Source organism: Cricetulus griseus, chromosome 3, assembly GCF_003668045.3.
Source record: "Cricetulus griseus strain 17A/GY chromosome 3, alternate assembly CriGri-PICRH-1.0, whole genome shotgun sequence".
Lineage (NCBI taxonomy): Eukaryota > Metazoa > Chordata > Mammalia > Rodentia > Cricetidae > Cricetulus > Cricetulus griseus.
Window position 1 is genome coordinate 61,703,711 of NC_048596.1, and position 61,641 is coordinate 61,765,351.

A 61,641-nucleotide genomic window follows, 5' to 3' on the forward strand; every position below is an offset into this window, starting at 1 on the left:
TCCTGTTCTCAAATGTCCAGGCCAGCAATTATCCCCTTCACTGGATCCCCGTCAGCATTTCAACAGCTCCTGCTTAGAGAGGGCCAGGTCGCCAGCTTCCCTGCCTGTGCAGGGCTTAACTCCAATATAAAGCACATTTGTCCACCAGGGGACCCCAATTCATATAGCAGGAGGTTCTAGCTGCAAACACCAGCTCGGATCACTGATGAGCACTTGACCTGCCTGGCAGGAGCCTCCTCTCCATGTTTATAAAGTCCTTACAAAACCAAAACACCAGCCAGACAAGCACCACTGAGCACTTTGCTGCTATAGAGACCCAGTGCTCCACACTCCCAGAAAGCAAAGGGCTGCTGGGTGCATGTTGGTCCAGGCACAGCCCAGGACCTGGGGCCAGGCAAACCAGTTGGGTGAGATTTTTTTCCCTCTGCTTCCGGATAAGCAGGGCCAGCCCAGAACCTACAAGGCTGCATTCTCCAAAGGGCAGCTAAGGCCTGGCTGGGCTTCCAGAGCCCAGGGGTCTTTGGGTAGGTGTCTGCAGTCACCATCTGGGTCTACACAGCTGCTATGGTGGGAACTGAAAGTCAGGAGAGACTCCATCCATCTCTCACCAGGAGTTGGGTTTATGCCACATAACTGGAGCACATGAGGGGGGCTCTCAGCCTTCATCAATACTGCCTCCAGCCAAACCAGTGCCATGACCAGCTGCTGAATAGAGAGCCAAGGAAGGGAAGAGTGGGGAGGGCCCAGCAAGGCACAGCCAGATGGAGAATTCACCAGGACTGGGAGTGGCTGCAGCTAAGGTTCTACTATAGCCAGGATACAGGATGGGGACTCAGGACAAGTCAGCTGACCTTTCTCTGATTAGCCTGCTGGATGCCTTGCCTTAAGATATACAAAGATGCCAGGCGTGGTGGTGTATACCTTTAATCCCAGCAAAGGCTCGTATATCTCTGTGAGCTCAAGGCCAGCCTGGTCTACAAGGTGAGTTCCAGGACAGTCATGGCTGTTACATTGAGAAAGCCTATTTGGAAAAACCAGAGGGGTGGAGGAGGAGGAGGAGGAGGAGGAGGAGGAGGAGGAGAGAGAGAGAGAGAGAGAGAGAGAGAGAGAGAGAGAGAGAGAGAGAGAGAGAGAGAGATATGCAGAGGCCTCATCCCACACAAGGTCCCAAAACTGAAGAGAAATTAGCTTGGCTGTGTAGAGAAAGAGATGCTTATATATAACCAGGAACCAGTAGAGAGGGTAGATGCCAGAGCAGCCTGAGAGTTGGCCCCAAAGCCTGTCCCCAGTATTGCTTCCTCTCCTGGCACCTCCAATACAACTGGTAGAGCAGTGAACAGGCTTGAGAGGTATCCCAGACTCTCCTCCTGAACCAGATATCAGCTGGCCCTGCTAAGGCTTGGAAGACTGATGAAAGGCTATCATCCGAGAAACCACACCAGATTGGTGGAGTGAGCAAGTGGCTTGGACAGACAAGTCACTGAAAGAACTAAGACCAAGTCAGGGGGCTAGCTTGAGATAGACACACTGCTCTTGTCTTCTGAGTATAATCACCTGACCCAACCTCCAAGTCTATGTGATCACATTAAGCCAAGGATTAAGAAAAAACAAAGCAGCCTAGAGCCAAGAAGAGAGCCCTGGGCCAGACCTCTGTAGAGTCAGCACCAGGGCAGTCACAGCTGCAAGTGGCTATCGGATGTGAGTATGCCCAGTGAGAAGTGCAAGATGGTTGTACCCCTCATGTTTCCAGACGCCCCAGATGGTGACTACAGAGATGGTCCCTACTCCATGTGACCACACCCGATGATGCTTCACTAATGCTTGAATAATGACACTCCCTGCCACACATGGTGCAATGTCCCAGACCCAATAGAGTCCATCTGAGGATTGACTACTAAACTACAGAGTTCTCTTATGAGAGATCAAGACACTATATGGAGCCCTCATCACTCAGAACTGGGTGCACCTGGCCACACTGCATTCAGAACCGTTCAGGAACCATCACACTTGCAAGTGGAGGGAGGGGGTGTTGCCCAGGGGAACAGCCCGCTTGAGGAGTTGAGGCCAGCTCCACTGGAGGTAGGATGCTCTCCTTGCCGTACCCCCCTTCTCTCTGCCAGTCAGATGCCTGGCCACCACCACACACACCCCAATAAGCAGGAGTTTTAAGGCCATTAGTGAAGACGACGAAGGCTACTAGGAAAGAGAGTAAAAAGTTCCCTCAGAGTGACAGAAGATGACGGCCTGCCCTTTGTCCTTCTGCTCTCCCTTTACCCCAGAGTCAGGCAATCTGCATCCCTTTCTCTAAAATTCTAACAGACTCATAGGGAGGGTTTCCTTTTATTAACTGCTGCAAAACTCAAACAATCATCCGATAATCAGAGTCTCTAAAGCACCTCCTCTGGGATGTATGGGCTCCAGGGACAACATCAGTGAGGGCATTAGTGTTTAGGACAGCCCCTGCTGAGCAACAAGACCAAAGTCTGGCTCCCTGGTGGCTGGATGCTGACACAAGCTCAGGATTACTGCTTCGGAACAGCAGGCACCCAGTGAACACAACACTCACCTGCTCCCGGAACCAAAGTTACATTTCAAACTGGGTCAAGAGCTCCCTTATTTCTGGGGCCACATGTTGTGTGGCATTGGCAGCCTCGGTTATTGCTTTCCGATACATCCCCTTCTTCTTACGGTTAAATCTCAGTTTGAAAAATTCAGAGAAAGGGGACAGTTTTGAAATAGACAAGAATGATGTAGTTGGAGACCCAAACCATGAGACTTTTGCTTCTTGCCAAGAGGGCTCTCCATCCTCCTTCTGGCCAAGGCTGATGTCAAGGACACGTGCTGGCCACCAAGGAAAACCATGAATCTTACCCCACACAACGTCCCCTACAGCCACCGTCCTTCCATCTTCAGTCACACATTGTGAGACACTCTGCGTGTGCAGCCTGACCGTGAGGGGAGGAACTGTCTGGCGAGTGTCAGCAGAAGATGAAGGAACGGAGGCACTGTCACCAGATGACAGGTCTCCTGTGTCTGGAGATGTCACTTCTGAACCAGATGATTTCAATTCATCCAGGCTGTCGGTGCTGCACACAGACTCACTGGTACAATCTGCTCTCCTCCCAGGGCAGTCGACAAGAAAAGCCAAGCTATCACGTCCATGTTTGCCTTGAGGAAACCTCTTGAGGTCATCGTCCTCACCGGAACTTCCAGAAGACAAGTCCTCCAGCCCATGGGTAGAGCCATCAGCAAAGAGAGCAGGCGAGCTGGCCAGGGGGCCTCGTGGGCATCCATTCATCTCCTGTACCAGCTCAGCCCTGTACAAAGGCTCATGCTCTCCATCCCTCAGCCGGTGGGGCTTCAAGCGGATTTTGGGAGGCGGTAAGTCTGAGATGGGAGGCACTGGACGAGTCAGCTTCAGCTTGGGAATGGAATGCCCGCTGGGTGGTCGGTCACCACCACCCTTGGGCTCCACATCCCTCGCTACCTCTAAGTCCTGGCTGCCATTCTGTAGAGACTTCTGGGGGCAGAAGGGCTCCACGGAGCCATGCACTCTGGATGGGATCTTGACCACCTCACCCTTGCCCTGTGGTGTGCTGTAGGAGATCTTGATGACTGGGCTCCGTGGAACACGCTCTCCAGGAACCCTATCTTCTTCCCGCTTCTCCCTCTTGCTCCTCCTTGGGGTGGCTGCAGCTATGGAGTCACTGTCCTCTGGTTCCTCCGGCTTCCGGTGTTCACTGTCAGGGCCACTGCCTAGCCTTCGGCGGGGTCTGGCGGTGGTCAGGGGGCCAGGGCTGGCCTCCTGAGGACTCACAGTACTCTTGCATTTCTCACACAGTACCTGGCGTGGTCGCAGACGGATGGTGCTAAGAATGAGTCTACCAGGATCCCGGTTGCGGGACAGTCGCCGCCGGGTCCGCTTGATGGTCCTGGGTGGAGGCTGTGGCACCCACTGCTGGTAGGTGTTCCTCAGCCATAGTGGGTGGGGGAAAGGGGCACCCTCAAAGTAGGGTGGGAAGGGAGGCAGGTTCCCAGAAGGTAGAGGTGGTATGAGTGGTGGGGGAGGCTCGGGCCCAGCTGTCTTGGGAGGCTGATCCTTCTCAGGGGACTGGTCTTTGTTGTGAGGAGGCAGAGGTCCCATTCCCAGCTGCATCACTTCTCCAGTTCCCGCCTCAGGCACCTGGCCATGACAGTTGATGACAGAGGGGTTGTCAGCCAGAGGCAGCAGAGTAGATGGAGACAGGCCAAAGAGACCAGACCTGGTAGAGAGGAAAATCAGAGTGAGAATGGTGAGGATTCTAACTATGCCCACACCTGTCACCTAACAAGCTCTCGGCCTGGGAGGCTATCTGAATCTAGATCCAGAGAGGTAGATTAACATTAAACAGGTATAGGTTGACATTAAATGGGTACCCAGGCCCCCCCCCCCCCCCGCATGTCCTGTGACATGTGGCTGGAAGGCTGCTGTGCTTCTGGAAGACTGAGAAGAACATCTGTATCCTGAGACAGGGAGTGCCCTGAGAGGGAGCCCACCTGCTCCATGGCTAGGAGCCACAAAACCCAGGCCCCTGTTCATGTACCTCAGTTGTCCTTTCATTTAAGAGAATAGGGACTCGACTTTCTGGGGACCCCCAGGCTGGCCTCCTAACCCAAAGAATGTCTTATGGAACATCCTGGTCCCAGACGTGTACTACACATATGTGCAGGGTGGGAGCCATGTGTGCCCAGATGCAGAGTCACAGCCACAGCGTCTGCTGCCTAGAGGCCAGAGGTGCCAAAGCAGAACCTTTGGGCTCTATAACCTCCTAATGTCTCACAATTGGCCTCTACTTCCATGGCCCCTAGAAAACATTCATTGGCCAACCTGTCAACCCCAGACCCTGCCCTCAGAAAACAACATGGAGGCTCTAATGAGGATGTTGGAAGAAAGGGGAAGCTAGAATACCCGCCCCAGGGAGCACCAGCATTCCTGTGAGAGGAACACAATTCCAGGTCCTGGGAAAGGGATCGGAGGGCAAGAAGATCATCCCAGAAACTGGGAAACTCTGCCAAGACACAACTAATAACTAATAGCAGGAAGGAATGGTAAGTGGCTGGTTTGGAAGGCAGGATAGACAAAGGACCAGGGATGGAGAGTTACTGTCTAAAGCCCACCTCCCTGCCTGCTTCCAGTCACCTAGGGCATGAAGTGGGCATTCCCTCTGGCCCTTCCTCTTCTCTGTCCATCCCTCTAGGCTCCTTGTGCTGACCACCTGACAGGTGCTGTAGCAGAGGGGGATCAGGGAGTCTGCTTGCTACAGATCCAGAAGCCTAGGCAGACCCTTCATGCTGAAGATAGACACCAGTGCTTGGCTGCATACCCAGGTCCCTGACATGGGTCAGGGCCCTCAGTCACCACCACAGGCTGGAGCTGGTCCTTTCCCAGAGTTCAGGGACCAGAGTCTACTCAGAAATGACAGGACCCTGGCAGCAGACAGCTGCTCTTCCTTCCTAGAGCTGCTGCCCTGCCCCTGCTCCGGCCACACCCAAGGCCTGCCTGGTGGGTAAACATCAGAACAGCTTACTTTAGGTCAAGGCAGGCTGTCTGATGACCTTCCCCTAGGAGCCATGAAAGTAGTTGAGGCTAAACTTTGGGAGGCCATGGAATTCCAGGGCTCTGCTTTAGCGCTTCCAGCCTCTAGGCAGTCAACAGAGGCTGTGGCCCTCACTAGTTCCATGGAATGATCAGCAATGACAGTCCCTCTTCACAGATAAGACAATGAGGTGAAGGGACTGCAGACATGTCCCAGCTGCCCAGTCCTGTAATGTTGGATCCATTACCTCCAAGCATGGAGAGGGCCATGGCACACGGAAAAACAACTGGACAAACCGTGACCTGGCCTGGGGCCCATGGAGGGGGCGTGTGCTACAGCCTGTGGCTCCCAAGGCTTGGCAACCCCGGCAAGGCCAGGCTGTGGCCCAAGCTGGCTAGTCTCAAGGACAGAAGCCCACAGGAAGTTTACAGGCTTTGGCAATGAGAGGAACCTGTTAGGGTTCACAATGGAAGAAGAGGGCCTGTTGAATGGGTGCAGCTTTTGGGGGTGGCTAACTTTGGATAGAGGGTGGATATGTAGGAGAGGTGCCTGGAGACTGGGGAATGATTCACCAGGATAGGAGCCAGTTATCTCCTAGAAGCATAGCATCTCTGGGGAACTCAGAGGCAGAGCAAAGAACCTCTGATTTCAGGACAAGATGGGGAAACTGAGCAGGGTTGAGAAGCCCAGGAAGTTCTAGGAGGGGCCACAACCCAAAGCAAAAACAGCACTAACAAAGGCAACAGGGAATAGAGCTCCCAGGAATACTGAGGCTCTCCTGTTCTGCATGGTGTTCTGATGAGGACACACAGTCCTGGGGGCATAGGACCTGGCCCAAAGTCCTCAGCAAGTTACCAGTGACCAAATCATGTCCTTGGGGACTCACCTATGGGTATGTCACAGTCACTCACCCAGAGTAGCCTGGCTAAGGCCAGCCCATAAACAGTAAGAATACAGTTCTGGCTAACTGCCAGAGCTCTGGGCTGCCCCTGCTTGCAGCTGCCTCCATCCGGCTTCCCAGATCCGCAGGCAGATCCAGGACTCATGGGGCTGCTGGCGCCCAAGTGGCAACCCCCCGCCCATGGCTGTCTGGGACCTTCCTCCCTGAGTGTGTGGTGGCTGCCACTGCCTGAGGGTTGAGTCAACAGGCTCCTGGATCAGAGGCATGCGGATGTGCAAAGCTGGGCGGGAGCCTGCGGAAACTTCTCTACACAGCTATGTTGCCAGGAGCCTACAGCCCCAGGAAGGCCCAAGTCCAAACACCCAAGGCCCCACCTTGGGCTGTTCACCAGGGCTTGCTTAGTTTAGAAAGTCCCCGAAGCCTTTCTGAGGCCCAGCAAACAGCCAGGGAGCAGTAGGGCTAGAGCTGGATAGGACCACAGCAGGAAGGTCTTGCAGGAAATAGTGGCCTGTGCAGAGGCCTCCAGGGGTCCTCTGTTCTTGGAGACAAGGTGAGTAGGTTTCACAGCCTGGACACCAGAGGAAACCCTTCTCCAGAGCACACAATTGGGTCTGCACCACATCCTTGGGCACTGACCCCAGATTTCCAAGGGAGAATGGCTGAGGACCCTGCATCCTGCATAATCAGAGACTTATTGGCACAAATACGGTTCCTAAGCCCTAAGGCTCCCCTAGAAGTTCAGACCAGGCCCACCCACCCCCAGTCTTCCTTGCCCACTCAGTCGGCTTACATCTCAGTGGTAAAGCCCCCAAGACCAGCATGCCAGCCAGGCCCCCAGAACACCAGCTGCAATGCACAAGGCACCTGGAACCTGCCAGTTCCTTGAGAGCAGAGAGGGTATCTGAGTGCTATTGTGACCTCTGTGCCTACCACATAATCTCACGAATACCCATCAGCAGCTGAGCCTTCATTTTAGAAGGTATATTCCAGGACAGAACTTGATGCTCTTTAGCCCGGTGACAGGCAGTGGCTGTGGTCTTGGTCACAGAGGATGCCACGATGATCATCCCAGCAGATGAGTTCAGGGGTTGTGTGGTGACGTTTAAGAATCAACAGCTCAGATGAGAAGTCCTGAGTCAGTGAGCCTTCGCTGTCTGCAGGCTACCCTCCAGCCTACCTCAGCTGAGGTGCTCAATAAGAGACAAACCTCTCTAGGTCAACCCCACCCCTTTATGAATGACTTGGGTCAGCACACTTTGGAAGGGATCCTCAAACTTGTAAGCGGGGATCACAGAGGCAGCTTGGCAGAGCCTCCGCCCACTCCCTGGCACAGTGTAGCTGCTCAGTGAATGTACAGGAATGCACAGGTACCCAGAGCAGCAGGCTGCTCTACTGCCAGGCAGCAGATTCAGGCTATAAGTGGGAAGTGGTACTTGGCACTGTACCAGGTGGCTTGCAGGCAAGACCCCCTCAGAGCTCCCCAGCCATCTGCAGACGGGGAAGGGAATCCAAAAAGAAAACATCTTTCAGCCTAACTTCATGATGAGCACCAATGGTGACTGGATCCTGTCTCAGCCCCTTCCACCCAGGAGTCTATGTGAATGGGGCCATCCAGGTGACACTTCCAATCTAGCAGGAGGGACACGCAGTGATCAGGAACCATAAAGGACAACCAGGCCACCAGGTCTGTATCCAAACTATGGGAGCTCTGATGCCTATAAAGCCCATCAGTACCCCAGGAATGCTGATCCGATTGGTGCTTTGAGCCCCAAAGGCTCCCCTGAGGTGGGAGAAAAAGGACTTGGGAGCTCTTCCCTGGATCATATCCAAGAACTGGGTCTCCATAGCTGCACAAACAGGTACTGGATGCCAAGGAGAAACTGGTACCTGGGAGGGCAGGTAAGCGTGTGGAGCCTGGCGACTGAAAGCAGACCCTGCTGCCCATAACACACAGACAGCTCCTAAGCTGTATTCGGTCCTGCCTGACAAGCAGGGCTGTAAATATTAGCTTTGAAACTTAAAATACTATAGCTAGAACACTGGAAACAGAGACGAGGGGTGGCCTGCAGGAAAGATTATGGGTGGGGGTGATGGAGGAGGGATAGTTTCAAGGCTAAGCCTTGAAAGGCTGGAGGGACAGGGAATGGCAGCTTTAATCTTCAGATTCTCTGCTCTGCAAGGGCACAGCCGCAACTGAAACCACTGCAGAGAAGAGCTGTGACCACTGAGGCTGAGCTCCTGGCTCCAAGGGGCTCTGGCTATGGTAGTGTGTGGGGCACAGACACCCACACACCCTATGCTGACAGTTCCCATGCTCAGGATCCCAGCAGCAGCAGCTTTTCAAGAAGGGTGCATGGATCTGTAAACCAGGTTAGCCATGGGCCTCAGGGCAGGGATCCCATTATTTCTATACAGTCTCAGTCACAAGCTAGGACTCCCTTGGCCTATCTTATTCTGAGCACTGGAGCCTGAAGAGCTGGGGAAATGCCGGTCCTCGGCTGCAGACACTCTCTAGGGAGAGGCCAGAGCAGCAGCACAGGTAGAGCAGGGGTGCAGCCCTGCAGGCTCAGGACTGAGCCAGACCTGCCTAGGGAGGACAGGGCAGCCATCAGCAGGGTTGGGGAGGGCCTTCACTAGATGCTTTCAGGTGGCTATTCTGCAGCCCCTGAATGTCACCCCATCACATAGGCACACCCTGTGCTAACCAACAAGAGAGGGGGCACCAGTCACACGGGAGGCCATATGTTAAGTCACATGACTAGTGCATAAATGGCTTCTGGCACATCTAATGAAGACATGTCAGCAGGGTAACTGTCAAAGGAGGAAGGGCTCTACTCTGTGCTGGGAACCCAGGAAAATCCGGGCTTTAGGAAGGGAAAAAGTTGGATCCTTGAAAGCAGAGCCTTTCTCTGTTCCCAATTCCAGAATAAAGCCCGGCTGGAGCAGAAGAGTCACAGCCTGATTAATGCCTAATCATTTATCCGGCAGTGACAGCGCACTGCCATGTGACTCCGGGTTCAGGTGCCTGCTCTGCGCCGCAGAAACCCCTGCAAGGGGTGCACAGGTGGTCTCAGGAGCTGAACCCAATGCACCCCTCCAGTAGAAGCACTGGCCCTGTAACTTGTATCTTCCACTCCCCCGCGAGGTACCTCGCCCACAACAGTGTTTCCACACCCCACAGTCGTCGCAGTTGGTCCCCACCAGCCACTCCTACAATCCTCGGGACCCACGACAGAGACAAGGCTTCTCCCTTTTGTGACAGGTGAGGCCACCGCGTAACTGACCCCCTTAAACGAATCACAATTCTGCAAACAGTCGAATCAACAGTGCTTCTGAACAAAGAAAAGTGCGTTAATTATGGCAGATGTGCGGAGTTTCAGGCAATGCTTCCCGTGAGTCCCGGCCGGCTCCCGCAACCCCTCTGCGGGGCCGCATGCTCTCCTGCCCCGAAAGTCACCGCGACTTTGGGAGTGAGCCACTTTCGCACCCAGACCGGCGACCAGCTGGCGCGCCTCGAAACCCCGGCCCGGGAAAGACTGAAAGCGGGTGCCGGGCTTTGCTGCTCTGCCCAGAGCCCGCATCGGAACCTTGAATCGGCGGGGGAGTGTCCCGGGGGATTCCGAGGAGTCCCGGGCCCGCGACCCTGCCCCGCTCACTTTTTCGTGCAATCCAGCAGGATCCCAGCGAAGCTGCGCTCGCCGCAGCTCACGGTGACCACCAGCGCGCCGTTGACGACCTGTTCCACCCGCACCGGTAACCGGCAGCCGGCCCGCGGCTCCATGCTCTCGCCGCCTCCGGAGGCCGCCCCCGCCCGCCACCGCCGCCGCCGCCGCCGCCGCCGGGTCAGCCCCGCGTGACGCCGCCTGACGTCACAAAGCTCTCTCTGCCGGCCGCCACCGCGGAGCTGGGCTGGGGCGCGCGGCCGCGGGCTGCGATCCCGGGAGCCGGAGGGCGTGGGGCGGTCCGCCCGCAGCGTGCGTCCCGCAGCCGGCTCTCAGAGCTGGGCAGGCAACGCATTGCGGGGCCCCGCCGGGCGGAGAGGAGGGTTCGTTAATCTTGCCGCCACGCTGGCTAGGAATGCCCCCTAGGAGGCCCTGCCAGGAACCGAGGGGTGGCAGGGACACTCCTCGGGCCCAGGCCCTTCCCCCACTCTGCTGCTCTGGGTCCCACCCCGGGCCCCACCTCCTTCCTGATCCTGTCCCGGGGCCACTCCCTGAGCCCGGCGCAGCCTGGGGCCCTTCCCCCATGCACCCTGGGGTCCCCTGCCTACTAGTCTGTGCTAGTGTACCCTGGCAGCGTCTCCTACGCACGACTCCTATGTCCACTCGGTACTTGGGAAAGTCTGTGGGCGCGTGTTTGGAGCGAGTCAGGCCTGGCCGAGGAGACTCGGGGTGCCGAGGGACACCAGTGGAACTCTTGCAAGAGGCCTAGTGATTCCCTGAGCACTGGGCTACCCAGGTTGCGCTCGACGCCTCCTGGGCGACTATAGGGCTCGCTCCGGTTTGAGGTCCTCTCAGAGCGCGGGGATGGCCAGAACTAGCGTTAGGGAGAATTATTCCAACCAGAGCTCTAGAATCAGTCTCTTGGGTCTCCCGGATTAGGCGCCGCAGCGTGCCTCGCCTAGTGTACATTACAAAAAGCCGCCTCCCGAGAGCAAGAGCCAGGCTCCCAGGCGCTCGCAGCCGAGGCTGCCTGCGGGGGTAGGCTGGCCATGAGTGGGAGGTGGCGCCCGGCGGACGCCTGACCGCCACCCCAGACCTCCTCTGGCTTCCGCAAGCACTTGCACTTTGGATCCGGATTCGGAACCCGTAACTGACTGTCCCTAAGGGTCGGCTGTGTTACAATGACCAACGGCGTCTGCGACCCGTGCTCCTAAGTCTGGTTTACATTGCCTTGGCTGGTGGCACCAGGAGGGCAGCGAGGCCCTGACTACTGGTCTCTTGAGCCCTTGCCCGTCTCAGCTTGGGAATGGAGTTCTGTCCCGCTGGGACCTACTTCGGGGCTGCTACCATTGACGCCACAGAGGACGCCAGTCTACCTAGCTTTAAGGCCGTGGCCCTAGTTCCAGAGCAGATGAGAAAGCCTGGGCGGAGTCCGGTTGAGGGACACCCCCCCACACCCCCGCCTCCTTCGAGCGCGTCTGTTATCCTCACGCCTTCTCTTTAGAGCCGTGCAGCAGAATTTGGAGCAAAAATGGTGGCTGCAGGAACCATTCCCAGCCCAGTCCCAGGTGGATGGCTGGTGGGAGGCTGCCCACTCGCTCAGCCCAGATACCAACTGAGCATCTGTGCCTGAGTACTGGAGGTGCCTGCTAAGGACAGAATGTAGCAGGACCCCTTCCCCCAGTTCAGTAGCTCACAAGCTGGGGAAACCCACAGGCTGTGAGCAACTGGGTCTGTGAGGGAAGGGGCAGTGGAAAAAGACACTTGAGTAAGCAGGTATCCTTGTGGAGGGACCCTTGGTTGATAGAGGCAAGGGGTAAACCGAAAGTTTGCTAGCTGTCAAACTCTGATGTGGGGTAAGGACAGAGGGACACCTTGCAAATGTATTGTGTGGGTAAGGGGCTTCTATTAGTTCCCAGATGTCATAGTAAGGGACAGAATTAACTTGGAGGGAAACAGAGACCCGAGGGACATAGGGAACCTAGGGTTCAGCCTGTGGCAGAAAGCTCCTGGACTACTGGTGGTCAGAGCTGGAGAGCAGAGAGTAGAGACCACAGCCCACTTGTGCCTCTGTGTCTGCCTGCCAGGTCTGTGAATTTGGATGTGTATTTGGAAGCCATTTTTAAAAACCTCTTCTCTGTTTGGTAGAATGTATAAGCAGCTAACAAGGAGATGGATTTGCAATTTAAACACAGGCCACTCAGGGCTTCATCCCAGCCCCCAAACACCTGGACTGGGATAGGAGGCCTGCAGCAAGCTGCTTCCGCTTTGGACCCTAGACTTGGCTTCAAGATTCACGTTCCACAGCTGTCTGGCCCCTACTTGCCACTAGCCCCGTGCCTGCTTTGATGACTTCTTTGCAGGTCCTGGCAGAGCACTGTCCTTCTCAGTCTCACTGACTCACTCCATACAGTGTTCCCAAACCATGAAAATGGAGGGTGCTGCCACAGCCACAGGCCTGGCCAGATAACTCATGATGCACAACACACACACACACACACTCACACCAGCATACCTGGGCCTGCCTCTGCTTCCTTTTTCTGAATTTACCAGGCCCTGCCTGCTGGGCAGTCCCTTCAACAAGGCCTGACTTTGTCAGAGCTGAGGCTTCTGAGATAGAATCAAGGACTTGGTCTGGGTGGAGACACAGAATAAGGGCAGTGATATGCAGGCCCTAAAGCCTGGTTCACTAGGTATAGAGTACACCAAGGCTCCCTTGGGGGTGTGGGGAGAGGCACTGTGGGCAGGCCACACTTCCCTGGATGGCCTCCATGGCAAGGCCTCACGGAGTCTTTGTAGCTGAAAATCCTGGGCCTCCCACAGGTCACAGAGCTTTGCAAGCTGGACTGGCTCCCTTCAGGCTACCCTGCAAGGGCTACTTTGAAGAGATCCTGCCCCCTAAACATCAGGATAATTGTGGCATTTTCCCATTAGGAAATATCACAAGATTAGGAAGACAACTCGCCAGAAAATTACTGGCTAAGGGTATGGACTTTGGGTTAAGATTGCAGTATCCTGTGTGACCTTGGAGGGGGTGGGGATGAGGGTGGGGGTGGGGGCTGCCTGCCAGTACCAGTAGACCAGTGGCTGGAAACATGGCCCCGCCCCTGCCACTCCAAGCAGCCTGAGATCAGAGATCTTCATTCAGGGGAAGCTGGGATTCATTTTACTATGAAGCTCTTGAGTTGGGGAGATTTTAACATTTAAACAGTGGGTGAGGTGTGGGAAGGGAAAGACACCAGGGAAAGGGTAAGAACCAAGCATGGGTGTGGCCCTCTAAAGAGAGTCACACTTAAGTGTTTTTACAGCAATCATACATATGAATTTGGTAGCTTCTGCAGTTGTGTCTCAGGGCTTACTAAGGAACTTTTTTTTTTCCCCAGTAAATAAGAACGAGAAGGTTCCTGGTGTGCACTGGCTAGAATAACAGCAGATAAGGTTAAACCCTATGTCACAAAACCAAATGGACATTGAGTACTTACTGCAAAAATTTTATGGTCTTTGTGAGATTCCCAGAAAGTTTTAGGTTTCTATCTGGCAAAGGAACAAGGCCATGTGTGAAGCTCATATACACATGAGCCTTAATCATGGTTCATTAACATTTTAACACTCATATTTGATTTATTGTGCCTTATGAAAAGAAGGTGGAGGCGACAGGGCTTGGGAAAGCTTGAGAAAGCATGACTATTTTGATTTAAACAGTTAGCCAAGCAGTGATGGCACACTCCTTTAATCCCAGCATGCAGGAAGCAGAGGCAGGTGGATCTCTGTGAGTTCAAGGCCAGCCTGATCTAGAGTGATTCTAGGTCAGCCAGGGTTATACAGAGAAACTCGGTCTCTAAAGACATATTACACATGTGCTCTCTCTCTCTCTCTCTCTCTCTCTCTCTCTCTCTCTCTCTCTCTCACACACACACACACACACACACACACACACACACACACACGTATGTATCTAAAGTGCAGATACACATAGGGAAGCCAGAAGACAATTGGGGGGTGGGGTCAGTTTTTACTTTGTCTTGTTGAGTCATCAGGGTCTCTTGTTTCTGTTGATACACAGCAATACCTCAGAGTAGCTGGCCTGTGAGTTTCTGTGCAATTCTCCTGTCTCCACCTTCTACTTCATCTGTAGAAGTGCTGGGATTACAGATGTACACCACCTCATATGGCTTAAAAGATGTTAAAAATAATTGGGTTTCAGGGATTGAACTTGGGTTGTTAAGGTTTAGTGGCTAGGACCTCCCACCAACCCCTCTTTTTATTTTAATTATTATTGTTATTATTAATTTTATTTGGTTTTTTGAGACAGGGTTTCTCTGTGTGGCTTTGGAGCCTCTCCTGGCACTTGCTCTATAGACCAGGCTGGCTTCAAACTCACAGAAATCCACCTGCCTCTGCCTCCCGAGTGCTGGGATTAAAGGCGTGCACCACCACTGCCCAGCTCTTTTATTTTTTAATGTTTCCTGTTAAATGATTTTTGGTTAAAAGAATAGGATCTGAGTTGTACCTCTGGCTCCAGGTGAAGACATGGCATTTTATGCTGCCCAAAAGATCATGAGATTACAGAGTTAACCCAACTTGGCCTGTCAATCACATGGAGGGATAATCTCTGTAGTAAGAATGCACACTGTACCAGCCTGAAGACCCTCCCTCATTGCAGTTGCTTATAGATGTTTGCTGCTAAGCTTGTTTTGTTTTTCTGAGTTCTAACTCTAAAAGTGTAACTTATCTATCTCTTTTCCTTTTCTCCTCCTCCTCCTCCTTTCTTTTTCTGAGACAGGGTTTCACTTGCTCTTTAGACCAAGGCAGACTAAAACTCTCAGAGATCCACTGCCTCTGTCTCCTGAGTGCTATGATTAAAGTCGTGCACCACCACTCACACCCAGCCTCCTCTTTTAATTAAAATTTTAAGTGTGTTGTGTATGTGGGTTCCAACGTGTGCCATGGTTCTTTCCTACTGTGTGGGCTCTGGGGACTGAAGTCAGGCCATCGGGCTTGTCAGCAAGCATGTTTACAGCTGAGCCATCTCTCTGGTCTCCTCCCTCGTCTTTTTTGAAAACCAGCCAAACTCCAAGCCTGCTTGCCCAACCCACAGGGCATTCTCACTCTTCTCTGAAGGCCTGCCCTCATCCCCAGGCAGCTGCTCACAGCTGATTACCACTAGTTTAAGGACAATGTCTCTTGGGCTAGCAAGATGGCTTTGCCAGTAAAGCCTGATGACCTGAACTCCATTCCCTAGGAACCCACATGATGGAGGAAGAGACCGGACTTCCTCAAACTCAAATTGTTCTTTGACATCCATGTATTTGCTGTACTCAAACATACATGTGCGTGCACACACACACACACACACACACACACACACACACACACACACACACACACACAAATGTAATAACATTTTATGGAATGGCTTTCTTATCCCTTTCCTTGTACCAGAAACTCCTGGGGTTTCCAGCTTTGTTTTTTTCTTTCAAACTCTAATAAAATGATCTTTGAGCTTCCTTCCAAGTCTTTTTTTTTTTTAAATTATTTTGTGTGTTTTGCCTACATGTGTGTTTGTGCACCATGCATGTGCCTGTGTCCGTGGAGGCCATAAGACGGTGTCAGATTCTCTGGAACTGGAGTTACAGATGATTGTGAGCTGCCGTGTGGGTGCTCTGGAAGAGCAGCCAATACTTACTGAGTCACCATCTTCCTAACCCTTCAAACATGTTTTCACATTCTTTTGTTTACAAGACTAGGAAATTCAAAAGGGGACCCTGTTAACCAGAACTGACACAAGAGGAAACAGAAAGTCTGAATAGTTCTATGTCTGCTCCCAACATCCTGAGGAAAAAGCCCTGAGATGGAACCTGCCATGCAGCCCCTCAATGAGTGGCAGAAGGATTACAGGGGTGGGTAGGAGGAGGTCTTTAACTTTGGTGGTGGTGGGTTGCCCAGGGCTCCTACAGGGTGAAGGCATGCCTGGGGCTAGGTGTCACTGTCCCTGCACAGACAAAGGGTCGAGGCCAAAGGACACTTGGGTTTGAACAGGATACCATTCTCCACTGAGCCCCATCTGAATGAGGATGGAGCTGCAGAAGTTAGGCCGGCAGCTTCCCCTTCCCGTGGGTCAACAGAATCTAGGAGACCTTTCCGGCTTTGGCTGAAGGCCCCTGTCCACTGGATGGTGGAAACAGTGACAGAAGAGAGCAATTAGGCTTGCTTACAGTATTCTTCCTTTTAATGCAGTTGAACCTATAGCCTCAGAAGAGAGGTCTATCCAAAGCTGCAGCCGGAGGAGCAGCTGAAGACCCGCTAGTTGCCCTACTGCCAATTCCGTGCTACACCACACGGGGTAGCAGCTCCTCACTGTGGGAGGTACTTGTCATCCCTGCTGACAGCATCACTTTCCTAGTATTTTGTGTTAAAAAATATATTTTGAGGCTGTGATGCTGGTGGGTGAAGGGAAAGGTTTCCAGGGAAAGTTGCAAATGAGTGTTCTCTGTTCAAGGTCATCTCCAGTTTCAGTTTCCTTAATTCCTCCTGAAGTTTCTTGGCCTTTGGGGAGAATACAAGGAGGTGTAAGTGAGACAAGCAGGACAGGCAACATTTTAAAAAGACTCAGTCGAATTTATGATGCTTGGCCTCAGCCTCCATGATCTACCTAGCAATGGGATTATCTAGTCCTTGGTCAGGACATCAAGCTACTACTATGTAGACTACTGGTACTCTTTCTCTAGTAGTTCTTTTTTTCTCTTTTGCGACAGGGTCTTGTGTAGCCCCACTCTGGCTTGAGCCTCACTATGTAGCCAAGTATGACCTTGGGATTCCTAATCCTCCTCCCTCTACTCCTAAATGTGGGATTGTAAGCATGTGCCACCATGTCCCATGTGCTGCAGATCAAACTCAGGGTTTCATGGATGCTAGGAAAGCTAATCTTTTTCCTTTCTTAATGTTCCTTTCACTTGCTCTAGCTTCTTCTGAAATAGGCTAGCCCATTTTGAACCTCTCAGACCGTTCTTCTAGCTGTTGCTGTCTTAAAATCTTGTTTCAATTCTGTTGTCCATCTCCTTTTTCTTTTCATTCTGCTTCCTGGGGGATTTATTTAATTTCACCTCCAGGCACTTGTCCTGGTTCGTGGCAGCAGCTGTTTCCACCAGTGCCCGGGGATTAATGCTATCAAGTGCTGCTGCTGCTTCAAAAGTTTCAGATGTGTTTGTTTTAAGTGTATGAGTGTTTTGCCTGCATGTATGTATGTGCACCACATATGTGGTGCCATGGAGGTCAGAGCTTACACTAGGTCCCCTGGAATTAGAGTTAAAGATGGTTGTAAGTCTCAGTGTGGGTGCTGGGAACGGAATTTAGATCCTCCGAAAGAGCAGCAAGTGCTCCAGCCCAATTGTGCACTTCTTAATTTGGTCTCTGTTTATCCCTTTCTGTTTTCCTGCAGGCTTGTTGAGGCCTCTCTTGAAAGGCCAAGAGCAGGCAGGTTCTCCACACATCAGGATGAGACCCCAGACAACAACCAGACCTCACAGGTGTTGCTGGGTGAGCACAGGCCACTCTGTGTTGGGCTAATTCCAGGGACCACCTATGCAGTCTGTGTGTCAGTTGAGAGGGTTGGAGAGTAGTACACTGAGAAGGCTCTTCCTGACCTGACAGTGACAAGTGGGTAGCCATGGCCCCCTCTCTAGGTCCCCAGGACCCCACAGTAGCTCCTCCATATCTACTAACTCACCTCGGGGCAGACCCCCAAGGAGCCCTCACACACACAGGAAGGCATCATACGGGCACTGTCACCACACCTCTCTCCTGCTTGTAAGAATGAACTCCCTAGGAAGACAGGCTCTGCTGGATGGGCTAGTGAGACAGTGGTGACTCTCCAGGGAACAGGCTTACAGCTTTTGCCCACTGTCCCTAGGTTTGTATCCTTTTTTTTTTTTTAAAGACATTTTTATTAGTTATTTGAGAATTTTGTCTACTGTGTTTTAATTGTACTTACCCACCTCTTCCAACTCTTCCCAGATCTACACCCTCTCCCTACCCACCCAACTTTGTGTCCAACCCCCCTCCCCCAAGAAAACCCATTAAGTCCAATTTGTGCTGTCCAAATATTCTTGGATGTGTGGCTCACTGAAGTGTGGTCAATTGACTGTCACCTGGGGCAGACCCTAGGGCACCCTCACACACCTATAATTCTTTGTCAATAGCCTCTCTGCTAGGAGTGGGACTTGGTACCAAATCCTTGCTGGGATTTGGTCTGGGTTTGCATTCCTGTGTTTTAGGATTCTGTAGAATGAATCTCATAACTGGTTGGTGTTTTCTCTCTCAGAAGGCTCTTAATACTACACCTCCAGGGACTTTCTTCTTACAAAACTTTGCTGGCTTCATTATGTGTTAGGAGATAGGCTCAGCTATTATGCCAAAGGTCAGATAACAGTGACTGAAGATCAGGGGGTGTGGCATCTCTGGGAGGCCAGAGCCCAGTGCTGCAACTGTTTACTACTGGGCATCCAGGGCTTTCACCTCAAAGCTGTTTTGCCTCTACTTTTTCTGTCAAGAATGGTAGCACCAGTTTTGTTTCTTTGTGCTGTGGTGGGGTGATGATTAATCTGGGTGCAAATGCGATGTGCTGATGTGGAAGGTTCCTGGTGGGTTTGTGTTTACCTTTGTCCATCTGGACAGGACAGAGATGGAGCCACAGATAGACTGTGGAGAAAACTTGGTCTTGAGCCAATGGCAGATTAACCTGGAACTAAGCAGTGGTGGGGTCATGGACACCCAAGTACCACTGTCACAAAACCTCTTTTTCCTTCTACCAGCTTCTACCAGGGCAGGAAAGGCCTCTACTCTGTGGTTCTCTCACAAGCAGGGACATTGAGGCACAAGGTTGGAATCTGTGCAACAGTCTGTCTGGGAAGGGTTTAGGGGCACAATTTACTCTGTTTAGGAGCTCAGGGGTGTGGCCATTCAGATCTCCATGGATTTGGCCCACTTTTTTTTTTTTTTTCCCTAGGCAACAGCAATGAGCCCTCTCTAAGCAGCTCCATTTCAGCTGGAACAGGGCTTCAGCCTCATCTTTGGGTGTGAAGCCTTAAGCAAAGACTACACAGACTTGTGGAATGGACCAGTTCTGTCCTTAGAGGCCGTAAGCTAGTATGCACATCCTATTATACCTAGTGCAGCTAGGACATTTTCTGGAGCCCACTAATACATGTGTGCTAGGCAACCCACATTGTTAAGAGGGTACCTGCTCTGCCGTGATATAGAATTCCCTTCCATTAGTGAGACATTATCAAACAGGGCAACAGATACTCACAGTTTCCAAGTCCTGGTTGGCCATCTTCATGTCTTGCAGTGGGTTGGTACCCAGGAAGTTTCGAGCACGGATCTTCTGTGTGTGCCGCCTTATCTTCTCCTCCAGATCTGCTAATGGCGAGGCACTGGGACACAAGACACTCGCTGCTTGGATGCTGGCCTTAGCCTAGTAGTCCTCATTCCAACCATAGAGAAAGTACCTTTTCCCCTGCAGCCCACAAACCATTCGAGGCACCAGGTCGTTCCCTGCCTCCCCCCTAGAGATGCTGGGCTTGAGGAAACATCTTTACCTACAGGGCCACTATGTTTAAACCCCCTCAAGTTGAGGCTGGAGAGATGGCTTAGAGATTAAGAGAACCTTAAATGGGACCTAGGTTTGGTTCCCAGCACCTCCATGGCAGCTAACAACCATCTCGAACTTCAGTTACAGAAGCTATGTGGGTGTGCCTATTTTTAGGAGCCTGTTTTATATATGTGGAGAACATCACTCCTTTACATAGGTAAACCAGTTTTACTGAACCTTTAGACAGAGCAGAATATCTCATTGATCTGAGATTTTTTTTTTTTTTTTAAATATGTCTCTATCTCCGTTAACACTGGGCTGAGACTCCAAGGTTGCTATTTGTGGCCTGTAAATACAATGATTTAGAATGGCAGAAAGAGGTCAGGAACCTCTGGCTAAATACCAGGAGCCCCCGACACACACACACACACACACACACACACACACACACACACACACACACAGTTAGTATTCTGTCACCTGCCCTGGACCCTACACAGCTTCTATCCTATCCCAGTGGCTTGGCTCAGGGATCTCCCCTCTCCCCTATTGGTCCTTTGTTGGCACCAAGCTTCCCCAATGCTCTCCTGAGCTCCAGGTGGGTATGCCAGCTGGCCTGAGCTCTTAGGACAATTGCCATGCTGCCATCTCCATCAGCAACCTGGTGACTCCTTAGCCAAAGACTCCAATACTAGGGTGTCAAATCCTAAGGTACCATGAACCAGCCTTCTCATGTGTTCTGCCTTTCTTTCATGAAATCTTTTGGCAGGAGCCATGCCCAGCGCACCACGATGGGAAAGTTAGCTGTAGTCCTACGGGCTGAAAAGACAGGGCTGAGGGTGAGACAAGTGCCCAGACACTGGAACAGCTGGCGTGCAAGTCTTGTGTCCAGATGGGCGTCAGGCAGGGTAATGGAATGCCAAGGGTGAGGACTGGGTCTTTCCAGATTACCCACTATGCTGGGTGCTCACAGCAGGCTGGGCAGTCCGTGGCACTTGACACACGTATTGGACAGCCTGTGGCATTGAGCTGGAGAGCCTGGAATGCAGAACCGCCACCAACCTCATTTCTGCACTGCTCTGTGTTGTCCTCTCTCTGCTGTGCTTCAGTTTCCAGAATGGATTCACTGGCATTTCCCGGTCGTCTATCAGGTCTGTGGCAAAGGGAATCTTTGATGCCATCTAGAAAAATGCAACAAGGTATTCTAGCAAAACATGAAAAGGCTTCTCTTCCCCACAGATTCACTTGCCTGGTTCAGGAGCTTGCCCTTGACCCTGCTAGGCCACCCAGGGGGACATTCTTTATAGGCACCGCAGTCCTATGGCTTGATTAACAGTCACTCCCACCTTGTTCTTTGGTTCGGGCATCTCTCAAATGCCCAACACACCAGGCTGGAGTGGAGGCAATATATAGCAAGGGACCCTAGGTGTGCTCAAGGTTGCTAGAGTTGACCTAGGATACCCTGACTTTGTCACATGACAGAAAGCATTACTGTAACAAGACCCAAGCCGTTTATACAGGTGTGAGTTGGTTTTAAATCACGAAATTTCAAGCTAATACATAAGTGCTAATACAAACCAAGTATGTAAAGCGCAGGCCTTGAACTTGGCCCGCTTGCAGGACAGAGCTTCTGGCCGTGGATCTAGACATCATGAGTAGGACAGGTGACAAACCTACAAGTGACTTGTTTTTTGCCCCGATAAAGAAACTACATCTTGAGGGATACCAGGGCATGTCCAGATATGCCCATTGGTACTGCCCACCTTCTTACCCCCTCACATTTAACAGCCTTCAAGGCCAAGTAGTGCTAGATCTTTCCACAGAGTACTCAGTGTGTTTCCAGGACATGCCACAGGCCTTCTGCCATGTGACCAAATCAGTTCCCATCTCACAGTTCACTAAATTCTCGGAAGTGAAAACAGAGCATGGGGAAAGGGCCCAGCCCAGAGCAGAAACTGATGTGGCCTTTGTAATGTTAATAGACTACCTGAAGTCATGGAAATCCAGCCCCACTCCTCACAGCATCCCAGGAACACTCCTTGTTTCTGGACCGCCTGAAGTCACTTAGACTGATGGTCACCCATATCCCATTTGGCCTTCCTTAACCACTGTGATTCATGTAGACAGAGCCTGTCTTCCTAGCAGCCCTGCCTTCTGCCCTACAGCCTGGGTCACCCTGTCACCTGACTGCTGTGGTCTTCCTCCAGGGCCTCTCTACTCCATGTCACAGACACACCATCTCCAGGCTAGTCTTCAAATTCTCCTCTGGCTATGACTTGAGATCTCCCATCTGATCCCAGCTCCCCATGCCACCCAGTCCTGTATCTTCCCTGCTCCATTCAGTCTTAAAGGACAAGCTAAGGCTCAGTCCTAATCCTGGCTTCTTGAGAACCTGAGCTGCCCTTTTCCCTCTAGAGGTAAGGGAGTTTCATCCTAGTAATTACAGAAACAGAACTTGAGACTAGAGACATTTCGATCTTACTCCCAGGCCTTTTGCTGTAGTGGCCAGCTTCCTGCAGAGCCATCAGATGGCATCTGAAGCTGTGTCTGCAGTTCCAGCAAGCAGATACGCCCAGGCAGGACATGCTGGTAAGGGCAACAAATGCCACGTGACCAACGCTGCTCACTGCTGCCTCCAGGGATGATGTGGGGAACTAACCCAGCCCCAGATTCAGGAGCTTAAGTGTGTGTGTGTGTGTGTGTGTGTGTGTGTGTGTGTGTGTGTGTGTGTGCGTGCGTGCGTGCGTGCGTGCGTGCGTGCGTGCGAGCGCGCATCTGTCTACTATGTGCAAGGTACGTGCAGGTGTGCCTGTTAGGAGGAGGCATGCTGTCAGGTTCCAAGGCTGACTAGATAGAGTGAGATTGGGCAGGAGGTGTGAGGCCTGGGGAGGGGGTGAGCCTCCTGCCAGGGTTTCTGCTGTGTGCTATCTGCCTGCAAGGGTGGACTTTGAGCTCAGCCAGACTTGCCTCCCTATCAGACCTGTATCTTCCCTTCTCAGCGGAAGATTTCCAGGGCTGGGGTCTTATCTGCCAGCACATGCAGTTCAAACCCAGCATTCCTGGCCCTCGGAAACGCCAGGAACCCAGGAAGATAGTTAGAGGACAGGAGCCACCACACCCTTCTTTTACAGACAGCCTCATCCCCGGAAATGCATAGGGCTGGGACACAGCAGAATTCCACATGCTTGCTGGCTGTGACAGCTGCCTTACCATAGGAGGTCAAAAGTCTTCCAAAGAAATTCCAACAGAAGGAAATCCAGGTGGTTTCTTTTTTCCCTCATTAAAGTCAGACTTTTTTTTTTTTTAAGAATTAAAAGCATGCATTTGTCGGGGGAGCTCTCTCTACATATTTTTCTATTATAGAGAAACACAGGCAAGAAAAGTTCATCCAAATACCCAAATAACAAAAAGAAGGCAAATGTTTGAAAACTGGGCAAATCTTTAGGCACAGGGAGTATTGGTTGCTGGGGGCGGTTCTCAACAGCTTTACAAGAGAGTGTCAACATGCATTTGCTATGGAGGCTCAGAAAAAAATGGGCCCAAAGGTCACAGGCAAGGCTGTTGGCTTCAGAACAACATGGAGAAGGGAAATATCCTTTTCTGAATAGAGTGGTACATCTGGGGTCTCACCCAGTGACCAATCTCAGAAGTCTTTTAGCAGTCCGTGTCTGCATCGGATATGACCTGCACAATTAGGGGTCATAGGAAGCACAGGCAAGGCAAGTGGGCTCTGCAATGGCAGTTTCTCATCCCACGTGCTAACTTTGGCTTGGCACACATTGCTCCAGGCTGGAGAATCAACTCCGCCCAGCAGCCTCCAGCCATGCACAGCACCCTGGCACCCTCTAGCGATCTCCAGCCCAATAGCAAGAGCCTGCATAAGCTGAGAGTTTCCCCTAAGTAGGCTCAGGGACTTAGCATCTACTCCCTACTGTGTGTTTGTGCAGATGACAAACCTCACAACTAAAAATATTTGTTCACATGTTTCCAACTAGATTGCTGTCATCTCTGAAAAATGAACTCTCCAAAGTGTCCAAAGAACACTAGTTATTTTTATTTATTTATTTATTTAATTTGAGACAAGGCCTCATGTGGCCCAAGGCTGGCTTCAAACTCAATCCATAGTTGATTCTCCTGTCTCCACCACCCAATAACATGCCCAGCTTCTGCAGTGCTGGGGCTCCTACCCAGGATTTTGTGTGTGCCAGGAAGGCACTCGTCAACTGAGCGGCATCCTCAGTCTGTCTGCCCCATTATTAAGATGATTTCCCAGGAGGCTGCTGGGGTCTGTGTTCACAGACTGGTCATAGTGCAGGGTCCTCAGCTGCACAGGTGTGGCAGTGCACACCGAATGACTTTCTAGCCATTTGGATTTCCTCTTGTGGACTGCTTGCCACATTCTCTGTCCATTTCTCTATTAGTCTTTGATTTCTTTAAAAATATTTTTAAAAGATTTATTTATTTTATTGCACTGAGTTATTTGCCTGTATGTATATATGTAGAAGAGGTCACTGGATCCCTAGAAACTGGAGTGACAGACAGAGAGTTGTGAGCTGCCATGTGGGTATTGGGCACTGAACACAGGTCCCCTGTAAGAGTAGTAAGTGTTCTTAACCACTGAGTATTCTTTCCAGCCCTTTTTGCTTTATTTCATTCATTCTTTCCTTCCTTCTTCGTTTTTTTTTTTTTTGTTGTTGTTGTTTTGTTTTTGAGCCACCACCTGGCTGATAGAAGTATTTTTAATTTTTATACATAGAAAACAGGACGGATGCAAAAGTGAACACTTTGCATAGTGCATGGTGTTAAATGAATAAGGAACACACGGCCCTATCTGACCTTGCCTACAGTGCAGAAGGCAGTGCCATGCTGGACCAGAACAGAACAGCCTTTGGGATGAACAGAGTGACCAAGGCTGGCTTTCAGCAGGCTTTCCCTAAAAGCCTCTGTGGTCCTGACTACATCATTAGGAAGCTCCTGCTTCAGGCTCCAGGATAACTTTAAGAAACTAATCTTTGAGAAAGGCTTCCTGGGTAAGTAGTGCATGAGACACGAGGTAACAGGTCCTGTTTGGACTGGAGGAACCCAAATCTCTTGAACTTCCGTCTCAGGAGTGGCCACCCCTCTGGCCAAAGATCAAGCAATAGCACATAGGTGACAAACCTGTGTCTCTGCTGACCATGAGCAGGGGACCCACACCACCCAGGGACCCTACCTGCATCAGAATGTGAAAGCCCCACCTTCTACTTTCTGTCACTCTCCTGGAGGATTCTACAATAGCAAACATTTCAATGGTTTCTTTCTTCTCTTCTCCCTCTCCCTCCCTCCCTCCTCCCTCCCTCCCTCTCTCCCTCCCTCCCTCCCTCCCTCCTTCTTTCCTTCCTTCTTTCCTTCCTTCCTTTCTTGGTTTTTCAAGACAGGGTTTCTCTGTGTAGCTTTTGGAGCCTGTCCAGAAACCCAGCTCTGTAGACCAGGCTGGCCTCGAACTCACGAGATCTGACTGCCTCTGCCTCCTGAGTGCTGGGATTAAGGGTGTGCTCCACCCCCCCCCACTTTCTTTTTTTTTTAAAGGAAACAAAGCATTGTTTGAGTTGGATGAACAATGGCAGCTTGGGAAATATTAGGTGGTAAAAGAACGCAGGGACAGAACCCTAGCCAGCCATCAGCTGCCAGCCCTACTGCAGATGAGCCTCCCCAGACAGACATCAGTGACAATGGGTCCTTTTAAGATAGCAACAGCTGCGGGGCTGGAGAGATGGCTCAGAGGTTAAGAGCACCGGCTGCTCTTCCAGAGGTCCTGAGTTCAATTCCCAGCAACCACATGGTGGCTCACAACCATCTGTTATGAGATCTGGTGCCCTCTTCTGGTGTGCAGATATACATGGAAGCAGAATGTTGCATACATAATAAATAAATAAATAAATAAATAAATAAATAAATAAAATCTTAAAAAAAAAAAAAGATATCAGCAGTGGTCTCCACTTCAAGGTGCACCAGAATTTGGTGACACAGGGACATGACACACTGCCAGCAAGGCCCCCTACTGAAGATTTGGTGATGAAGGCTCCTGGTAGGAATCAGTAAGAATGAGTCTCAAGGCCTGGATCAGCCATGGAGGGGAGGTCTGCATGACTGCAGGGGACAAACATGCTCCCCTGAAAGGGGTCAAGGCTGCTGTCTTACTTTTCTAATACTGTGAAGAGACACCTTGGCCAAGGCAACTTATACAAGTAAGAGTTTATTACAGTTTCAGTGGGTTAGTCCATGGCCATCATGGTGGGGAGCATGGCGGTGGGCAGGCAGGCAGGCAGGCAGGCAGGCAGGGCACTGGAGCAGTGGCTGGGAGCTCACATGTTGAGACAACCATTGAGCAGAAAGAGAGCTAACTGGGAGTGGTATGGGCTTTTGAAACTTCAAAGCCCAGCCCTGGTGACACCGCCTCCAACAAGGTCACAGATCCCTAATTCTTCTCAAACAGTTCCACCAACTGTGGACCAAGCATTAAAACACAGAAGCCCAAGGAGACCATTCTCATTCAGATTATCACAGGGTATACTATGAACCCATGAAAAGCTTCTCAGAGAAACAGACAACATTGCCAATTTGTGGTATCCTTGCCCCTAATACAATCTCTCACTAAACCTTAGGAAGTGAAATCAGTACAACTGATACAACTGACAAAAATCACTGTTCAGCACTATCCCAAGGCATCAGGTCAAAAGAGTCACCCAGACAGAGCACAAAAGGGAACAATGCTAGGTGACAAGAGGACCCGTTTGTGAGCAACAGTCTTCCTCTGGGTCCTCATACTGCAGCTCCAGGCATGCCTATTCTGAGTACTACTCTATGAAGGGGCTAAGAGATGTATGGAACTCTGCATTGACTTCAGAACTTTACTGTAATTTCTAAAGTTAATTTTTTGTTTGTTTGTTTTAAAGAAGATTTGAACTGTGCATACTGACCTCACCTGCAGGCCAGCATAGCTTGGTCAGAACAGTCTGTGCAAGACCTTGGAACCTTCTTCAGCTATTGACTTAACCAATGGCTTACTTGATATAAGGAATTTTTTTTTTTTTGACACAGGGTTTCTCTGTGTAGCTCTGGCTGTCCTGGAACTCACTTTGTAGATCAAGTTGGCCTTGAACTCTACAGAGATCCACCTGCCTCTGCCTCCCAAGTGCTGGGATTGAAGAAGCACCCTGTCTGCCTGGAGCCAAGAACAGAGGACGCCAGGCACATTCTGGAGGAACAGCCAGCTCCCTGGTGCTGATTGTTCCCTATGCCCTACTGGACCAGCATCTGCAAGTGGACTGGAAGGAATCCAGATGGGTGTTGCACAGACATTCTGTGAAACACAGACTGAGAGGGGGACCCTGGGGTCAGGGACAGTTTGCAAGGCTTACTGTTCTTTAGGTCCCAAGGTGACTGGCACGAGAGTGCGGAGTTTACAGGATGGTGTCCACAACGTATCTCAACCTAGTGCTATTTGATCTTTCATCCTCAAATCCGTCCTCTTTCCTCTCAGAACAATCGAGTCCTTAACATGGAACCAGTAGTCAGTGGGCAGAGGGCAGACTCAAAGGCCAGGTTCTGACACAGAGGCCTCAGCCACAGTGCTCACAGGGTGGAGCTATGTGCGGCACCACTGACTTAGAGGGATGGCCCAGATACTGTGTAAACCCCTCTGTGCTCACATATGGGGTGGAGCCAGCTGACCTGCCACCTACCATGTTCTTAAGTGGAGGCTGGAATCTATTGAACTCCCTCCTGTTCCTCATCATCTGGGTCTTCTCTCTCCACTCCTGCAGAACTCTCTTGTCTCTGGAGAAGAAGCATGGTCACATTGAAGTCACAAGCTATAAGTTACTTCAAAGCAGAGCTTGCAAGATCTGCTGTCATTTCAGCTGCACAAAGCCTTCTCCCATTGACCAGTTCATAGAGAGTTAGTGGGAGGCTGGGAGTCCCTTCCCTTCCCTTCAGCTGGGCTTCTTCCGGTCACTTTGAGCAGAACGGGGTAGGCAGATTTCCAGCTGAGACTTCCTAGATGTAGAGTGCACTTCCTGCCGCAGGTTGATGCCTTGCAGTGGCAGCCGAGTTCTCCAAGTCCCACTGGCCAAGGAGAAACCAGCTAGGCTGCAGGCACTGACTGCATCACAGGCTGCAGACCCTGCTCGGAGTCATGGCAGCTTCTCACGAGATATTGGTCTTTCTCTGTAAATAATGTTCATTTTCCATCTCACATAACCCCAGGGCCAAGTGAGCATCTAGGGATAGAGTTCACAACATCTAGAGAGGCAGGGATGCAATGAGGCCTTGCCACATTAAAGCACCTCTGCTGTCCCAAGTCCATCTGCCCCACTAGAACCGACTCTAGCCATTGGCTCCAGTGGTTGAGGCCCCAGACCCTGTTCCAGATCAGCCTCTTCTTGCCCTCCTCAGAGACACCTGTGCACTGGTTCATGCTTCCCTGCCTGGGTCTGGGCCTCATCTCTTTTTTTCCCTCCTCAACTATCTCCTGTCTAGGTGCCAGGGTCCCCTGGGTTCCAACATGGGGTACAGAGCTGGGTCCTTCCCTATACCTCCTCCCGGGTGTAGCTGTGTCCTGCCACCTGCCTAGATGGTCCGAGTCCCCAGCCCCCAGTGTTCAGACATGTTCCAGATCTTCCACTTAGCTCCTGGACAAGGGATTCCATTTACTCTTCCACCTCTCCATCACAGGGAGCAGAAGGGATCTGCTCACCCTGCAAGAAGTTCCTAATTGGGAAAGTGGGAGCCCCATAGCACCTTACCAAGGAACAACAACACAGAGGCAGGACAATGAAGATAATTCGCTGGTTCTTTGGATACAAGGCATGCTCTCATGAGTGACTTACTCTGGAAGAAGACAAGACTACAGAGTGTCTGGTATGATGCTGGCCATGGGCCACCATGGATGCCGTTTGTGAGCAGTCTGTCCCCATCAGGTCCCAGACAAACTGAGGCAGAATTCCTGATTGTGGCCTCAGGAGGTTTATTTATAGTCAGGCATCAGTGGGAGGAGTGGGAGGCTTCAGATATTTGAGCCTGATGCTGCCAGGATCCCAGATCCTGACAATACAGGGGAGGGACAGTAAGGAAAACTAAGTGGGAGAGCAAGAAGATGAAGCCAAAGTCATGTGAGTAAGGAGCTCACAGAGGCTATGGACATAGGCTCTACCCTTGTTTTTACCACCCTGAACATGTCCACTGGGATCCCCCACTGGCCAAACCCAACCAGGAATTTTGGGGCCCTGTGGTACTGTGGATGTGGTCCATACTGGCTGGCTGCAAGGGGCCCGTAACAGGACACAGCTGGGCTGTCAGTGGAGCTGTAGGGCAGAGGAGAATAGTTGTTGAGAATGGGATAGGTGACAGGCTGGCCACATGAAACCAAGGGTAAGGAGTGTGTCATTGTACCAACATGAGAGAAGCTCACAGGTGACCAGTCATGTCTAACAACATTCCTTAGATATGATGGCAGGTCCTAGGGATGGGCAGGGGAGGAGAAAGGCACTTGGGTGGGTGGGTGGGGCCCACACAAGAAAGCTCAAGGCACTTGAAAATGCAGACAGGGAACAGTAAACTGCCCAAAAGATGCCCATTAACTACCATACTGTGCAAGTCCAAGGAGAAGTCTCTGGACTGTCGAGCAAGAGCCTGGGCATTTCCGAAAACTACAGACTATGTGAAGAGTGTGAGGGCTTCCAAATGAGGGAAGGAGACCCAGCCTGGCTAGAGCAGAAGCCACCAGAGCTCTTCTGAGGCTGGTGACAATATCATACCAGCATAGTTGGCCACTGGGCCCCCAGGCCTGACGTTATCCCATCCCAGGCACACCTCCTCCGCTGCTCCAGCATTGTCTCCTTTTCTTTGAGTTCCCTGAGAGCTGCCATATGAATGTCATCCAGCCTTTTTGAACGAGCTGTGTTTTGGTACGTTGAAGGGAGGCTGGGCAAGATGCCTTTGAAGGAGGTGGACTTCTTTCTAAAACATCACAAAATGATTAGAGATGAAAATGTAACTTCAGATGCAGAGATGGCTCATAGGTTAAGAGCACTGGCTACTCTTCCAGAGGTCCTGAGTTCAATTCCCAGCAACTACATGATGGCTCATAAACATGCATAATAAGATCTGGTGCCCTCTTCTGGCCTGCAGGGATACATGCAGACAGAACAATGTACAATAATAAATAAATCTTAAAAAAAAAAAAGAAAATGTAACTTCATGATGGTCACTCATATCTGTGGGAGATACAATGCTGAATATGTGCAAATTTAAAAGAAGGGTTGTAGAGCTGGGTGGTGGTAGCACATACCTTTAGTCCCAGTGCTCTGGAGGCAGAGGCAGACAGATCTCTGTGAGTTCAAGGCCACCCTGGTCTACAAAGTGAGTTCCAGGACAGGCTCCAAAGTTACACAGAGAAATCCTGTCTCAAAAAACAAACAAACAAACAAACAAACAAACAAAAAACAAAAACAAAGAAAAAGGGTTATAGTATAAGACCTTGACTCAAAAAACTAAAACCAAGACCCCAATAAATATCAGGAAAGCTTTAAAGGAGGCCTGATGGGTCCACTGGATACTGAAATCATCACTGGTCCCAGCTACGGCAATCCAGGGACAGCATCAGTACTGATCCATGTCAGTTGAGGAACACTGTCCTCCAGATGACCACCCACTACTGAACTGAAGTCCATAGGAAAGGTCATCTTTAAGCCACTCCCAGGAAGTGGCACAGTGTCAGCAGGGGAACCAGAGGGTGTGGCCACACACTGAACCCCAAGCTCTCAAGCCACCACATCAGTCTCCCAGGGCTGAGCCTGGTATCTGTGGCTGAGAGAGACAAACTTATGAAGCACTTCTAGAGCCATGATTGCTGGAATAAACTTATTGTTCATTACAGTCGGTGTAAAAGAGGTAAGAGGCTGCTAAACAGCAGAGTAGATGCTACTGCTCTCTGCCCATGACCTGGTACTGAGATCATTCCAGCAGCCCCAGACCACCAAGACCACATGCTTCTATGGTGCAGGGTGCCAAACACTCCAAAACTTCTTGGCTGCAACATGTATGAATGCTTTAAGGTTTAGATGAATACTCAAGCCCGGGAGCTGCAGGGATAGTTCAGTGGGCTAAGTGCTTGCCACATAAGTGTGAATACCCGAGCTTGGCTTCCAGGCACTCATGTGGAAACCAAGAGTAGTGGCCAAACCTGCTGCCCCAGCACTGTGTGATTGGGGGCAGAGATGGATGGATCCTAGGGGGCTTGTTGGCCAGATAGACTAACAGAAATAGCAAGCTACAGGTTTGGTGAGAGACCCTGTCTCGAAAATCAAGGCAGAGAGTGAGACATTTGAAGTCATCCTCTAGTCTCTATATGTGCACACACGGATGAGTACGCATGTACATACACATATACACATGCCACAAACAACATTTATAATGCTTAAAACCACAGTATAGTTAGAGTCTAAGAAGGCCCCTGCCTGTCATCTTCAGACTCCCAGCTCCTGTGGGTTTCTTCCTAAATGCTCAGATAGTTTTAAACCACGGGCTACTGTCAGCTCTAAGACTGTCACCCTCAGGAGCCCATTATTGTTCCCTGAGATATGATGGCACACCTCATTCTCCATACATGAAGTACCACATACCACACACATCAGCTGCATGTACACATGTTACATACCATACCGGAGCTGATTTTCATCCACATGGCCTATTCTACTGAGTGTGCTCTGTTACTGGTCTGTTCTGGTCCTATACTCAGGACTGACTCAACATAGTCTAAATAATAGTTTTAGAATAGAGGAGCATTTTAGAAAGAGGACCTTGTGCTTCAGACAATTACAAAATAACTTTACAGCTTTGTGAGATCAGACAAGCCTGCCTTAGTGCTGCCTTACCTGCCTGAGGGCCCTGGCTTCCGGCGCTTTTTTTCCTTGGCATTTAGTGCTGCCCTGAGATTTGGGGGCAGCTCGACAGCCAAGAGCTTCTTCTCCAGGAAATCCACTTTCTCATTCTCTACAATCTCCTGCCTCAGCTTCCAGAAGCGCCTGATCTCCTCCTCACTGGGCCAGTTCTCAGAGTAGATGCTGGATCTGTGGAGCTCACTCAGGTCTAGCCAGTCCATAGGCAGGAAGATATCAGCCTCCTCCTCCTCCTTCTCCTTCTTCTCCTTCTCCTCCTCCTCTTCCTTCTCCTTCTCCTTCTTCTCCTTCCCCTTCTCCATGGCTGCCTCATGGCTTGAGACATTCAGGCCTTTCTCATTGGATAAGCCTTTCTGGGGATGAACCTGCACAGTGCATGGAAGGTCACTGCGGTTCATCTTAACCCTTGAGACTCCTAGTAGAGTAAAATGACATTTTAGTGCTTGTGGAGCCAATCTTCATTGTCAGCTTGTCTGGATTTGGAATCACCTAGAGACACACCTTTGCCACAATGAGGGCATTTCCAGAGAGATTTACTAGGGGGAAGAACCATCCTGAACATGGGGAGGGGGGCACCATCCCATGGGCTGGGGATCCAGACTGAATAAAAAAAGAGAAAGTGAGTGTAGAACCAGCCGTCATCTCTTTCTGCTTCCTGACCACAGACACACTGTGACCAGCTGCTTCATGTACCTGCTGCCGCAACTTCCCCAGATGGACTGACTGTATCTTCTCAAACCCCAAGCCAAAACAAGCCTTTATCCTTAAGTTATAGTTGTCAGGCATTTTGTCTCACCAACATGAAAAGCTGCCTACAACAGTGGCCTGTAAGTCAATAACACTCTCCGGAATCAATTAGCAGCCAGGGCCACAGTCTTTGTACTTTTGCTGAGATGTCTGGAAGGAGGGAGGGAGTCCACTTGGGTCAGGACTAGCTGGACCCCTTAGGCTGCCACAGACCCACAACAGCTGTTGGTCAGTGATGGACACACTGCTTGAAGAGTCCTGGTCCCCCTGGTACCTTCTCCACCTATGCTACCTTTTAGCCCAAGTGCGTGTGGCATTCCGGTCGCCTTTATGGACATTTCTTCTTCCCGCCTCCCCCTGCCAAGTTGTCTTGAGTCTTTTTAGGGGAGGGAGAGGGAGGTTTCGAGACAGGGTTTCTCTGTGGCTTTGGAGCCTGTCCTGGAGCTAGCTCTGATAGACCAGGCTGGTCTCGAACTCACAGAAATCTGCCTGCCTCTACCTCCTGAGTGCTGGGACTAAAGGCATGTGACACTACTGCCTGGCTTATCTTGAGTCTTCATTTCCAATTAAGAGCTATCTCATGTACCTGCTGTTCTTTGGCAATGCATTGCTGACTTTTAGAGATTTTAGTTCTGTATGAACTACTGAGAAAAGACAAGTTCTGACTCAGTGTGGCTCCCATCCACTGAGGACATAGGCTGCGTACTTGCTCTCAGATGAGCAGAGGCTCCATACCAAGCCAGGAGATGCAGGACTGGACAGGACTGGACCCCACCATCTAGCCTCTTCTGATCTTAAACACTAGATATCTTATCCACTCTATGGTTGACAACCCCTTCCTTAAATTTGAGTAAAATACAAAGCAGGGGTGACTTCCAATCACAAACTTTACCATAGAGCCAGGATGTTACATGGACTTCCATCATCTGTCACATCATGGTGGACCTGCAGCCCTACAGCTGTCACAGTGACACTTCTTGCACCATTTCCTGGCCCCAGATCGAGAGCTTTCCTGGAAGTGTGGTGTATTCAACCTCCTATACCTTTAGCCCCTCCAGTCTGGAGCAGAGTTAACTCCTCTTCAAGCCATCCTCACTTCTCAACAGCACAGATTACCTGCCAGAATGCTGCTTTCTCACTGCGGTTTGGCACCTAAGTCCTCTAGTATTCAGTACCATGTGCCACCAGGTGTTGCGCTAAGTCCCTGCCCCAACCCATAGCATAGTGGTTGCTGCATCCAGATTCTCACTCCTGCCTCTCAGTAACCCATAATTCCATGCCTAATCCTGCTCCTGCCAGGCATGAAGTGCTTCCTACAGTGTCTTTCCTCTCTTATCCTGTCTTTGTTAACTTGTCCTTCAGGGACGTTGGGTGCCATTGCAACCTCTCAGAGTCTTGCTACATGCTGCCTTTTCCTAAACTATGTGTCTTTACATAGGCAGTCTGAGGCACTGGAGTTAGATGCCACCCAAGGATGAACCCTCAGCTAGGTCACCATGCAGGTACAGAATCCTTGAGACTTAGTACCAGCGCTCTGTAAGCTGCCCTGCATATAAGTCTCCTAGGGGCTTGCTAGAGTGCAGCCCCTCACCTTCCCTGGCCACCCAATGCCACTCTCAAGTTTCCCGGGACACCTCCAAAACCATCCGTGGGCTTTTGAATCCCTGTCTCAGAGCTGATTCTGGAGACACAAACAAGGGCCTTTTATGAATATGATTGTTTTGAAACATTGCAACCCAGCACATTTGTGATAGGTCAAGGCAAAGATTGATTCACCATTTCTCTTCCTTCTCCTCTCTGTCTGGTCATTTGTTAACATAATGGGCAGTTTAGTAAGTATCCTACAAGGCGACAGCATGCTTATCAAGCTAGTTCCTGCTATCTAGGCAGGAACAGGATATGCTTCTTGGAGCTTTTTAAAAAGTTGTCTGGAGGAACACAAGGACCCCCCCCCCAAGGCAATTGCTTGTTAGTGGGCTGTAGATGATCACCGCTCTACTTACTTTCTCCCATGAACTTTTACCCACATCTACCCAGACAGGAGCAGTTCACTCAGAGTGGACTTGAACCATGGCAAGGCATGGGTTTGGGTCAGTGTAGGGCCTGGAGAAGCAGGTCTGCCTGGTACTGATCATTTTAGTCATAGAAAACTCTACAAACCCTGAGATGACTCACCTCCAGGGAAGGCATTCTCCACCGAGCAGATCCGTAGGAAGGTCAGGATGGCTACCAAGCCTTTCTGAACAATCAGGTGAGGAGGGAATTCCAGAGGGCAGTGTCTCAGGTTCAGTGCCTTCAGTGTGGTGACCTGCCCTGAAGTGGAGGGGGAGCTTCTTAGAGGGGGATCCAGGAGGGAGAGAAGAGCTGAGGAGGTAGGTGGCAGACATCTGATGTCTTCTTTTAAGGACTCCAGGTGAGGCCAGCAAGATGGCTCACTGCCACCAAGCCTGATGACTTGAGTTCCGCCCCTGGGACCCACATAGCGGAAAGAGAGAACTAACTCCTACAGGTTGTCCTCTGACCTCCACACTCATGCCATGGTACAACTGCACACTCACAAAATAAATGTAGTAGAAATTATGAACAAAACTCTTCAGGGGAGACAAATAATTAATGATAATTAAAACAAACCAATCAACAGCTACCTTCAAGCGAAATTCATAGCAGAAAGTGGCTACATTACCAAAAATGTCCCTTTGTAACATAAAAGCTATATGACATATAAAGGAAATAATAGGCCCTATACCGAGCAGCCAGGTGTCCTTAGGCAGCCCAGATGCCAGGATTAGCAAATAAAGGTTTCAGCAACCATTATAAATACAGCCAAGAAAATGAAAATGGAGATGAATAACTAATTCAAGGAAAATATAATAAAACACCTACACAAATAGGAGTGCTAATGAAACAAAGTATCAAAAAGTACCAAGAGTTCTAGAATTGAATATGGCAATAATTGCAGGGAAAAGTTTATCAGAGGAACTCAGCAGTGGATATAAGATGAAGCAGAGGATGCAGCTAAGTTGGTAGAGTTCTTGCCTAGTATGTGCAAGACTCTGGGTTCCATGTCCAGGTATGGTGGCATGTGCCTGAGGATCTAGGTAGAGTCAGGGAGATCTTGAGTTCAAGGTTATAGTTAGTTACATGGGGAGTTCAAGGCCACCTTGGCCTACAAAAGACTCTGTCAAAAGAAGGAAGAGGGGGAGAAAGAGATGGGGAAACGGGTGATAGTGATTGACATTTATCATTCATTTGTTTATACTTTTGTTTCTGTGGAGACATAGTCTCACTCCACAGTTGCCCAGGCTGGCCTAGAGTTCACTATTTAATCCAGATTGTCCTCAAACACACAGCAATCCTCCTGTCTCATGTCCCAAGTACCAGGCTTGAGTTACCAAACCTGGTTGAACTGACAATTTCTAAGAATGTCTTAGGGATCACTTCCCACCCCAGTCTCAAGCCTAAGTGAAAACAAGCCATCACCTTCTGTATTTGCTCTTGTATATGACAGACCAAATCATGGTCTTTATTTCCTCCCATGTGTGCCCTTTTGGGCACCTTCCCCCACACTCCCACTTTTAGATGGGCTCCATGGTCAACTGATGATGTCAGGAATAAAGACCGCCCGAATCTGCTAGCACCCCACCCTTCCATTCCGCCGACCGACCCAGGAACTAGGTGAGTGAATCTCTGCCCTTTCCCGACTCCCGCCCAAAACATCATCCACCCCTACCACCCCACCCCTCCACCCCCGTCTGCACCTGCGGGCTTGGGGTAGACACACCCAGGCAGGGAAGAGCTCCCTGCGCCCCGAATCTGCTAGCTCCCCACTCCTCCATTCCACCAACTGACCCAGGAACTAGTGAGGAGACTACCAGGAAAGTCAAGACCATCTAGAGTTGTGGACATTGAATTCCTGGCCCCCACATACCACTGGGTCACAAGAGGAGATAGAGAGACCCCACCTGCACCCACTAAAAGAAGATATGGGGAGAAGACAGAATAAGATTTCACTCAACAACAGAAAGACCAATACGACACCACCAGAATCTAGGGACTCCACTCCAGCAAGATCTGAAAAGCTCACCACAGAGCATGAAGATGAGATGGACCTCAAAAATTATCTCAGCAAGATGATAGAGACCTTTAAAGAGGAAACAAGAAAATCCCTTAAAGAAATAGAAGAAAAAGCAAACAAAAAATTAAACGAAATGAAAGAGAAGACAAACAAAAAATTCAAGAAATAAATAAATCTCTTAAAGAATCTAAAGAAAGCCAAGAAAAAACATCCAAACAAGTGAAGGAAGCTCTTGAAACAGTTCAAAGCATGAAAGCTGAAATAGACACAATAAAGAAAACACAGAATGAGACCATGCTGGAAATGGAAAGGCTGGATAAACGATCAGGAACTAAAGATGTAAGTATAACCAATAGAATTCAAGAGATGGAAGAGAGAATCTCAGCTACTGAAGACTCACTAGAGGATATACATTCATCAACCAAAGAGAACCTCAAGTCCAACAAATCCCTAACACAAAATGTCCAGGAAATATGGGACACCGTAAAAAGGCCAAACCTAAGAATAATAGGTGTAGAAGAAGGTGAAGAAACACTGCTCAAAGGTACAGAAAACATATTCAACAAAATCATAGAAGAAAACTTCCCCAACCTACAGAAGGATATGCCTATGAAAGTACAAGAAGCTTACAGGACACCAAACAGACTGGACCACAAAAAGAAGTCCCCCCAACACATAATAATCAAAACACCAAATCTACAGAATAAAGAGAAAATATTAAGAGCAGCAAAGAAAAAAGGCCAAGTAACATATAAAGGCAAACCAATCAGAATCACACCCAACTTCTCAATGGAAAAATGGAAACTCTGAAAGCCAGAAGGTCTTGGATAGATACCCTACAAGCACTAAGGAAGCATGGATGTCAACCCAGACTACTGTACCCAGCAAAACTTTCGATCACTACAGATGGAGAAAAAAAGATATTCCATGACAAAAAACAGATTTAAACAATACATATCCACAAATCCAGCACTACAGAAGGCTCTGGAAGGAAAACTCCAACCCAACGAACATAACCACACTCACAAAAACACTGGCAATAGATAATCTAATTTTACCAAACACAAAAAGAAACAGGAGGGCAAAATCCACACATAATGACACCACCAACAATAAATCCAAAACAAAGAAGAACCAATGAACAATGGACATTGATATCCCTAAATGTCAATGGTCTTAACTTACCCATAAAAAGATATAGGTTAACAGAATGGATACGAAGACAGAATCCATCCTTCTGCTGTTTACAAGAAACACACCTCAACTTCAAAGACAGGCGATACCTCAGAGTAAAAGGATGGGAAAAAATTTTCCAATCAAATGGGCTCAAGAAACAAGCTGGGGTAGCAATCCTAATATCTAACAAATTAGACTTTAAACTGAAAGCAATCAAAAGAGATGAAGAAGGGCATTTCATACTCATCACAGAAAAAGTCCATCAAGATGAAGTCTCAATCCTGAACATCTATGCCCCTAATACGAAAGCACCCACATTTGTAAAAGAAACATTACTAAAGCTCAAACTATACATAAAACCACACACACTTATAGTAGGAGACTTCAACACTCCCCTTACACCACTGGACAGAACCACTAGACAGAAACTTCACAAAGAAACAAAGGATCTAACAGAAGTTATGACACAACTGGGTTTAACAGATATCTATAGAACATTCCATCCAAACACAAAAGAATATACCTTCTTCTCAGTGCCACATGGAACCTTCTCAAAAATTGACCACATAGTTGGCAGCAAAGCAAACCTCCACAGTTACAAAAGAATTGAAATAACCCCCTGTATCTTATCAGACCACCATGCATTAAAGCTAGAATTCAACACCAATAAGAATTGCAGAAAACCTACATTCTCGAGGAAAATGAATAACACCCAATTGCACCATTCTTGGGTTGAGGAAGAAATAAAAAAAAAATTAAAGACTTCCTAGAATTTAATGAGAATGCAGACACAACATACCCGAACTTATGGGACACCCTGAAAGCAGTGCTAAGAGGGAAGTTCATAGCACTAAGTGCCCACATGAAGAAACTGGAGGAAAGTCACATTAGAGAATTGACAGAACAACTGAAAGCTTTAGAGCAAAAAGAAGCAAACACACCAAGGAGGAGTAGACGCCAGGAAATAATCAACCTGAGAGCCGAAATCAACAAAGTAGAAACTAGGAAAACATTACAAAGAATCAATGAAACAAAGAGTTGGTTCTTTGAGAAGATCAATAAGATAGACAAACCTCTAGCCAAACTAATCAAAAGGCAGAGAGAGAGAGCATGCTAATTAACAAAATCAGAAATGAAAAGGGGGATATAACAACGGACACTGAGGAAATCCAGAGAATCTTTAGGTCATACTTTGAAAACCTGTATTCCACAAAATTGGAAAATCTAAAGGAAATGGACAGCTTTCTAGATAAATATCACTTACCAAAATTAAATCAAGATCAGATAAACAGTTTAAATCAACCCGTAACCCCTAATGAAACAGAAGCAGTCATCAAAAGCCTCCCAACCAAAAAAAGCCCAGGACCAGATGGCTTCACTGCAGAATTATACCAGAAATTCAAACAAGAGCTAATTCCAGTACTCCTCAAACTGTTCCGCACAATAGAAGCTGATGGGATATTGCCAAACTCTTTCTACGAGGCTACAATCACTTTGATACCCAAGCCACACAAAGATATGACTAAGAAAGAGAACTACAGACCGATATCCCTCATGAACATTGATGCTAAAATACTCAATAAAATATTGGCCAACCGAATCCAAGAACATATCAGGAAAATCATCCACCATGATCAAGAAGGCTTCATCCCAGGGATGCAAGGATGGTTTAACATACGAAAATCCATCAATGTAATCCACCATATAAACAAACTGAAAAAGAAAAACCACATGATCATCTCACTAGACGCTGAAAAAGCCTTTGACAAAATCCAACATCCCTTCATGATAAAAATCTCGGAGAGAACAGGAATAACAGGAACATATCTAAACATGATAAACGCAATATACACCAAACCAATAGCCAACATCAAACTGAATGGAGAGAAACTCAAAGCGTTTCCTCTAAAATCAGAAACAAGACAAGGCTGTCCACTCTCTCCATATCTCTTCAATATTGTTCTTGAAGTTCTGGCTATAGCAATAAGACAAGAAAAGGGGAATCAAAGGGATACAAATTGAAAAGGATGAAGTCAAACTTTTACTATTTGCAGACGACATGATAGTCTACATTAGTGACCCGAAAAATTCTACCAGGGAACTCCTACGGCTGATAAACACCTTCAGCAAGGTAGCAGGATACAAAATTAACTCAAAAAAATCAGTAGCCCTACTATATACAGATGATAAATCCAATGAGAAAGAAATCAGGGAAACATCACCTTTCACAATATCCACAAGCAACATAAAATATCTTGGGGTAACACTAACCAAAAAAGTGAAAGACCTGTACAATAAGAACTTTGAGACTTTAAAGAAAGAAATTAAAGAAGATACCAGAAAATGGAAAGATCTCCCATGGTCTTAGATAGGTAGAATTAACATAGCAATAATGGCAATCCTGCCAAAAGCAATCTACAGATTCAATGCAATCCCCATCAAAATCCCAACACAGTTTTTCACAGACATTGAAAGAACAATACTCAACTTTATATGGAAAAATAAAAAGCCCAGGATAGCCAAAACAACTCTTTACAATAAAGGATCTTCTGGAGGCATCACCATGCCCAACTTCAAGCTCTACTATAGAGCCATAGTTCTGAAAACAGCTTGGTATTGGCACAAAAATAGACAGATAGACCAATGGAATCGAATTGAAAACCCTGATATTGACCCACGCACCTATGAATACCTTATTTTTGACAAAGGTGCTAAATCTATACAATGGAAAAAAGATAGCATCTTCAACAAATGGTGCTGGTACAATTGGATTCGGACATGCAGAAAATTGCAGATAGATCCAAACCTGTCACCATGCACAAAACTGAAGTGCAAATGGATCAAAGATCTTAGCATAAATCTAGCCACACTGAATCTTCTAGAAGAGAAAGTGGGAATTACCCTTGAACAAATTGTCACAGGAGACCACTTCCTGAACATTACAGCAGTAGCACAGACACTGAGGTCTGCAATTAATAAATGGGACCTCCTGAAACTGAGAAGCTTCTGCAAGGCAAAGGAAACAGTCAGTAGGACAAAACGACCACCCACAGAATGGGAAAAGATCTTCACCGATCCCACATCTGACAGAGGACTGATTTCCAAAATATATAAGGAGCTCAAGAAGCTAGCCACCAAAACACCAAACAATGAAATTAAAAAGTGGGGTGCAGAACTAAATAGAGAATTCTCAACAGAGGAATCTGAAATGGCTGAAAGACACTTAAGAAAGTGCTCAAAATCATTGGCCATCAGAGAAATGCAATTCAAAACAACTCTGAGATACCACCTCACGCCTGTCAGAATGGCTAAAATAAAAAATACCAATGACAATCTATGCTGGAGAGGATGCAGAGAAAAAGGAACACTCCTCCATTGCTGGTGGGAGTGCGAACTTGTAAGATCACTCTGGAAATCAGTATGGCAGTTGCTCAGAAAAATGGGAATCAGTCTAGCTCAAGATCCAGCCATTCCTCTCTTGGGTATATACCCAAATAGTACATGCTCATACAAGGACATATGTTCAACCATGTTCATAGCAGCATTGTTTGTAATAGCCAGAACCTGGAAGCAACCTAGATGCCCCTCAACTGAAGAATGGATTGAGAAAATGTGGTACATTTATACAATGGAGTACTACTCAGCAGAAAAAAGCAATGGAATCTTGAAATTCGCAGGCAAATGGATGGAACTAGAGGAAACCATCCTGAGTGAGGTAACCCAGTTACAAATACAAACATGGTATGTATTCACTGATATATGAATTTTAGACATAGAGCAAAGGATTACCAGCCTATAATGCTCTTCACCAAAGAAACTAGGAAACATGAAGGACTCTAAGGGATAAATGGTCCCCAGGAATGGAAGTGGCATGAACTCCTGAACTAATTGGGGGCATGAGGGTAGGGCGGGAAGGAGCTGCTACAATAAGAGCAAGAGAAGACGAGTAGAGGAGAGGAAATGGAGGGGCAGAAATACCGAGTTGGGGGAAGAATAGAGGAAAGAGAGCAGGATAAGAGATACCATATCAGAGGGAGCCACTATAGGTCCGAGAAGAGATCTGGAACCAGGGAGATCTCCAGAGACCTACAAGGATGACACGATCTGACAATCCAGGCAATGGTGGAGAGGATAACCTAAAAGCCCTTCCCTAAAATGAGATTGATGACTTCTCTTTATGCCATCCTAGAGCCCCCACCCAGTGGCTGATGGAAGCAGAGACAGACATCCACAGATATACACTGAGCCGAAATCGGGAATTTAGTTGAAGAGAGGGAGGAATGAAGAACGAAGGGGTCTGTACCAGGTTGGAGAAACCCACAGGAACAGTTGACCTGAACAAGGGAGAGCACATGGGCCCCAGATGCTGTTGGGGAGGCCAGTACAAGACTGATCCAGACCCCTGAACGTGGATGTCAATAAGGAGGCCTCTGCACTCCAGGGAGCCTCCGATGGTGGATTAGTATTTTTCCCTGGTGTAAGAAGGGACTTTGAGAGCCCATCCCACGTGAAGGGTTACACTCTAACCCTGGACACATGGGGAAAGGCCCAGGACCAGCACAGGAAGATTTGGTGGACTTTGCAGAGCCCCCTTTGAGGGCCCTACCCTGCCTGGGGAGTGGTGGGTGGATGGGGTGGGGGTAGCTGGGGGTGGGGGAGGAGGGCTGGGAGTGAGGGGAGGGAGAGGGGAGGGAGAGTTAGGGAACAAGCTAACTAATTAAAAAAAAAAAAGAATAAAGACCAAGGGAAGCCAAAGATGGCTGTCCATCTTCTTTAAAACACACAGTGCTTTAGTGACAGAATGACACCAAACACTGTCACCTGCTTACTGAGAGCATCTTACTTGGTAAGCACTATCATGAAGTCACTCTTGTCCTCATGTCTGCTGCTTCCTTTCCCTTCCAGCTGCCGGTGCTCAAACTTCCTGCCTTTTAGTAGCTGTGAGTGGGTTGCATGAAGTTGACTTCTGCATTTTTATCTGTCTTGACAGTCTCTGCCTTTTAAATGGCAAAGTACCACATACCACAGAAAGCTAGCTTGAACATCTCTAGTGTATAACTAAGTACCAAGCTGTGCCAGCTATTCTTTATAATTAACCAGAATGATTTGGAGTCACCTAGGAGATACACCCCTGGTGTGTCTGTGGGGTGTCTCCAGAGAGGTTTCACCAAGGGGAAGGGGAGCCTGAATGTGAGTGGCACCACCCCATGGATCAGGGTCCTTGACTGAAAAGGCAAAAAACAGAAAGCCATGAGCACCAGCATCCCCTGCTTTCTGCCTCCTGACCTGTCCCAGCTGCATATTCTGTCACAGTGAACTCTGTCATGCCTTCTTTGATGTGACCCAAAACAAATCTTTCTACCTTCAAGCTGTGTTGTCAGGGATTTGGTCACAGCAGTGAAGAGGATAACTTTAGCATAGCCCATGGGTAAATTGCACCAGAAAACATGTTGCGTTGAATGACAAGTCACAACATGAGGACGCAGTGAGGGCAGTGTTTAGGACAAAGTGCAGTTCAAATGTATGTTGGAAAAGAGAAATCTGAAATCAAAATCCAAGTTTCCAACTCAACAAAGTTGGGAAAAAAAAAAAAGCAAATCAAACTTAGACAAAGATAAGAGAGTAGAAACCAAGACAAAACAATGTGTAAGGAGAAAATTTGTGTCCTCCTCATCTACAGCAGAGAAAAGGCACACAAGGGAGTGAATAGCCCCACATAGCCACTTGGGCCTTAGAAGCACGTGTGAGCCAAAGAATCAAGGAACTGAGATTAAGTTCAAAGGAGGTCACTGAACCCAAGCAGCTAGGACTCAAGACTGGCTCCCATGGAGAGCAAAGTCACATGCCGGCAGCACGCAGCATGATATGACCAAGTTTTCTTAGGCTGTATGCTATATGCAAAGCTCATCTGGCCTTGGCACAGACAACACATGTAACAGTGTTAACAACTCCTCTGCCTAGAATAGGCATGCGCTCTGTAAGGAACTTGGAGACAGCTGTCTGGAAAAACCTGTGTGGGGGGTGGGTGGGAGTATTGTGATAAGGTTAAATGAAGGAGAAAGCCCCAGCCACCATGGGTAGCAAGCACTGTTCCCAGGGCTGGGATCCTGTGCTGTAGAAAAGGGAGAAAATTGAGCTGGGCACCAACATTCGCCCCTTTCTGCCTCCTGCCTGGGGATGCCATGTGACCTCCTGCCACTGTCACTTCCCCTCAGGGAACCTTTGAGCTCTGAGCCCAAACAAACCTTTTCTTCCTTAAGCTGCTTTTGTCAGAGCATCTTATCACAGTGACTGGAAAAGTAACTCATAAACGGGGAGAGCACCTTTGAGCATCTTGCTGCCTCCTCTCCCTCTATCATGCCTCACCCCTCCATCAGGAGCCCCCAGAACTTCAAAGCATTTAAAGCCACCTTTCACTTTATTGTGGTACTTACCTAGCTCAAGGGGTAACATTTTGATAGGATTTCTTTCTAAAAGCAAAGTTTTCAGATGTCTTTAAAAGAAAACAGAACAACATTTTAGAAGACAGAAGATTGATTGACCATCTGTAAAATATATTGTCAAAGTCCTCATCTTTCTTTTCTTGGTTACTGACATCGTAACACACATCCACAGTGTGTACCATCAGCAACCACCTCAGAATCGGAGGGCAGCAGGAGAGCTACATTGAACTCTGTCCTGCACCTATTCTGGTGCTCTGTTTTGTTATTGTTTTTCAAGACAGGATTTCTATGCGTAGTCCTGGCTGTCCTAGAACTCTCTCTGTAGACCAGGCTGTACTCAAACTCACAGGGATCCACCTGCCTCTGCTTCCCCAGTGCTGAGATTATCATATTTAATTCTTAAGAACATACCCATTATTAATTTATTGCTTTCTCCTTCTCTTTACTTCTTGGGGACCCCTCAGCTAAAATCTGGTACAAGGTCTCAATGGCCTAATCCTTCACTGTGCTGTCTACTTGAAGGTAGGATCTATCTCATGGCTATCTCAGTGCTAGCAGAGGGCAGGGCTCTGGGCCTGAGCTACACCCAGACTCTGAATGATGCTGAACCCATTGCCCTCTAGACTGATGGGCTCAGGGTGACCATATCTGATGGGCCTGAAGCAAAGAGAAGGCATGCTGTGGTGGAGCGCACTATGGCCTCAGCACCCTGGAGCAAAGCTCATGCCTGCTTACTTCATCACTCACCACAGTGTTACTTTCTCAGGCATTCTTAGTAGTAGAAGTTTGTTTTTGAGACAGTTTTACTCTATACCATGGCTGTCCCCAGACCTTGCAATGCAGACCAGGATGGTCCCAAATTTTCAACAATCCTCCTGCCTCTACCTCTCCGGTGCTAAGATTACAGGCAAATACCATATCTTGCCTTACTTGAATTTTTCTTTTTTTTTTTTGAGACAGGGTTTCTCTCTCGGTTTGGAGACTGTCCTGGAACTCTCTTTGAAGACCAGGCTGGCCTCGAACTCACAGAGATCCGTCTGCCTCTGTCTTATTTGAAATTTTTATGAATAAACCTTTCTTTTTGAAATATTTATTTTTTAAAAATGTTCTGTGTGTATGCATGATTTTTATGGCCTATGTGTACATACATGCACCATGCGCCCATGGAGGCCTGAAGTGGGCGTCAGATCCCCTGTAACTGAAGTTACAGAACGTCCTGAACTGCCCATGTGGGCGTTTGCAGAGAGCCTAAGCCTGCTCCTCTGCAAACGCAGCAAGCCCTTTCAACTGCTGACCTAGCTCTTCTGCCCTAAGAAACTTAACCTGATGTGCACAGAGGCTGGTTACTTGAACCTTCCTGACTCAGCTCGTCAGCTTTGCTGTAGCGCCCACCCTCTAAATCTGCTCAGATGGAAATAGGAAATAGGCGGCAATGAAGCACCGGCTCTCTGTGAGCTGACTGCACTCAAGACAGAAGACTCAGCAACCTGCCCTGGACTTCCCCAGCACCAATGGCTTTTGCATTCCAGTTCAATGGCTTGAGTTCTTTTTGAAGAATGTTCATAGTATTTAATATTTACCAAATATTAGGCTGAAAGTATGTGTGTGGGGGTTTCTACCTTATTAATACCCACGTGATGACAAAACCATGTCAGTCTGGTATGTTCTGTCACTAATCAGACTGTCCTCAGTGTTTACCTCGGTACCAACTTACACCTGAGCATACACCTGCCAGTTTGTAGCCTCAGAAGAACGAATCAGCATGCTTTGTTTTAGTCTCTGCACCCACACTCACATATCCACACACAGCGGAGAGGGCCTCCGATGATACTGCTGTTTTAAATATTTTTAAACTTTAAAGGCTTTAATGAGCCCATAATTACTTAAAATTTCTAATTAATATGTTTCAGCCCTTCAGCAAGTGGATCCAATTTTAATGACATAATGGGCGTAAAATCAGAAGCTCAATTATAAATTAAACAACACAAAGCAGCTGGCTTGGACTGTCAAAATCCAAGGATTCCAGATCTGAGAACTAAGCACCCCTTTTGGGAAGAAACAGCAAGCGGGCCCCTCAGGCAGCAGTGTTCATGTGACCTTAACCCTCAGGGACAACAACCACTTGACACCGAGTGCTAAACATAAAGTAATTTGGCATTTCCTACTCAGCTGTCCCAGCACAGAAGATGGTGTCCTTGTGAGGAAGGTCACAGGCCCAGAAGACCAGGTGGCCTGGCCAGGCAGGAATGACTGGGTGGTAACAGCCCAGATCTCCATTCAAGATATCCAGTTCTGTTGTCTCAGCCACCTGCTGGCAGGCACAGGCTCACCCCTCATCAGCCCATGCATGGCTTATCTGCATGCAGGCTCCAAGGTCCCCAGGGCTCCAAGGAGGGTTCCTGGGGCAGCACCTGGTCAGAAACAGCAAAACAAGCCGCTCCCTGCTGAGCTGAAGAACGAAGGGCAAGAGCATTTGCTTTCACCATCATTTGTGCAAAGTACTCACCCCCCATTTTTATTTAAATTCTTTCATACAATACATTTTGATTGATACTTAAGAAATGGAGCTTCCAGAGCAGGCCAGGCACCTCTGCAAACCTTATGCTGATACAAAGTGGACTTGTGATCTCCTCACTACACAGGAACTGGGGTCAAACTCCACACCTGTTTTCTGGTCTCCGTGTCAATGTCAATCCCCAAAACTCTGTCTGAGGTGCCCTGAGGCTCTGCTGCAGTCACTTGGCCAAGCCTCCTACCTGGGCCACTACCCTGGCTGTCTGACAACACTTTCTCCCCTTTGACCTACAGCTTCCTTCCTCAGGCAGTGATCAGTGGCCAGGTCTAATTCTATCTCTAACTATATTCACTTCTTTCAAAATAAATTTCTAAGTTGAGAACACAGGATCCCAAACCTTGGAGGCCTTCTCAGCCTTATCTCCTACCATGTCCCTGACACCTGGTAAGTTTGTCTGCCCTTTCCTAGGCCCAAATGTGTGAGGTGAGAGGAGGGACTGGAGTGAGTATCCAGGGCAGATTTAACACTGATACCGGGGTGTGTGTGTGGGGGTGGGGGGGTGGAGAGGGGGGTGGCACAGAGAGAGGATCCAGGAAATGAGGTGGTGAGTCTGCAGTTGGAGTAGGGGGTGGAAGCCTGGTTGTCAAGGGTGGGCTGAACTGGGCTCTGCAATTGGGAGTTCCAGGAAACCCTGGGAAGCTGAAAGGGTAGGAATGCTGGAAGACAGTCTATACTGCTTTCTTGGAGGGTTTCTAGCTTTCCAAAAGGGGACAAAATTCTCCCCCAAGAGCCAGGGAGGATTCTCCCGGGTCCATGGCCAAGCCTGGCTGAGTTTTTATATATCCAGGGTACTTCCGATCGTAGCTGGCTTCCCACAGCAGGGTCAGGGTGGAACCAGGTGTGCAAGAAACTGTGTGTGCTTTCTAGCAGAGGCACTGAGGCTGCCATTTTCCACCATGTCAAAGAGCCCATCACAACAGGGATAGCCTCACCTGGAACCTGAGCCATGCACCTGCCATCTGTGTCTGAGCCATCTGGACTATCTTCTTTTGAGACCTGCCTCTGCTCAGCCCAGTTGGAGACAACCTATGTGCACATCTAAGGAGCAGACACTTACCTATGAGAGCCGATCCCAGAAGGAAGAGCACTGATCTTGTTGTAACGGAGGTCCAGCCATGTCAGGTTGGGCAGCAGCTGGAAGAAATCCTTTGGAATCTCACTGAGCAAATTCCTCTGCAGGTATAATTGCTTCCACTGAAGGGGACCAGAGGATGCTTTGTCAGCCAGTGAAATTTAAAACAGGATGTATCCAAAAACCATCTCCAAAAGGACTAAAACAACCACAACTACATGTCAAACCAAAAAAAATTTACCCTTAAAGAATATAAACAGTAGACACAAGAATCAGAGAGATTTAAAACCCAAAACTGTTTTCCTTTTCCCTCGCCACACCCAGTACCATCCTCACAGAAAACCCAGTGAACAAACAGTAAGAGCCATCACGTCTGACTCATTCCAAGTTGGCAGTTAGGAGGAAGCTATGGGACACAGATGCATTCTAGGTTGGCATAATCTGTGAAGACCAGCTACACAGAAATGAGCCATCACCCAGGTAAGAAGACATGATCCATGTGGCTTGATCTCAACCCTGTAAAATTTTGTCCTGAGTTTGAAACCACAGTGGATACTTGAAACCACAGACAGCACATGAACTGTAAATCTGCACAGCAATAACCAACAATAACCAATAATGCAATAAAATGGTTATAAGAACACATTTTATAAGTTATTAAAACATGATTTGTTCCTGATATTTTCTATTGAACATTCCTGGATAAGAAGAAATATTATATATACTTATATATGAATTATATATGTAATATTTAATATATAATTCATATATATGAAATTTTGTTATTATGTATTACATGTGTGCATGGTGTACATGCATGCAACAACATACATGTGAAAATCAAAAGGCAACTTTGTGGATCCAGTTCTTTCCTTCCACCTGTACATGGGTTCTAGGGACAGAACTCAGGTTGCCTGGCTTGCCTGAATTTTACCTACCTATCCATCTTGCCAGCCCATGTATGTACAATTTTAGTCACACTGTGGTTGGATTATAGGGTATTTTTAAAATGCCTCCATCAATGTTGCTGTAAAAGTAGTATCAAACGCAGTTACACCTATATCCACACTTGTCATGGGGCAACATCAGATGTCTAGAGCACTGACCTTCAAGTCAAGCTGCTTGAGTTTAAATCTATGTTTCAAAAATTATTAGCATGTGACCTTGAGCAAGTTTCTGCATCCCTCTATTCTCCAGTGTCATCACCCGCAGAGTTGGGGTAATGGGGCCTCCCTGGCAGGGTAGCACAGGAAATGTGAGTGTGTCAGCCACAATTGTGTGGCTTTCCTACTCCAGGAGCCAGAGGTAGCTTCCCCTGGTCAGGGTTTCACTGATCCCAATTCTACGGATCCCATCTTCCTAATATAGACGACTTCCAGGTTCTTGAAGAACAGTTATTGGAATCATGGTGTACTGTAAGTATGAAAATAAAACATTTGGGGCTGGAGACATGGCTCAGCGGTTAAGAGCACTGGCTGCTCTTCCACAGGACCAGGGTTCATTTCCCAGCACCCACATGGCAGCTCACAACAGTCTGTAACTCCAGTTCCAGGGGACCCAACACCCTTACACAGGCAAAACACCAATGCATATAGAAATAAATATTAAAAAATAAAATAAAACATCTGTTTGGGACAGGCAGTGGTGGCACAAGCCTTTATTCCCAGCACTCGGGAGGCAGAGGCAGGCGGATCTCTGTGATTTTTGAGACCAGCCTGGTCTACAAGAGCTAGTTCCAGGACAGCCTCCAAAGCCACAGAGAAACCCTGTCTCGAAAAACCCAAACAAAACAAAAAGAACAAAAAAACCCATGTGTTTAGAAACCACCAGTCTCTGCCTGCTGGAAGCTGGCGTTGTCTCTGGAGAGCAAAGTGGCTGTTAGGAGTGCATGGTATGACACACGCCCTTGACTCCATGCTTATGCATATTTTCAAATTCACAGAATACACACTCCACATACAACATGTATGCCTCTATGTAATGCATGTCCCCATTTACATACATTCCCCAGGCACATAAGAATACACATCCACATCTATATATATGTGCCTGTCTCCAGACATGTGAGGGTACTATCCCCTTTCCACATGTGTACATGCCTTCTTCAATCAGATGATGGCAGATGTCCCTCCACACAACATGTTTATGCCTGCATCCGACATACGAGGGGACACATGCATGTGTATCTCTGGGCACATGAGGACACAGGTCCTTAAAGACACGTGCATGCAAGTCCCCATCATGACCCTGCTTGGCCCTTTGTCAGAGCGGAGGCTTTAGCCTGCTCGGGCATGCTCTTGTCCTATAAGTGTAAGCTAATCCTAATACTCAAGCCTGGAGACCAGGGTTCCTTCTGAACCCGGGAAAATGCACTTTAGAGAGGATAACTCCCTATCCCTCCCCAGTGATCCTACAAGGCTGGCTCTGCTCTGTCTGGAGTCGGTCATGCTGCTGTGTCCTTCCTCCGAGTTCCAGTGTGAGCAGCATTCTTTCCATGTCCTCTGAGCATCAATGTTCAGGGCATGGAATTTACAACTTCAGGGACTGATTGCTATACACTTGCAAAATGCAGCCCATAACCCCCAGTGGTCTATAGCTCTGGGTAGTTATTACCTCACTGATTTTTTTTTTTTTTTCTCGAGACAGGGTTTCTCTGTGTGGCTCTGGCTGTCCTGGGACTTGCTCTGTAGACCAGGCTGGCCTCAGACTCTGAGATCTGCCTGCCTCTGCTTCCCAAGTTCTGGGATTAATGGTGTATAACACCACCATTTGGCGGATTTTTTTTTTTTTTTTTTTGCCTTAGTAATACATCCATAGCAACACCTGCCTTTTCAGCTAGTGTCTGGGTTAGACCTGAAGGACTTTGGAATTTCCTCCTTCCTTTTTGAATAAAGGCAACGGATACCTCACAGCTTAGCTGGACTCATGGGAATGGAGGGCATCACTTCTTAGCGAGTGCCATGTGAATAGGTCCCTGTTATTAAGAGTGCACCCCTGGAGGCTGATGGTAATAACAGCCAGACACAGGCCAGGAAGACTGTGAATCTGAGGCCAGTTTGGGCCACATAGCAAGACCATGTCTACAAAAAAAGAAGGACGAGAGTGTTAGGTAGCTCCCGTGCCTTGAGAGCAGACATGGCCAGAGTGGATGAACAGCTCACCTCAGTGCTGTGACGTCCCTGACAAGGTCTTGATGTATGTTACTGTGTCATCATCTTACAACAGACCACAGTAATATTTCTAGGTTCCAGATGAAGCTGAATGCAATTTAAAGACATTCCATGACACAAGGGCAGTGCCAGTATGCTGGGGGATCCTCTACCCTGCCTGCCATCAACACTACTTACTCCAGAAAGCATGGGGACAATGAAACATGAGTGTCCTGAAGGAGGGCTGACACAAAGGAAACCGTGTCAGTGTATAACATCAGCAAAATCCAAGACAACAAGAGAAAGCTTCCTTTTTCACAGTCCCCAGGGTCTGCAGAAGAACACGTGTTTTAAATCAGAGACCCAGACTGTTTGGGCAGTGGTCTCCACCCAGGCTGATCTCAGCCTGAGACTTTCCCATGAAGAAAGACAACCCTCAGGGCAGAGAAGGCTGCCCTATCTTTATACCTGGCTCTCTTTCTATTGCCTGGCACCGCATCTCAATTGTTCTTTGTTGTGGTCAGCCTATGAAACCCCAGTTAACTCTCCTGCTCCTACTAGAATTCACCTCTCCTGACAAGAAGGACAAAAGCTCAGTGCTGACTCTGTTTCTGGCTGCAGGCATCTCTGTACCACACCCTCCCAGGAACCCGGCACTTACTTTAAGGTTGGGAATTTTAAAGAAATCTCCCAAATGGCACAGGCCTCTTTGACTCAGGTCTAAAACTGATGAGGAAGAGAAGGTGACTCCCTCAAAACCTGTTTCATTAGCATCTCTGGAAAAGGAACCAGTTATGCCTTTGACAACAGCATCATCCTCGGGATCATTGGCAGCTTCCTCGGCCACTGCATAGGTGCTGGTGTCCTCCATTTGATGCCCTGCAGTGGCCACTGCTTTCTCATCCTTCTTGGTATGGAGTCACCTGGAGACAGGAAGGGGGGGGGAGTCCTAGCAACCAGAAGTCACATGGGCAGGGCACATTTGCAGGGGCTTGATTTCCTGAAAAGGCAACAGTACAGTGAATTTGACTGTTAAACTTGTAAATATTGGGACACAAGAAGAATATTGGTTAAACTCTTTGCTCCTCACACTGTACCACAAAATTTAAAGGAAATGATGATTATGATCAGAGGAGGAGGTTCAAGTAGCCCAGGCTGGCCTCCAACTCACTGTGGTGAGCTTTGAATTCCTAATCTCCTTGCATCTACCTTCAAAGTGTTGTGATTATAAGCAACTATACACCTGGCTACAATTTAACTATAACTGGAAAGTACCAGTTAAACAGCATACTAGGATAAAAACAGACCTTTAAAGTTTGCAAACCAACTTCGAAAGAGGAAAGGGTTTCTGATAACCCTGATTCCCACTTCTATCCTGGTTCTCTGCTCCCTGTGTCCAAGACCCTGAAGTCAGGAAGCCAGCTCTCTGCTCCCAGTCTGGCTCAAGCCAGATCAAAGAGGTGGGCACTGGGGAAAACCTAGGCAATGTCAATCTTCCATCTTAGTTCAAAAATCCTTTTGCTTAGTCTGAATATACTTTCAAAACAATGCTAGCAAAGACCATGACTGGAGTGCTTAATAAGATTTGAGATCATCTGTCAGCTAGTCAGCCTAAAGACTGGCACACGAGCCTAAGTGTCACTCTCCTTTAAAGAGAAGATAACTTTTCAGTTAAGGAGCTGGCCTCAAAGGTGTACAATTCATGGTGAGCCTAGATGAGCGCCCCCCCCATCCGGAATGGGGCTCCCTAAGGTCTCCAGTCCTTTGCACAGTCTATGGCTTTTATTTCTGTTTTTTCTTCTTTTTTTTCTTTACCCTACACCTTGGAATTAGGAGATAAGTATTCCGCCTCCAACAGATTACATTGTAAGGAAAATGTGTTGGCAAGTGGGAAAGGGGACTAGTGGTGCGGTTTCCACACTGGGGCTGTGTTAGGCGGAACTCGACATCTGGGCCTCAACTTCTGCCCTCTGGGGGAGGGGGCAGCCACCGTAGAGAGTCAGGGGACCAAGTCATAGTCGTCTCCCACCACCGCGCTATCAGAGGCCAATGTTCAAAGGACCCCAAGCGTGGATACGGTCCTGCCCATCAAACCCGGAGTTCACGCCTTCCATCCCGGTGGCCCCGCCCCACAGCCCGGTGGCCCGTCCTACATCGCGCAGTCAGGAGCTCGCTCCCTTCCAGTCCGGCCGCGCCAGCGATGATTGACGCCGCAGGACCCCACCCTCTTCCCTGCGAGCCTCCTCCACGCCCACCTGTGACTCCGCCCCGGCACGCCGGCTGCCCCGCCTCCGAGAGGCTCAGGCGCAGTCTAACAAAGGAGACGCGCGACACACGGTCGCCATGGTGACGCGGCTGCGGTACGGAGGCCCGAAGGCATCAAGCCGCCGGGCGGAGGTGGGGTGGCTTCGCTACGCGTGCGCTTACGGCCTCTTATGCTGGCGGTGGGTGACAAGGCTAGGAAGAGACTGCGAGAGGGCAGGCGGGTGGATTCGGGGAGGGCTTCGGGACCCGAAGGAGATCGAGCGATTCTTCTGCTGACCAGACCAATGTCTTCCAGGGCAATGGACCCTCCGGGAGCAGGCTGCCCGGAGCTGACCGCTGCCCTCCGCACCTGCGCAGAGGCAGCAGCCGGTGCAGGGTTTGAGGCAGAAAAGTGTCCCTGTTGCAGCCGGGCCTGGTTGGGTGCAGACCCTCCGAAAGTGGGAACTTGGAGGCTGCCCCTACCCATTTAGAAATCTGCAGGGCAGCGCATTCTGGGGGGTGGCAGGTCAACCAGATCCACCCCCCCCCCAAACCACATCATGCTCTAGAGAAAAGGGACCAAGATAGACAAGAGAGATTACCAGAACATAGTGAGCTGCCTTAAAACCAGATCTGGTGGGGGATAGAAGCTCTGTTGAGGGTCCCCGAAGGTCCTGAGCACTGATGTGATGACACTTCTTTCTGGAGGCTGGAACTTGAGATCTTAGAAAGTCCCACCGTTTTTAATGAGTAATATGTCACACACAGGACATCATGACACGTGATCAAATCTACTGGAAACCACCGGCAATGAACTGGTCTGGACAGTGGGGTGTGCCCCCAGCTATCGTGCACATTGATGTAATTTTGCCAAACATTTTTGAAGCAGCAAAAGCAGGAGCTGTACCGAAGGTGTAAGATGGAACCAAAGCGGAAGTCTACAGCTAAAAAACAAAAGATACAACAGCAACAAAATTGATTTATTCGGGTCAGCAAGATGGCTCACTGGCTGAATTCACTGAGCGAATTCTTAGAACCTAGGTAAAGGTAGGAGGAAACCAATTCCACAAAGTTGTCCTGTGGCCTCCACACATGAACTGTGGTAACACTATATATATTTGCAATAATACATTAAATAATAGTTTTTCAATTCGTTTATTAGCAGATAGATGACTTAGAACTGCAGGTGAGACGGGGATTTTAAAAAAATCCTCAAACAATAAAATGATAACACTTAGAAAACTTAAGAGCTGTGGGAGTCCAGTGGTATGTGTGTAGCTGGGGGTCATCTGACCAGCTGTCTTCAGATGTCCTATCAACATGGCAGAGATGGAACCCGGCAGCTGGATTTCTATTTGGTTATATGTTGGTAAAGGTTGGGCCAAGAGGTGTTGAGAGGAGCTTCAATAGGCAGAGAAGGCGGGCCATTGCAGCCTGGGCACACCTGCCATCCGAGAGCCCTTTCTGTTGGCTCAGTCAAGTGAAGTGCTTAACACACACACACACACACACACACACACACACACACACACACACACACACACGTGTGTGTGTGAGCCTGTGCGTGTGCACCTGAGCTAGGTCCCAGAATACACTGGAAAGGTTAGGTACAACAGAGTGTGCTTGTAATCCCTGCTCTTGGTAGGCAGACAGGTGGGTTCTCACCAGTCAATCAGCCTAACTCACTTTCCACCAGGCCACCGTGACCCTGTCTCAACAAGAAACAAGGTTGACAGCTTGTGAGGAATGACATCTGAGGTTGACATTCAACCTTCACACATGTACCTATACCCGCCCCACACATGTATATGTTCCAGCTACTAGGAAAACAGAATTTTACCTCACATTGGACATTGTATTATACACATTTGATGGGTAAAATGAAAAGCTTGGTGTAATGTCCATGTGCCGACAATCACAGGGTCCCCGTGCTGGGAACTGGTGTCCACAGGCACCTTGTGGAGCCACTGTGAACCCCAGCACAGCACCATCTGAGCCTGTTGCCTCTTCCTACTGTTGTCGTTTTTTTGGTTTCACTTAAAAATCCACAGAATTGGTTTTTGTATTCAATAGTTAATTATATGTAGGAACTTATTTTGCCTTTTTTTCTTTTGTGCTCACTCATTATCTAGCTAAAATGCCTCTGTTGAGTAGTTCTCTTGGCAACTGTTTCTGGGCTATTCTCCTTAAGCTTATGAATGTACCCTCTTTATTTTCATCTAATTCTTGAATGACTGTTTAGCTGGTGCAGAGTTCCCTGGTGACGGCAGTTTTCTATCAGAATTTTAAAGATGTTAACTTGCTGGCTGCTGTTGAGAAGGCTGCTGCCAGCCCCACTGCCATTTCAGTGAAGGAATCTGTGTCTCCCATCCCCATCCTTGCTCTGAAACCCCATTCCTGTGTCTCTAAGCGCACACTGGGTGTCACTCTACCTGGCAAAGCCTGTGTCCTTTGTTCAGGCTTTTCCCAGCCTTTTGGGTCATCTCATTACTTGTCTACACTCTGACATTAACTCACAGTGGGAATTCCTCACTGTGTCCCCTCCCCCTGGCTCAGAACTGTCCTTCCTGAGAGTTACCCATCTCCATCCTTACGGGCTGTCTGCCAGCCCACTAAATCTTTCCACTAGGGTACAGTTTGCTTCAGTTGTTGAGTTTCTCAAGTGACCTCATTTTGCATATCTAATTCTCTGTCTCTCTCTCCTCTCTCCCTTCCCCCTTACACACACACACACACACACACACACACACACACACACACACACACAACCTCAGGTACACACATGAGGTTGGAGGACAACCTCAATGTCATTCTTTAAGTGCCTTCTCCTTTTTGTGTGAAACAGAGTTTCTTATTGGCCTGAAAGGTTGCCACATAGGCTAGGATAGCTGTCCAGAGAGCTCAAAGGATCCACCTGTTCCCTCCCATTTTGCTATCACTGGAAACATAGGTGCACACCATTGCACTTAGCTGGGATTTATTTATTTATTTATTTATTTATTTATTTATTTATTTATTTATTTTGGTTTTTCAAGACAGGGTTTTTGGAGGCTGGCCTGGAACTAGCTGTTGTAGACCAGGTTGGCCTTGAACTCACAGAGATCCGCCTGCCTCTGCCTCCCAAGTGCTGGAATTAAAGGCATACACCCATACACCACTACCACCTGGCTCGAACTTAATTTTTTATGTGGTTCTGGGTATCTGAGCCAGACATTTGTGAAGCAAGTGCTTTACTGACTGAGCCATCTCCTCAGCCCAATATTCAGAACGTATAGTAAAATAATTCTACAATTCAGTAAGAAAAATATGATAATATATCTGGGTTAATCAATAAAACAGTAAGAACCAAAACTTACAATGCAAACACAATTATATATAATATATTTATTATGTTGTATTTATAAATATTTATATATTGCTGTATATAATATATACACATACACTATATATATGCACATATGTATATGCACCTCCTTTCCAGCTACTAGGGAAATATAACTTTCCTCAAACCTGGATGTTGCCAGGTGGTGGTGGTGCTCGCCTTTAATCCCAGCACTCAGAAGGCAGAGTCAGGAGGATCTCACTGAGTTTAAGGCCAACCTGGTCTACAAAGTGGGTTCCATGAAAGCCAGGACTGTTGCAGAGAAAACCTGTCTCGAAAAACAAAACTGGATATTTTGTTATACACATTTGATTGGCAAAATAAGAAGCCTCATGTAATGTCTATGTGCTGGGTCCCCCGCTGGGAACTGGTGTCTATAGGCACCTTGGAGAGCCCCTGGGTACTCCAGAACAGGAACTGTATAGATCTGAGTTCTGGGTGCAATGGTCACATGCTATGCTTTTAGATTCTAATCTAGAGCGGGTGTTGGAGACGTGCCTCTGCTGTGCCAACACGTCCACAGCAGTGTCACTTGCCTAATCAAAGAACTGCAAAGGACAAGAGAACACATGGATTAGTGAATTTCATGAGTCAGTGGAACATCTCATGCCTTGTACTGAGTGAGCGATGGCTGCCAGCAGCAGTGACAAGGAACCTTAGAGACAGTGGGCAGGGACCTCAGTATGGCACACCCATATGATGGCTAAAGCTAAGCAAAGGCAAATGACATCCAGAGTGAATGATAAAATAGAGAAGCATCCCATAGTCCAAGGCTGGGAAGAAGGGAGGCAGGACATGGATAGCAGTGTGCAGAATGGGGCTATGTACAGGACATGAGCTCAGATTGTCACAGAAAAGTAAGGCCAGACTTGTGATGGCTCAGAATAAGCTAAGTCTGCAGTAACTACTACAGTGAGGTAAGAGCCTGGGGTGGAGACTGAGCCTGGGATAGTTGAGCTCATCCTGGGCTCTGGGTCTCTGGGACTCATAAAAGGAGAAAGGGATTAGGGAGGGTGGGGCTGGGCTCAGTGAGATCAGAGAAGAGGAAGTGTAAAGTGGGAATGGGCTGGTCCATGCAAGGTTCATCAGGGTTTGCTAACTGGCCCTACAGAAGTGGCCAGCCTGCAGGTGTGGCTCAATAAACAAGAAATACTTTTGGCAGTCTTGAGGGCTTCAGGAAGGACCTGAGGGTATGATCTTACTAATGAGGCTTGAGCTATTAGAAAATTCTTTTTGGCTGAAAGAGTCTCTTGCTGGGGCTCTATTGGGGACAGATTCTTTGTTTACACATTGGAGTCCTGTTCTTCATAGTGCCACCATTTGGTATAAAGGCCGTTAAAGAGGTCATCAAAGTAAAACAGGGTTCTGTAAGTGGGCCCTGTTCCAGAGTGACTAGTGCCTTTATAAGAACTCAGGACACTGCCACGGAAGTTTGACCATATGAGGACATAGGGAGATGTCACCTACAAGCCGGGGAGAGAGACCTCTAAAGGAGCCAGTCCCACCATGCCTGCATCTTTTCTCCCAGTCACCACCAAAGTCAGAAATAAATTTGGCTTGTGAACCAGGCTGCAGGACTCCCTGAGGCAGGGAGAGCTGACCCAGGAGGGAGTCACTCAATCCAGGCCAGAGAGAGGCAGGAAATGGGTGTGGGAGATTTACGATAGAGTCAGAGGCAGATAAAGGAGGGAGAATCCATTTCTTCTGGGGCATGAGGAGGAAGTTAAACGCTGTCAAAACACTTGAAATCATGATTAATGCTCATGATAAATTCTTTCATTTCTTACTGTAAGCACTCCTTTTGATGTTCATCTTCTTGTCCGTAAAAGCCATGGGAAATGGGTCTATTTGGGTCTCTAGTATCTAGTATCTCTGCTGCCCTTGCTGCCTTAAGCCAAAGGACTGTCAATCAAACCGCCAAACTACCTGCAGATCTTTAAAACTTTTTTGAACTCCCCATACATGTACTGAGACAACTACAACTATTTGCTCTGGCTCCTGAAGGAAAAAGCCCACTATTTTAGTTTGGATAGTTAACCTGCAACCATTTTCACCTAGGCCAGAGGCAGCACACTGCCCCCTGGTGTCCAAGAAGAGAATCACCGTGACTGGTGATATCAAAGACTATGTTGGGGATTAGGGGAGGGCTGCCAACTGCCTTCAGAGAGATGGTCATGGCAGCTGGTACTTGTCAGAGGCTACCAACAAAGGTGGTCTCTGAGTGCCACCCAAAGCTGAAGTCCATTGATGGAAACTCAGTGCAGAAGTCTGCGCATAATGTCAGGTATGGCTTCCCATGGTATACAGATGACCAGGATTCTTGTTACTGAATATTGTTTAAGATGATTAGAAAGTGGGCTTCCACCTGTCCACCTGTTTTGGAGTGATATGCGTCAGTAGTAACCTTGGTAAAGCCATATTTGGTAAAAAGCATCCTGGACCAATGGGAGACTTTTCAATTACTTGGAGACTGTTCAGCGTTTTATTTCTGGTCTCCGTGGCTATCTAAGAACTTGAACTTTGAATTTTTCTATTTCTTTTGAATTTTGCTCACTTCTGCCCCCTCAGCTTGCTATACTGGTTTTCAAAGAAGCTGTAAAACAGATGGGAGCTGTTTTTGAAAAAAGAACACACAAGCTGTATGGTTCAGAAACAAATAAATACACCTGAGGCAATTGCTGCTTTATGGAATGCATCATATGTAAAGGGAACAGAGAACCGTGTCACTTTCAGCATCAGCCTGCCCACTTTTAGGAGGTGCTTTCCTGATTCGCATTCAGAACTCAGTATTTGCTAACCCAGTTTCGATGATAAACCTGCCGTGCTGAAAATGAACAACACATAGACTATGGACCCCTGAGCCACGATGTGGTTCATTGGGTAGAGTGATCCCCCAGAATAAACAAGCCCTAGGTTCCAGCGCTGACACTGCATAAAACTGATGTGGCATATGCCTATAACCCAGGACTCTGGAGGTAGAAGATCCAAAGTTCAAACTACCAGCCTAGGATACCCAAGACCCTGTCTTGAGAAAACAAAACAAAGAAAAACAAAAAGCTTGCAGGTGCCTCTCCTCTCACCCCACCCTGTTCCCTAGGGACTTGGCTGAACCTTGGTATAGACCCAGCTTTCGTCGTCCTGTGGGTCTAGAGACACTTTCTACCTGGGACCCGCAATAGTCACACTGGCCAGGACTCAGGTCAGCAAGTTTTGCTCTCTTTCCCTTCCTCTGTTAGGATCTCCAGTCTCACCCAGAGCCTGCAGCAGCCTGAGCTTGCAGGCTCCCCTCCTCTCATCTCATTGTTTCAGGTTCCCCTATATAAACACGAACATTGACAGCCAAGACAGTATCCTTCCACCACAGCACAGGAGAAATGTAATATAGCGGAAGCACAAGAAAAGGACTTGAAGACAGCAATTAAGAATATGTTCAAAGGTCTTAAAGATGATAGGGATAATCCCTTAAGTCTGTGAAAACACAAACAATGGAAGGAAATAATGAAAACAATTCACAACATGAAAGAATTTAACAAAGACATAGGCTAAAAACACTAAAGAAAACCCAAACTGAAATAAAACTTGAAATAAAATAAAAAATTAAGGAAGTCAAACAAAAAACTCAGAGATAAACCTCACCTGTCAAAGACTTGGAAGAGAGACTTTCAGGTATTGAAGATAAGGTAGAAGAGATGGATATCTCAGTCAAAGAAAAGTTTAAATAAAAAAATTCCAACCACAAAAGATTCAGGAAATCGGGGAAAAGATTCAGGAAATCTGGGATGCTATGAAAAAATAAACAAATTTATAAATAATAGGAATAGAAGAAAAAGATGAAGCCCAGGTCAAAGGCACAGAAAATATTTCCAATAAAATCATAGATTTCTCTAGCCTAAAGAAGGAAGTACCTGTCAAAGTACAAGGAGCTTACAGAACACCAAATAGACAAGAACAGAAAAATCCATGACACATAATAAAGCAATCAAAGCACTAAACATATAGAACAAAGAAAATATTAAAAATGGTGAGGGAAAACAACCACGTAACATATAAATGAAGACCTATTAGAATACCACTTGATGGCTAATGGAGACTCTAAAAGCCAGAAGCACCTGAACAGATGTTCTGTAGACTCTAAGGGACCGAGGATGCCAGCCCAGACTACTATACTCATCAAAACTTTCAACTGCAGTAGATGAGAAAGACATTCTATGAAAAAAAACTAAGCAATTTCTATCAGTCCAGCTCTACAGAAGTCACTAGAAGGAAAACCAGTCAGAAGAGGTTAAACATACTCAAGAAAACACAAGAAATAAATAATCCCAGAGCAGCAAATCAAAAGAAGAGGGTGGGGGAACCCATACCACAACAACAAAATAACAAGAATCAATAAACACTGCTCCCTGATAACTTTCAATATTAGTAGTCTCAGTTTCCCAATAAAAAAGATAATAGGCTAATGGATTAGAAAACAGGATCCATCTTTTTACTGCATCCAAGCAACATGCTTTACCATCAAGGATAAGCATCGCCTGAGAGTAAAAAGATATTCCAAGCAAATGAATCCAAGAAACAAGCAGGGACAGCTTTTTTAAATACCTAAAAAATAGACCTTAAACCAAAATTAATCAGAAAAGATAGGGAAGGTCAATATATATATTCAAAGGAAAAATCCACCAAGAGGATATTGCAATTCTAAACATCCACACACCAAACACAAAGGCATCCAAGTTCATTAAAGAAACATTACTACTGTTAAAAGTGACATACTGACCCTTACACAGTGATAGTGGGTGACTTTAATACCCCACTCTTGCCAATAGACAGGTCATCCAGACAAAAACTAAATAGAGAAATGCTGCAGTTAAATGATATCATAAATCAAATGTACCCAGTAGATATCTACAGAACATTTCACCCAAATACAAAAGAATATACCTTTTTCTCAGCAACTCATGGAACTTTCTCCAAAAACTGACCACATACTTGGGCAACAGACTAAATCCCAGCAGATATAAGAAAATTGAAATGACACTCTGCATCTTAGCTGACCACCATGGATTAAACAGAATCTGGATATCAACAGAAAGTATGCAAACTCATGGAAACTGAGC

At 48.1% G+C, this 61,641-nt stretch overlaps 2 protein-coding genes across 3 annotated transcripts in view; both read right to left on the bottom strand.

The window, feature by feature from the left end:
- The window catches only part of Pwwp2b (PWWP domain containing 2B), a 17,354-nt gene extending 7,044 nt beyond the window's left edge, over positions 1-10,310 (bottom strand). The window contains exons 1-2 of one of the 2 annotated variants that reach the window (XM_027409073.2): positions 10,134-10,310; positions 2,872-4,262 (exon numbers count right to left, since the gene is read on the bottom strand). In XM_027409073.2, the coding sequence (XP_027264874.1) occupies positions 2,872-4,262; positions 10,134-10,258 (1,516 nt within the window). In that variant the 5' untranslated portion in view covers positions 10,259-10,310. Of the gene's footprint in view, positions 1-2,566; positions 4,263-10,133 lie in introns of both variants that reach the window. The other variant, XM_027409072.2, reaches the window with a different exon arrangement.
- Positions 10,311-16,359: 6,049 nt separating this feature from the next.
- Positions 16,360-51,775, bottom strand: Lrrc27 (leucine rich repeat containing 27). The gene is made up of 11 exons (XM_035441607.1): positions 51,566-51,775; positions 47,741-47,871; positions 44,100-44,158; positions 34,575-34,727; positions 32,169-32,221; positions 31,644-31,906; positions 29,581-29,727; positions 27,453-27,546; positions 20,791-20,909; positions 19,447-19,570; positions 16,360-16,685 (listed from the first exon to the last, which is right to left on the bottom strand). Exons 1-11 carry the CDS (start codon positions 51,773-51,775, stop codon positions 16,539-16,541), a joined length of 1,500 nt encoding a protein of 499 aa, XP_035297498.1. The 3' UTR covers positions 16,360-16,538.
- Between the last annotated feature and the right edge of the window lie 9,866 nt (positions 51,776-61,641).

What these genes read in the sequence shown, in the direction of transcription:
- Lrrc27 (XM_035441607.1), bottom strand. Translation starts at nt 51,775, where the DNA reads ATGGAGGACACCAGCACCTATGCAGTGGCCGAGGAAGCTGCCAATGAT. An exon ending in TCTGGGATCGGCTCTCATAG is followed by an intron (nt 44,159 to 47,740) that starts GTAAGTGTCTGC and finishes TTTCTTTTAAAG; the next exon opens with ACATCTGAAAACTTTGCTTT. An exon ending in CCAACCAGGACTTGGAAACT is followed by an intron (nt 16,686 to 19,446) that starts GTGAGTATCTGT and finishes TTCTCCCCAAAG; the next exon opens with GCCAAGAAACTTCAGGAGGA.